This window comes from Rhinatrema bivittatum, chromosome 7 (genome assembly GCF_901001135.1).
Source record: "Rhinatrema bivittatum chromosome 7, aRhiBiv1.1, whole genome shotgun sequence".
Taxonomy (NCBI): Eukaryota; Metazoa; Chordata; class Amphibia; order Gymnophiona; family Rhinatrematidae; genus Rhinatrema; species Rhinatrema bivittatum.
In genome coordinates, this window is record NC_042621.1 from 164,030,984 (window position 1) to 164,103,072 (window position 72,089).

A 72,089-nucleotide genomic window follows, 5' to 3' on the forward strand; every position below is an offset into this window, starting at 1 on the left:
TTCCTTAGACCCATAATACTAAGGCTACTAAGATGGGTAATGCTTTTAAAAGCTTCAGATTCTGTGCTTGTTTTTATTTTTATATGCCTAAGAAAAGAAAAGAGAAAACGAGAAAGGCACAGCTGCATGTAAAGATGCAGAGGTTTGTATTAATTCTCCCTGCCAATTAGGTTACTAAAAAAAAATACCCAATGCTACTGCCTGCTGGTTAATACAAAAAGAACATGTAGAACAGCAGCACTAGTTATATAATTTCTTTTGAGCACAGTAACATAGGAGATAGCAGAAAAAGATCAATCGGCTAAGAATATACCCCAGCTACCTGACATAGAAGACACAACCGCTTGTAGGATATCACTCCATATCCAACAGTTTTTGCTGTCTTCTTCCTTTGAACTCTAACATGCAAGATTCCATGCTTAGTTCACCCCTATCACCCCTCCATTACTATGTACAACTACATAGTTTTGAAGTTATCTAAATAGTTACCAATACTAATACTCAAACATCCAGTTTAGTTTAGTTTATTAAAATTTCTTGATCGCTTACTGTGCGCACTCTATGTTGTGGGAGTCTCTGTTTAGTGGACCCTTGGGCTGACCTGCTGGAGACTAGGAAGAGATGGACAATGTCTCTGATGAACAGCGGGCCGGGAGGCATATGTTCAGGCGGGACGTACATGCTCTTCACCCTGGAAGCTGGTGCTCCCCCGGGAGGAGCCCCTAGGAGCCCATCCGCTGGGACTTAGGCGGGTTGTGGATCAGGACAGGTAACTGGAACCAGACTAGGACAGTACTATTACTGTAACTGGGTACGGGTTCTGGAACCAGGCAGGAACTATAGAAAGACTCGGGTACTGGAACCAGGCAGGAACTGTAGCAGGCCCGGGTACTGGAACCAGGCAGGAACTGTAGCAGGACTCGGGTACTGGAACCAGGCAAGAACTGTAGCAGGCAGGCAGGAACCAAGCAGGTACTTTAGCAGGCAGGCAGGAACCAAGCAGGTACTGTAGCAGGAACGGAGCGACGTAGCCAAGTGGGTCACTCCGGGGCACAACGCAACAGGAAACCAGAATGCTAACCCATTGCAAGGCAAGGGCCGGATGGCCGCGGCCGGCTTATCAAGGCCGCGGCGTCTGACGTCAGGAATTGGGCGGAGTCTGTACTGGCGGGAAAACGTGCTACAAAGGCGCCCAAGTGCCAAGGAACAGGGCGTCCACCAGAACCTTCCCAGCGGTGCTGCTCCAGCGGGGATGCCACCAAACAGGCCGCAGGCCAGGACTCCGGAGGTGGGAGCAGGTCCGGGAATCAAGAGGTAAGGGCCTGGCCGTGGTGCTCGCAGCCAAGACTGCAACAGTACCTCCCCTCTTACGCCCCCTCTTAGTCGGTCTGGGTTTACTGGGGTGGTCGAAATGAAACTGCCGTAATAAGTCCTTGTCGAGGATATTATGGGCCGGTTCCCAAGAGTTGTCCTCGGGTCCACAACCCTCCCAGACAAGCAAGTATTCCCATCGGCATTGATGGAACCCGACATCCAAAACTTCACGTACTTGATACGTAACCTCGACCGGTACTGAAGGGTCCGAGGATTAAGGAGCCCTGGAGTGGTATCTGGACAACACAAGAGGCTTCAACAATGACACGTGGAACACATCATGTATGTGCATGGAGGAGGGTAGGCATAGACGGTATGAGACCGCTCCCACTCGTTCGGCGATTCGGAAAGGCCCACAGAATTTCGGGGCTAGTCTTCGAGAGGGAATACGTATCTGTAGATTTCTGGTGCTAAGCCAGACACGGTCTCCTGGGAGGAAGATAGGTGCTGCTTTATGATGCCTATCCGTCCACTTCTTGGCAGCTTTACGGATCTTTTCCTGGGTAGATTTCCACAAAGTATGGAGCTGGCGAGCTGAGAGTTGCACTGCCAGGAGTGCACTAGGTTCAGGCGAAGGTAGGGGCGGACGAAGTTGCTTCCCATAAACAATGAGGAACGGGGAGTTTCCCGTAGCAGCATGCGTGTGATTATTATACGAGAACTCCGCCCAAGGGAGTAGCTTGGCCCAATTATCTTGTCGTTCGTTCACAAAGGCACGGAGAAACGCCTTCAGGGTTCGATTGGTTCGTTCCGTTTGCCCATTGCTCTAAGGATGGAATGCAGATGAAAGACTAAGTTGCACATTAAAGCTCTTACATAGGGTTTTCCAATAGCGGGCTGTAAACTGTGGTCCTCGATCGGAGACGATATCCTGCGGAAGGCCATGAAGTCTAAAGGTGTGCTGAGTGAACAGACCAGCTAGGCCAGTGGTAGAAGGAAGTTTTGGCAAGGGAACGAAGTGCGCCATCTTGGAAAATCGGTCCACGGTTACCCAGATGACCAAATTACCTCCTGAGACAGGAAGATCCACGACGAAATCAGTGGAGATATGTGTCCAAGGCTCCACCGGGATGGGCAATGGTTGCAACAAGCCCCTAGGCTTCCCGAGGAGCAGTTTTTGAACCACACAAGTAGAGCATGAGCCCACAAAAGCTTGGACGTCTTGTCTCACCGTTGGCCACCAGTAGAAACGGTTTTAACAAATCTAACGTCCCTTTCCAACCAGCATGACCCCCAGTGAGGAGTCATGGGCCCAAGCGAGGACTGCTCTCCTGAAGCGACGCGGAACAACGGTCTTCCCTTGGGAGGACACCAAGGTTGCAGCAAGGCTGACTTTTTCAGGGTCCAAGATATACTGAGGTGTATCCGGGGTCTCTTTGACCTCAGAAGAGCGTGAGAGCGCGTCAGCTTGAACATTCTTAGAGCCGGGTCGATAGCGTAAGGTAAAGTAAAACCAATCAAAAAACAGCAACCATTGGGCTTATCTTGGATTCAGGCATTGGGCTTGCTTCAGGAATGCTAGGTTTTTGTGATCGGTGTAAATCGTCACCGGGTGGTTGGCTCCCTCCAACCACTGTCTCCATTCTTCCAGGGCAAGTTTCACGGCTAGCAACTCTTTGTCACCTACACAGTAGTTGCTCTCAGCCGGGGAGAATTTCTTTGAGAAATATGAACAGGGTAACAGCTGTCCAGAATCAGAGAACTGGCTCAGTACGGCCCCCACGGCCACATTGGAGGCATCAACCTCCACCACGAAGGGCCGGCTGGGATCTGGATGACGAAAGCAGGTATCTAGTAAGAAGGCTTCCTTGAGGGCCTCAAAAGCTTGGCAGGCAGAGGGGGGCCAATCCACCGCGTTAGCCCCCTTTCGGGTGAGGGCAGTTAATGGAGCCACAATACGGGAGTAGTTGGGGATAAAGTTACGGTAGAAATTAGAAAAGCCGAGGAAGCATTGCAATGCTTTAAAACCCCTGGGCCGGGGCTAATTCTTAATAGCCGCCACTTTCTCAGGATCCATTAGAAAGTCTGCTGCAGAGACTATGTAGCCTAGGAACGGTAGGGAGGTCTTCTCAAAACTGCACTTTTCCAGTTTCGTGTATAGGCCATGCTCCCTAAGTATCTGGAGCACTTGGCGGACATGTTGATGATGTGACGGCAGGTCCTGGGAGTAGACTAACACGTCTTCGAAGTAAACAATTACACAGGTGTTCAGAAGGTCCCGCAACACCTCATTCATCAGGTGCTGGAACACCACCGGGGCATTACATAAGCCAAAAGGCATCACGAGGAACTCGTAATGCCCGTCTCGGGTATTAAACGTGGTTTTCCACTCATCTCCAGGATGGATTCTGACCAAATTATAGGCTTCTCGTAAGTCCAACTTTGTGAAAATCTTCGCTCCTTGACGCCGATCAAAAAGCTCCGGGATTAACGGGAGCGGGTAGCGGTCTTGCTTGGTAATCGAATTTAGGCCTCGATAGTCTATACACGGCCTCAGTGAGCCATCTTTCTTGCTGACAAAAAAGAAGCCCGCCCCTGCAGGCGACTTGGATGGGCAGATAAACCCCTTGGCCAAATTATCTGCAATGTACTCGGACATGGCCCGGATCTCAGGTATGGATAAGAAGTAAACCCTTCCTCGAGGGGGCATGGTACCAGATAGCAAGTCAATAGCACAGTCATATGGACGATGCTGCGGAAGGATCTCCGCCTTGGTCTTGGAGAATACATCGATGAAGTCCTCATAAGGTGCAGGGGGACCCACAGCCGAGTGCATCAACGGAAGTGAGGGGGTCCTATGCACCTTCATACAATTAGCTAGGCAGAAGGGACTCCATTTAACAATCTGTAGGTATCCCACTGAATTGTGGGCGAGTGTTTCTGTAACCATGGCAACCCTAGCACCACAGGGTGGATAGCCTTATCCAACACTACGAAGGCTATCTCCTCCGAATGGATCGCCCCGGTGCGGACCGTAATGGGTGCTGTGGACAGCTGGACAGGACCAGGAAGAAGTGTCCCCTGGATCGAGGTAATTCATAACGGGACCTCCCGTCTATGCGTAGGGATTCGCAACTGGGAGACTAAGTCGTGCAGGATGAAATTACCTCCGGCTCCAGAGTCCAGGAATGCCATAGTCTCTAAGGAACCTCCGGGGTATTCCAGAGTAACAGGAACAGTGCAATGAGGAGCTGTAGCACAGCCTAGGAGGAGCTCCTCCCGACCTCCTAGGCGTTTGATGTTTTCCGCACGCTCCTGGCAGCGTGCCAAAAAGTGGCCCTTCTGGCCACAATATAAACACAACTTCAGCGAACGGCGACGTTGTCTTTCTTCAAGAGAAAGCGGGGCCCGACCCAGCTGCATGGGTTCGCTGGTGGGGACGTCTGGACGAGAGCTCTTAGGAGAGGGCGCAAGTCTCGGCCCACGAGCCGGACTATGACGAGAAGAGCGCTGCTCCTTGGCCCATTGTTGTAGGCGGCGGTCGATGCGAGCGGCCATCTTGATCAAGGCATGGAGGTCTTCCGGCAAATCTCGAGCCACAATCTCATCCTTAATGCGACTGGAAAGGCCTTCCAGGAAGATGGCCTTAAGACTACCATCCTGCCAACCTACTTCCTGGGCTAAAGTCCGAAACTCCATTGCATAGACTGCCAAGGAGCGAGTCCCCTGACGAAGTTGCAGCAGATCAGATGTAGCTGTGGCTACTCGGGCAGGCTCATCAAAGGCCTGGCGAAAGTTCATGATGAACAATTGTAAATCCGTTAGTGAAGAATCATTGTTTTCCCAAAGGGGAGAAGCCCATATCAAGGCTTTCCCATCGAGCAAGGACAGGATGTATGCCACTTTCACCGCATCCGAGGGAAACTGCCGAGGCAATAGGGAGAACCGTACAAAACATTGGTTCAAGAAGCCGCGGCAGGTCCTTAAATCACCAGCGTAGCGAGAGGGTGCTGGCAGCTGAGTCACTGATGAATCTTGGCCCTCGGGTGCTGGTTCTGGGGCAGAAGAGGCCCAGGCATCCAGTCGGGCTGACAACTCCCCTACCGAACCAGTGAGGACCTCAAGGTATTGTTGCTGATACTGCAGCTGCTGGGCCAACCCTGGCAGGTCCAAGGGAACAGGTGCATCCACCGAGTCCATGGCCTTGCAATCTGTTGTGGGAGTCTCAGTTTAGTGGACCCTTGGGCCGACCTGCTGAAGACTAGGAAGAGATGGACAATGTCTCTGATGAACAGCGGGCCGGGAGGCAGATGTTCAGGCGGGACGTAGATGCTCTTCACCCTGGAAGCTGGTGCTCCCCCGGGAGGAGCCCCTAGGAGCCCAACCACTGGGACTTAGGTGGCTTCACCCTTGGAAGCCCAAGCCCCCCCGGGAGGAGCTCGTAGGGGCCCGGCCACTGGGACTTAGGTGGGTTGTGGATCAGGACAGGTAACTGGAACCAGACTAGGACAGTAGTGATACTGTAACTGGGTATGGGTTCTGGAACCAGGCAGGAACTATAGCAAGACTCGGGTACTGGAACCAGGCAGGAACTGTAGCAGGACTCGGGTACTGGAACCAGGCAGGTACTGTAGCAGGCAGGCAGGAACCAACCAGGTACTGTAGCAGGAACGGAGTGACGTAGCCAAGCGGGTCACTCCGGGGCGCAACACAACAGGAAACCAGAATGCTAACCCATTGCAAGGCAAGGGCTGGATGGCCGCGGCCAGCTTATCAAGGCTGCGGTGTCTGACGTCAGGAATTGGGCGGAGTCTGTACTGGCAAGAAAACAGGCTACAAAGGCGCCCAAGTGGCGCGCGTACCTAGGAACAGGGCATCCACCGGAACCTTCCCGGTGGCACTGCCCCAGCGGGGACGCCGCCAAAAAGGCTCTAAGCGATTAACAAATCAAATACATAATAATTAAAAACAAATTAAAACAAACCACATTACAAGAAAGGATGTCTCCTGGATCCCATGACCTTTATAGATGGTACCCTGCCATCAACAACTTGCTTTGCCAACCCAATCAATATAAGGAGCACATAGCCTGCCAGTCAGACCCAATTATGATGTGCTTGCATTTCTGCCCATGACTCTACTTGCAGCCTGCCAGCCAGCCAGCCAGACCGAGCTGCATGGTTGTCTGCATTTCCACTGGATCTTCTAGTTATTACTATACTGTTTTGTTACTACAATCTGCATTTTATACTAGGACACCTAGCATTTGATATTACCCACTTTATTGTTAATTCTGGTCTCCTCAATACTTGTTGTAGAATCATTTGAAAAGGGCATTTTAAACATTTATCTCTAGGTTATACTTTCACTATCTCACTCCTTGTTCTAGACCTTCATTTTTATTGAATAAAATTAAATTCTTATGTATTAATATCTTTCAGGTATTTGAATATCTTTAGCATGTCTCCTCTGCCTTTCCCCTTTTCTAGGATAGACATATTTAGATCCTTAACTCTAATCTCAATGGACTTTTGGAGCATTAATGATTACCTTTTGATAACCTTTCTTAGGACTGCCTCCATTCGGTCTGCGTCCTTCCAGACATATGGCCTCCAGAACTAGACATAGTACTCCAGGTGAGATCCCACCAATGACCAATGGCATAATCACTTCCCTTTTTTTTTCACTAGTTATGCCTCTCTCTTTGTACCCTAGCATCCCTCCATACCTAACTACTGCCTATTCACACTGTTCTGCTACCTTAAAATTAACAGATATCAAGAACCTGAGGTCTCTTTTCTGCTTTATGAACATCTGTATCTCATCCCCCACTGTACACCACTCCCTTGAATTTCTACATCCCAAATGCATTTTCTAATATAGCAGTTTAGCTGCCAATCAACTACTTCTCTTCTTAGATATCTTCATATACCATCTACTCCCTCAGGCAAGTCCACTCTTGTTTGAACTTAATGTCATTTGCAAAAAAAAAAAAAAAAAATCTTTTGCTTCTAATCTTCCTGCTATATCATTCAAAAAGTTATTGAACAAAACTGGCCCCTGGACACATCCCTGAAGCACTCCACATATGACCTTTCTTTCTTCAACATGAACTCCACTTACAACCATGCTCTATTTTCTACACCCCTTCTAGTTTTTAATCCAGTCCACTATCTTAGGTGTCACCACTAGATTGCTCAGTTTATGTATGAACCTCCTGTTTTGGACAGCATCAAAAGTTTTACTAAAATCCAAGTATACCAGTCCAGCACATGCCACTGATCCAATTAGCTGTTTAACATAATCTCTCTCTGGTAAAAGCCATATTGCCTCAGATTCTGAAATTTCACACATTGAAGTTGCTTCACTATCTTTTCCTGAGTTTTCATTAAAATTCCTACCACGGAAGTCAGACTTACTGGTCTGTAATTTCTAACTGCTTCTCTATTACCACTTTTATAAAGAGGGACATCTGCCCTTTTCCAGTTCCACAGAACCACTCCCCTCTCCAAGGATCTATTGAACCTTCACTACCAGAACCTCTCTGAGATTGCTTCATATCCTAGAGTGTATTCTATCCGGTCCTATGGCTTTGTCCACCTTGTTTTTTATTCTAAATAAACCCTCACTTTCGTAAATGAGTGGCTTCTAGGCCACTACTATATGTATACCAGTGGTATTCACTTCCAGTCCTTAAGGGCCGCAAATGGATCATACATTCAGGTTATCCCTAATGAATATGCATAAGATAGATATTTACACAATAGAGGCAGTGCGTGCAGATCCCTCTTGCATCTTCAGTGGGGATATCCTGAAAACCTCAAGCATTTGAAGACTGGAAGTGAATACTACTAATATATACCTTTGCCAACAATTGGTAGTCCTTCTAAAGTCCCTTCATTAGTGAATACTGAACAGAAGTATTTGTTTAATATTTCTGCTTTTTCCTTGTTCTCCTTCATATATTTCTCCTATTTTCCTCTATATCCTACAACCCCAGGACAATCAAAACCATCAAGACAACCAAATCTTCCAGATTTGGGTTTCAGCCCAGAAGCCAAGACGGTGTTTTTGAAATGTACGGAACAAATACATTCTCACCATTCTTGATCTATGAATATTGGGACTGTTGTGCTGTTTGTTATCAAACACCTATAACACACTACCCTGACATATCCATGATATGAATAAAATATGAACATCTGAAGAGCAAACAGTGTGTGATTATAAGTAAAGGCATAAACATTTATTTATTTTTTATTATTATTGAAACATAAGGAAAAAGTCGACTGTAATAAAAAGAAAGGAAAATCTGTAAAACTACCAACAGACAGAAAAAAAAAGCAAGTGAGAAAACACTTTACTCAGTAGACTTTTTTTTTTTACATTTCACTTACAATTTTTAGATTTATATTCTGCTTTTTGCACTTTTTTCAGCACTTCAAAGTAGATTACATGAGCACAGCAGTCAGTTTGTTAGGGTTTTTTTTTTTTATAGTAAACTGTTTTTGTTTCAGAGCTTGGTCTGGTGTTTGTATCACCAGTCTCATTTTTTTTATTTTCAACATACTCTGTACAGGGCTAGTGTTGGAATGCTTTTGGATCTAATGATCTTATAAAGTTTTATATGTGGAAGGCTAAAAGGCCTGTAGTATTTTCAAAATGGTTATCCTACCAGCATAGACTAGGAGAAATCTTTTTTAAAAAGTGAGTTTAGTGTACATCAATCTGTAGTGTGAAATTTAAAAACAAAAACAAGAGCCGAAGGGAGTAGATCAGTGTCACTAAATCTTCACTTGCTTATTATGGCTATTTTCCTTTGGGATCTGTACTGGTATCCTGATTCACCCATCCCCCTCAAGGCAATATGGTAAATGAGAGTTATCCATCCTTCATGTGACTAATGGATTGTCTTCCAAATTGCAAATAGCTTGTTTGTTTTATTACCTGGAGATGTGCTGAGTCTTAACCCTAGAGCTCCCAGGATGCAATTGACAAGAATCCTTAAAGGTCTAAGGAGCCATGCATGTGTCATCCAATAAAACCCACAATCACAGGTCTTTAAAATTACCAATGAACACACTGTATGGGTCAAAATGTGTTGGCATTTGGAGTACCAACTTACGTGCACCCAAAGTTAAGCAATAGTGTTTTTATATATATATTTTTTTTTTATAATTTTATTACCTTACAAAAACATAACGTTTTTTGAAAGAAACTTTTTGGTACCAGAGAAAACTGAATTACAAAACAGGAAAATGAATATAAAAAGAAAAACAAAATCCCTCTTCCCCAGAATATGAGACCTCAACAAGAGGGGACCATAATCAAGAAGGAAAAAAAAACAGAGCAAAAGCAAAAAATAAAATATCTTTAAATCATTTCTAAACAGCTGAAATGCTACAATGTTGGCTCAAACCCTAGCCTGCAACAAAAAGATTCAGCTGGTCGGGCTCATAAACTATGTGCTTCTTACCCTCTAATTTTACTTCATATTTACAAGAAAACCTTAACACAAAGGACAAGCACAAATAGGTGACATCTTACTTCTTCCCAAGAAAGAATTTGCATTTGGCCTGAGAGGCTTCAGACACATCAGGAAACATTGCAATCCTTTGACTCAAAAAAGCATTCTGTTTTGCCCTAAAAGTTATTCCGGATGTGCAGGGAAAAAGTTTTGTTTAGTTTTTGGATACCATTTTGTTTAATGTTTATTTTGTTTATATAGTTTGTAGAAACAAAATAAACATTAAAAAAAAAAACCCCAGAATAAAAAAGCAAAATAATACCATGCCACATCCAAAGTGCCAGGACCAGGAATCTCCCCAGGCCTCCACTTACCTGATCTATCAGGGAGGCCTAGCTCCGAAGCCAAGCCCAAGGCCCAGCGCCAAGGTCTAGTCCTAGAGCCTAGGCCTAGGGCAGACACCTTGGCCCAGCCTGAGACCTAGGCCTATGCTTGATACCAGGGCCCAGCCTGAGGACCAGTCTTGGCAGTGGGGCCCAAAATCTCTTAGGCTTGGATTTTTGCAGAACTTAGAAAATCTGGCAGTAACGGGGGGGCAGGGGGGCGAAGCGGGGGACAGGCCTGCGAAAGCCGGCAGCGATCGCACCACTGCGGTGCGATCGCTGCCGGCTTTCGCAAACCAATAGCGCCACCGTGAAAGGTGGTGCTATTGGCCGCGTTACTGATGGCGATAAGGCTCCTTACCTTTTCACCGTCGGCGATGTCTTTGCGGCGTCCTCCCTGACTCCTCCCCTTCCGGTGCAGACTCTGCCCAGAACCCACCCCAATCTAGGTATTGCGCGCGATACTTTTGGAAAATGACCCCCTTAGTCAGAAGGAAGAAATGCAGCCACAAGAGAAAAGATGCACATGAAAGACATTTTACACATTCTGAATGTTAGAACTATTTCAGTAGGAAGAGAAAACTAATGCAATATTAGAAAATCAACAATCGGAAGAAGTCTGTGTTCAGCTACACAATATGCAAATCTTTCTTAGTAAAGCAATCCTCACAAATTACCAGGAAAGTCACACTAATGACAGACCAATTACAAGTTCTGATTGTGACAAAAGTTTCAATCAAAAAGCAGATTTCACAAAAAAAAACCCTAAAATTCCACCCAGCAGCATCAATTTCAAGTAGGAAATGTAGTAAAAGTTTGTCACAAAAAATGATACTGATGGCAATTATCTTGTACTAAATCTGATAAGTGGTAAGCGCTTCAACAGGAAGCCAGACAACTCCCATGCCACTCTGCCTTGCTGATATACCCCACACTCTATACCTTTGGGTGGTCTTGTGTGTGTGTTGGGGGGGGGGGGGGGGGCGCTGCTTTGCATTTCTCATAGTGCCTTGGCGAGTTGATGCCACTCTTTGTTCTGCTTTGTCCTTTATCGGTGCCTTGGAGTTTTTCCTGCTACCTTTTCTGCTTCATTTCCTTATTATTATGCTTTGGTTGTTGATGCCACTCTTGATGCCACTTTGCCTTTTGTGCTGCCTTTATGGGCTCATGCCACTGTTGGTGCCATCTTTTGAAGCCTCATAGTGTTCTTCCCACTCTTGCTGCTTCTTTCTGACAGTGTCTTACATTTACATTTCATTTATTAGGTTTATAGACTGCCTAACACAGAATGGTCTAGGCAGTTAACAATGAAACACGCATAAAATAATTAACAATTAAAAAAAACTTAAAATTACATTAAAAAAAAGCATAAAAGAATAGCAAATTAAAATACTGTTCAAATCATAAAACTCAAAAATAGGCAGATTTAAACAAATTGGTCTTGAGAAGACCTTTGAACTTTTTAAGGGAGTCACATTTTCGAATTTCGAGTGGGAGGAAATTCCAGAACATAGGTCCGGCAATGGAGAAGGAGCATTCTCGTGTTATATAGAGGTGTGCTGCTTTTGGCGAGGGGACTTCAAGAAGGAGGTCTTGTGATGAGCATAGAGAATGAGTGGCTTGGTAACATTTGAGTAAGGAGTTGGCCTTGGACAAGAGACGTCACTCAGAAGTTTATATATTATCATTCCCAGTTTATACTTGATGTGTTTGAATATGGATAGCCTTAGCCAATGGAGATGACTTTCTGTTGAATTCCCTACCTCTGCTTGTACCCCTTTACAGTCCCTTAGGCTATTCATGCCATTTTTGGCACCATGTTGACATAGTCTTGATTTGTTGGCATGCCTTCACCCTTCTAATGTCTACCTTCCAGTTTCATTAGAAATGTTTAGAATATCCTAATCTGAAAGCTCAAAATAGGCTGTGTTGCTTTCCCCATTTACTTTAATGGGAAACAAAAAACAAATGAAACAGACATATTTCTTGTTTGATATTAATGAAATGAATCTAAAGTACCCTAATGAACAAAAATGTTTTCCTTTGCACATTCCCATCTGTCATGCCCAGGTTGGGAGGGTATGATCTCCTTTTAATATTTTTGTTTTTTGTCCAATTGCCCCCTTATATTGTTTTAATAAATTATGAATTTGTATGCACACATGAATTAGACGAGAAGTCCATTTCTAAATTCTTGTGGTTTAAGGAGCTGTGAAGAAGAAATGGAAAAGATACAAGTTGAGTGAAACATTATTGCATTAACTTTTACAAAGCAAAATCAGCCAGTTCAACTGCTAAGCAAGCATGTACATTATCAAGTCCAATAGCTTTCTCTGAAGACAGAGGAAGTCTATTAGTTTACACTAGGAAATTTTCTATTTGAATGACATAAATGAAATTACTTTTCTGTAAAACTCTATCCCTAATGATAACTAAGTGCATTTATTCATTCCCACTTCACCATAAACTGAAAATAAAAACAGGTTCAGTATCAACAAGGGTACCAATCTTCATATAATGAAACAGTGCCAACTTTAATATTAAAATAAATTAACAAGCAATGAGCATGGGAACTTGGAAATCTCATTACTGCAGGACCACCTAGTTACAGAGCATCCCAATTAAATATCTGCTTTTCTAAAAACCAATGTGTATTGCAGAATATCCTTCATAATGACAGGATGGGGAAAAGGGGAGAGGTGATATTTGTAATTATAAAAACAGATCTCCAGTACATAGCTCTGTTTCCTTCCCTCTCTCCCTAACCAGGGGGTAAAAAAGTTGTCTTCAGTGCCCATGGGTGGTTTTTCTGATTGTCCCAAAATTAATGTCAAGCTGGGGTCACTTTTAAGAGATCAATGTTTCATGACTCTTTCTTTGCCCTACTCCCTATAAAAGGAAAGAAATCTCTGGGAAAAAGAAAATCCTTTCTTCTTTTGCATTTTAACTTTTTTTTTTTGGAGGGAGGGGAAAACAAAATAAGCAATCAAACAATATTCAGTTGTGTAAAAAATAAAATAAAATAAATAAAGGCATAGTAATGCATTTCTGGCAGAGCTTAATTACCAAGGAATTCCCACTTGCAGCTCGGATAGCTCTTTTTTTAAAGGGTTCTGCTCTCCTTTCTGTTCCCATGACAGCAGCCTCATATTTCAGCCCAGGCTTAGCATCTCCTCTCTGCACTGTGGTCACTGATTAATGCCCTGACCCTTGACCTTTTAACCCTTCCAACAACAAACCAGAAGATAAATGCTTGCATTGTACTAAAGTTCAATTTGGAACAGGATCTTTCTGTTATGGTCATATTACATTCTGGAGTTGTGTTTAAGCTGCTAAAATTTTTAAAGCACCTGATCAGAACTCTACATATTTATTAAAGTACTTATGAATGTATAGACCCATATGATGAATGTCTCATCAAACTATCGAATAGCCATGATCTATGAATGTCTCTTGTGAACCTTTGTGATCTTTATTGGGAATGACGGTATATAAAATGCTTAAATGACATTATTTAATTTAAGGAATAATGCATTTGTTCACATCTAATTAAGTGGAAAGTAGCACTCAGACAAAAGATAAAGGAAATTGGACAAACAAAATAGCTAGAAAATGAAATAGCAATGACTGCTCAATTATTGCCCCTTTTAAGACCAGTGGATAGGGTATCTCACGTTCCAGGAATTATATAGAAAGTTTCTCTTTCTAAAGGGATCAAGGTGAAACTGCCTTGAGCATAAATTTCAAGGAAAGATGGTCTATAAATGTAAATAAATAAAATAAGTAAAGAGCTACAGTGTGTTAATTGCAAATTTCCAACTTCTGAGATCCTATTCTGATCCACGACCTCACTCACCGTATGAAATCAAGATCCCCTTACCCTCAAAAGCAAATTCTAAATGCTTTATGTTGGAAACACCTCACTGTAAACATGGGATTCAGTCATCCAAAATCTGTTTGGCCACTGAAGGGCAAATGTATGAACAAATCTGAATGGAAATTGTTATAAAAGCAAACATTCAGGAGCTAATCATAAAAGCATTTTAGGTTAAAAATCTGTATTTAGAGAGTACAGAAAGAGGATCCAAAATGAGTGCTTCCTTAATGTCCTCTACTCCATCCCAGACCAGTCTACAAAGATCAATTAACTCAAATACATAGTATCTTTGTATATATCTCCAGCAGTCCTCAGACCCAATTCATTTGCTACCGCTCAAGATTGGTGTCAGTGATCCGGGGCACTGATGATTAAAGCAATTTTGGCACTTTTAAAACATTTAGATTTTGTGGAAAAATAGTAAAGCTAGCTTGAATGGATCTTCTTCTATTACTCTATCACATGCCACTATCAAATATGTTTACTAATCCTCCCCAATTTTAAACACTGACTAAAATTCTGCATGCAGGATGTCACTTTTAAAGGGCCAGTGACTTTTCTTTTCCCTACCTGAGATCATGGCGCTCACCTTTTATAAAAACTTACCTTAACACTTACATTAGTTTAGACAGCAGTTATGCCAATTCTGACCTTTATCCTCTTTTTCCTTCAAGTAGAACTCTATACACTCTCTCTCTCATACATACTTATTCCTTCACATCTCACACTTTCGCTTCACAAATTATCTGTGCAGGGTATATGCAATCCCTTATTCATCATCTAATCAACTCATTTTTTCTAACATATGGAACACATCCATAGCATAATGAATAGCCTAGACTGTAAGAATATCTGGACATAGATACTAATCTCATCCAACATTACTATATTAACCATCATAAGTCATTCACATTGATTACTGTTAGGACTATATAGCACTACTGCATGCTGTGAATTCTCACATACACATGCCAAAGTGTGCACTGATTAATCAGACCCCTCATACAACTTCACATACAATTAACCCACCTTATCTGTTCAGTTATAGACAATATGGCCTAAAACAGGTCATACAAAAGATGAAAACTTACACTAGAAGTAGAGAAAATGGAACATATTTATTTGGAAAAAAATGAAAACCAAAATATAACTGCACCCTCAGTCTCTTCATGGGTTGAATAGATGACGATGAGGGGAAAGGGGTTGAGTGTGGCTTGCCCCCTATGCTCCCTATCTTGGCCTTAGGCTGAAGGTTCTCCTTTCCTTTCCTAATCCTGTTCTTACTGCTGCTCCTGCGGAAATAACATGCTTCAGTGTGGCTATAAAAGAAGAGACAGAACACATAAGAGAACCAGTTGATAAATCCTTCCTTAACCCCTACTTCATCTCCTACATTGCCCATATTTGTTTAATTTCATTTATACAAGAATTCAGAAGCTGAGGAGACTAGCTGAGAAACGAAAGCAAAGATTTGCTGAAGGACAGCAGAAAACAGACCTTAATAGACATGGTATACACACTATAATCAGTCATGTCCAACAATATTACAAACAGGGAAAAAACCTGGGAGTGAGCATAACAGCAATTGATTGATTGACAGCTCTTGATCCCCCACAGTAACACATAAACAGCATTCAATAACCATATGACATCTACTATAATATGCACACAGTGCGGACTACACAATGACAAATAGACAATGGGACCATGTAATAATCAAACAGATTCACATGCATGAAACGGACACAGCAGCCATCTGTCACATGAGTACGTATTACAAGTAGTTAGTATGTGTATTCATATTTCCAGACAGACACACAAGTACAGTACAGACATGCAAGTATACAAGAAAATTAAAACATACATATACTGACTGCCCTGCTGATCAGTAAGCAACAGAAGAGCCTTCTGATGTGAGGAACCCTTCTGAAGGGACCAGGAGACCATATCATCCAGAATACATAGTATAAGGTGACTTTTAAAAGCCCAGTGCATGCCAGAATATGGAAGTATGGTGCACACCTATTGTATTTTAAAAGCCACCCAGATGCACACGTATCTTCCGCAGCGCACACTTCTCATTCAATCTGAAAAGGAGGTATTGTATGGGCAGGGCATGGTCATTCCAGGTCAGGGCCAAGAGATGTGCACGTGTCCAGATTCAGTGCCGTGTAACTTTACTTCAGCTATGAAGGAGGTGTAACTTTAAAAATAAAATGAAAGAGGTATTTCTGCTGGGTTTAAAAGGTCTGGGAAAACTAGGGAGAGTGTGGAGGACCTAGCTGTTAACTGGGTGAACTGGTGGATAGGGATGTGAATCGGGCTTCGGACGATTGAAAATATCATACAATATTTTCAAAATTGTCAGAAATCGGGGGCTCCCTCAAAACGATAGGGAAACCCCATGATATTGTTCATGGGGGTTCTCTTATCGTTTTGGGGGAGGGCGGGAAAAACGGCACACAAAAATAACCCCTGAACCCACCCCGACCCTTTAAAACTAATCCCTTTGCTTCCCCCACCCTCCCGACCCCCCAAAAATATTTTACAGGTACCTGGTGGTCCAGTGCGGGTCCCGGGAGCGATCTCCCACTCTCGGGCCGTCGGCTGCCACTAATCAAAATGGCGCTGATGGCCCTTTGCCCATACCATGTGACAGGGTATCCGTGTCATTGGCCGGCCCCTGTCACATGGTAGGAGCACTGGATGGCCTGCGCCATTTTTAAAGATGGCGCCGGCCATCCAGTGCTCCCTCCATGTGACAGGGGCCGGCCAATGACACGGATACCCTGTCACATGGTAAGGGCAAAGGCCATCGGCACTATTTTTATTTTTTTATTTTTTTTATTTAATTCATTTTATATATCGACCTTCATAACAGGAGTCATTTCAAATCTGTTTACATGGAACAAAGGGGTAAACATTCTTATCAACTGTTTAACAGTAAAATAATTAGAGGAGGTAAAAAAGTTACATATAACAAGGAGATCAAACTTGGGAATAGAAGAAAGAGAAGGACAGAGGGATAACCCTTGTGATTAAAGAGATTTGCTATGTAAGTTGTCCGGAAGGCTTGAGAAGTAGAGTTCCGACGATGTTAGTGGCAGCCGACGGCCCGAGAGCGGGAGATCGCTCCCAGGACCCCCACTGGACCACCAGGTACCTGTAAAATGTTTGGGGGGGGGGGGTTTGGGAGGGTGGGGGAAGCTAAGGGATTAGTTTTAAAGGGTCGGGGTGGGTTTTTTATCGGCTCACATCTCTACTGGTGGATGAACTGGTGTAACTGGCAATGGTGTAACTGGCAATGGTGTGGATGCACCCCTTTTAAAATTCCCCGACTTAAGCAGTAAAATCGAAAATTACACACCTAGGTGCACGCACACTTAAAATTGGACATACATGTGCGTGCACCCAAGCTATTTTATAGCATGCATACATATGTCTACACATATTATAAAATTGCCGTGTCCCTGGGCATGCACTGACACATGCGTCAATATGCGCCCACATGCCGCTTTCAAAGTTACTGTCTATTATATGTATATATACAGATATATATATATATATATATATATATATATATCTGTATATATATATAGATATATAGATATATATATATATACAGAGATATAGATATATATATATATATCTGTATATATATATAGATATATAGATATATATATATATACAGAGATATAGATATATATTCTAGAGTTAGGTAACCCTGATCATACTCTCTGCCTATGAACAGGGAATTAATTTGTCCCTTCTGGTTTTGAAAAAATAAAGCAGAAACTTGCTACATATAGCACACATGTTATTGTAAACAAGGGATGTACAGAAATTTTTAAAAAAAATGTGTTTTTCATTTCATTTTGGGTGGTTTCCCTCTAATTGTATTTCATTTAATGTTTATTTCATTTATTTAGTTTAAAAATACATAATACACATTAAAAAAAAATCAGAAAATAAAGAAACAGGGCCTCCGAAAGCCTCCTGTCCCCATCACCCATCCATCCCACATGAAAATATGCTGGGGCTAGGATCCTCCCTGGCCATTTCTTACCCGGTCCAGGGGGATCCGATGATGAGGCCTAGGCTCAGTCTGAAGCTTTGGCATTGCTTAGGCCTAGGCCGCAGTAGGTCACCACGACCTCTACCTAGGTCTTACTCAAGCCCAAGCCTGGAGTCCAGGTCCCAACACCTGGGCATTGGCCTACACCAAGGCCTAGGACAAGGCATGATACTAGGGCCAGCTCCATAGGCTCGGTCCCAATGCCTGGGCTCAGCCCATGCCCAGGCCTGACACCAGGGCCTAGCCTGGAGGCTGGGTCCCAATACCTGGGCCTCAGCCCAACACCATGGCACAGCCTGGAGACTGGGTCCCAATACCTGGGCCTCGGCCCATGTTCAGACCTAGGCCCAGGCGCCAGAGCCCAGGCTTTGTAGGTCCTCCATCTTCTTTCATCAAATGACAATGTCTGCCGGGGATGTGCTGGAGTCAATCAACTGCTGTACAACAAAATGGTGCCCTCCACTGAGGAGTATGCACCTGAGTTTACTCCAGCACATCCCCAGTACACCATCATTTAATGAAAAGACTGAAAAAAGAAGACAAAGAGGACCTATGTGGCCTGGGCTCCAACAGATGGGCCTGGGCCTGACCCTGGGCCAAGGTCCAGGCATCAGAACCTGGCCTCCAAGCCAGGCTCTGGAGTTGGGCCTGGGCTTGGGCTGAGACCCAGGCATCAGTCCTGGGCTTCCATGCCTGGCCCTGTCATCAGGTTTGGGTCAGATCTATGGCCTGGGCTGTGGCCCAGGTATCAGGACCCAGCTTCTGGGCCAGTCCCCGGCATCAGGTCTCAGCTTGAGTTGAGACCCAGGCATTGGGACCGGAATTACGGGCCTGGATCCAGAATTGGGACTGAAACTGGGACCTAGCCTAGGCTGAGGCTGAGGCATCAGGACGTGGCCTCCAGAGCAGGCCCTGGCCTGGGCTGAAGCCCAGGATTCAGGACCTAGCCTCCAGTCTAGGCACTGGGGTCAGGCCTGGGCTTGGGCTGAGGTCCAGGCATCGGGTCTGGGCCTGGACATGGCATCAGATTCCCTGCAAATTAGATAGGTGGGGGATTGGGAAATTTCCCAGGCTTGAGCCTTTGCTCAGATCTTGGCCAAGGCCCCGATTTCAGGCTTAGGCCTCAACTCAGGTACCAGCCTAGGCCTGACAGATGACCTTTTTTTTCCCCCTGGTTTTCAAAACAGAATGAAATTCCAATGAAATTGCTTCAGAATTTAAATTGTTTCATTTTGAGTACAACCTGATACGAAATAGGAAATATTGTCTCATTTCCTAGTTCATTTCTCCAGTGCATATCCCTACTATGACCATAAGCTATCAGAATAAGAGTACAGATATAGATCAAGCACTGAAAACTGACTCACTAAGACCAGTACCACAGCAGAAAGAAATAACAACATGCCACAGACAAAGCTCTCACCAAGTCCAAGTGATCTTGAGTGGTTCAAGAAAGGGCTCCCAAATGAGCAGCAACCTGCCACTCTTACCCGAAGCCAGTTTTCTAGCCAGCATGGGTGATATTACAAATAGCATTTACATGTCCTATGTTGACAGGGTTATCCTTTCCTTTGTGTATGGCATGTTATGCTAGGAAGTTTGGTGTGGAGAATAAAGCTTCAGAGTTGTGGGTATGGCACTTCTTGATATACACAGTCAGGGCTGATCCTAGATCAGTGCAGGGTCCAGAGCAAATCAACCTCTATGGGCCCACAAAAACCTCATCAACCTCACCTGCACTCCCTCCCCTAGCAGATTCCCCACCACCAGCAGGAGTTGGAGAGCACTCAGTGCTTCAGTTCCTACATGCAGCAGCCTTCTCCACTGCTGGCTTCTACGGTAGTTTTGTGGGACCTACTGGTCTTACTTGGTTCAGTCTTTAGGGAGAAGCCAGCAGGAGGAGGCAGATGCAGATAAGAAGTGCTGTTTTCCAACTCCTCTTGCATGAATGAGGGGATCATGCTTGGGAGTGGAGGAGAGGAGGAAACAAGAGGCTTAGTGGCACTGCCATGGACCTTCATCTCTCCAAGAAGTAGTTTGCCATAAATGGGCACTGGTGCCAGGCCCTGGGAGCATGGGGCTCAGGGCAGTGAGTATTTTGTAATTTTTAATTGCATTTATACCCTGCCCTTTTCCAAAAATAGGCCCCAGTGCAGCTTAAAACAATAATGAAACAACAATATGAAGGCCCCTCCCTCTAAAGTTAACCTTGTAAACAGTACAACTGCTTAGAAAGTGAGGGCAAAGCAAAGTGAAAGCTTCTAAAGTATATGAAATCAGTTTATTTAATTTTCGTCATATGTGACACTTCCCTAACCTCTATAGAACAAGCTTTGGTTTTCCTTGTAAATACAAACTTTTTTTTTTTATAATAAATTAATAGTTTGACAAATGACTGATGACAAATGATTATGACAAGACAAATGAATGTATTTTTCTTTCTTTTTTTTTTTTTGTTATTATTTCCCATTGAATCATATGAAACAGGGACACGTAAATAGTTTTTTTTTACAATTTTTAAATAAGGAAATGTGGTGCCTGAACTGTGGGCAAATGCTTTTGGCTTCCTGCCCTTAGTTTGAGACGACATCACAGTTCATTCTATGTTCCTTCTCTACCCAATTCGAGATGATGATGTTGTGAAAGTTATTCCATCTTTCCAAAAGAGATAATGATCGTTCTCCTTATTACATTCAGAGCAAGGGCCATTCTAAAAAGACAAATAGCAAATAGGTATTTGCAGGAGTGTTTTTTTAGATACTCAGGCCATCTGAATCATCGAGTTTTATTAAACATAGGATAGGATTTTGTTTGTCAAACTCAGGAATTATTTTTCTGCCAGAAAGTTTCTGGGTTTCAAACTTCTGGATGAATCAAGTCCTGTTGTCAATTAGCTTTTTCAGCGCCCTCTATATAGATGATATATAATCTATATCATGGAGTTTTTATTCCAAATGGTGTAATTGAGTAAAGCTGATATGAATAGGAAAGGCATTATAAAGAAAGTGAATTGCATCTATCATGAAAGCATTTGGTCATTATGTGCTGTGAATCTGTTGTTTACAACTCCATAGAGCACCCCTCACAACATCTTATCATGATGACACTGGTTTTGTTTGGCAATGAAAAAAAAAAAACCCAACTCTGGGGAAATGGTCTAGTTTAACACAGTCATTTTCCAAAAAGTAAATGTTCCATTTATTTATACCATTTGGAAAAGAGGTGTGCCTAACATGCATACGAATTAAAAAAAATATATATATCCATCATCTTTGTAAAGAAAAAAACCCAAAAACCTTACTCCCTTTATCAGGCATGATTGACGGAGCAGATTACGAAGAGAAGTGGAGGAAGATCCGTGACACCCAAATCTATAGCAGCAGACGGAAAACTACGTCCATATTTTTACCTCCCTATGTGAAAGGGAAAGAAATAAAACTGTTTGCCCCGGGAGGGGGAATGTGAGATCTGTGAGTCGCGCCTGTGTGTGCGCGCGTGTACGAGAGAGAGCAAAAGAATTAAGCATCAAGAGAGGGCTGGAGAATTTGCAAAGGTAAGAGGCGAATTCCATTCTCCAAAAGGAAGGGAGCCCCTGACTTCAGACGGATTGAAATGAAGCACGGTCGGGGGGGAGAAAGGGTAAAGCAGGCAATTTCCCTCTCCAGCTCCCAACCAAGGTACTGGCGATACCTAAGAGAAGCTGTGCTGGCAGACTGCATCTTACTCTTAGCAAAATAAAAGCAGAAGTTCCTGCTAAAGAGAAGCCCTGGAAAAAACATGAATGTGAAGGATTACGGAAGCTGATAGGCACTCCGGGAGCAATTTTCTTTTCGACTGATGATCCATCAGAGTAAACTGCACGAAAGGTAAGGGATTTCTTTAGGATCTTTCTACCCACGAGCACATTAAACTGGCTAATCTGCTTGGATTCTTTTTCTCTGGTTCTGATTTACCAGAGAGGAATGGGGTATCTGGGAATTTAAAAGAAAAGCAATAGACAAAATAGAAATATTATCTGTCAGAGAGCGCGCTAGTCGGTTCAAGTTATTTTAAGAAATTAAAAGCCCAAAATAGCTTTACTGCAGTGATTAAGCGCCGTAGGCTCCCCTAGCAACTGCGAAATGGTGAGCTGCTTTTTTATTTCTAAAATCAGCTAGCACCGTGCTTTACTGTTTTGTGCCACTGTTTATTTGCAAAAGTAAATTGAATAGGAATTTGTATGCAGTAAAAGCAAGCCATGAAGGGAGGTTTGTATGGGAACTGAGGATTGGAATTTAGACAGTCAACCTCTGCCTGGGACAGTAAGACAAATGAGTTGTGCCCATAAAGAGATTCTCACATGTTAAGATTTAAAATCATGAGTTCTGTGTAGCTGGCAAGTTCTACACATTTTTTGTATTTAATCATTTGATCTCCTGAGGTACTGAAGTGGACAGTGGAACTCCCCTAGCTGAGCATGGGGTGCTGAAGAGACCCAGGCCTTTCACAAGACTAAAAGCTTCCTTCAACTGACCTGGAACTAGGCTTTACTTATAAGAGACTAAGAAGAGATGGTCATGGATGCACCCTCTGAGTTTTCAGGCAATTCAGTCTCCAAAAAAACAAACCATTCCCATGTAACAGATCTTTTCTAGACAGTCTAAATACACCCACATGCACATATAGATTTGCATTATGTAACATAGTGTATATTTTTGGAATGTCAGATTTGCCTTAGTAAAAATTCAGATTCAAATGAACTGTGGCCCTCTAAAAAGGCAATAGTTCAAAAGAGTACGCAATTGTCACCATGGCAACATCACCAAAAGACTTTCTCCTGTATTTTAGGATGTTTTCCTAAAGCAGATTTAGATTTAGAATGGAAAAATGTTGCCCCCTTGAGGGGCATCTTAATGTCCAGAGGCAATATTTCATTCTCTTATGCAATGGAAAATATTATCCTATGTTGCTCACTATTCCTTCACATCGGAGGTTAGTATCTTTCCACTATAAAGCCTATAAGTTCATATATTCTCTTTCATAATGCATCTAACACCAATTCACTTAAAAGTCCTATAAAGTTGCATGTCTCACAGGTACCACTTTCTTTTGTCTCTGAAACAAATATCTGTTTTATGTTAATTAGCTCTGCATTGCTTAGAGCATGACTGAGCAAATGTGCAATCTCTCTCATTTGTCTTAAGGTTCATGCTGATTCTATTGTTAGCAGCACGGTATTACATTGATGAAAAGATAGTTGCAGCAGCTAAGCCCAGGGATGGCCAACTTCGGTCCTTGAGAGCCACAAACAGGCCAGGTTTGCAGGATATCCATGATGAATAGGCTTGAGATAGGTTTGCATGCACTGCCTCCAATGTATGCAAATCTGTCTCATGCCTATTCATTGTGGATATCCTGCAAACCTGGCCTGTTTGTGGCTCTCAAGGGCCGGAGCTGGCTAACCCTGAGCAAGCTGAAAACTAATTGACCATATTAAAATTTCTATAAACTATAGTGATGGCAAATGCGTGTGCAACTTGAGATTGTTTCTGATCTACTGGAAACTTGAGGTCTAGAGAACTATACCTTATCTTGGTATCAAGTGTCAGATACCAAGAAAAAAATCTACCTCTTCATTTCTGTAACATACTATACGTCATCCTATTATTTTGTTCTTGTGTCTCTATATTTTTTGCCACACCCACCTTTTTCAATATTTTAGCTATAACCACATATTGTGTTGTAAACTAGGGCCTTGTTTACTAAAGGTTTCTTACATGTTGTCTCTCTGGGAAAAATGCTGATTAAATGGGGCTGCTTAGGCCAGGAAGGGGGGTTGATGCATTAAGGAAAGACTTTAGTGCCTATGCAATAAAACTCATGTAAAAAGGTTTTTTGTATTTTTTTAGTATGCATGGCAGTAAAAATAGCATGTGCATGATAAAAAGCATTTAATGTGCTATGTGCAAACTTTTAGCATTTAGACTCTAACAAATTGCTTCCAGAATATGTACACAGTAGTAGCATGCACATTGACCCAAAAAAAGATACAGTACATGCTACCTGCCTCTAGAAATTCCTCATGCTAACTGATCTGAAATGAATGATCCAATTAGCATGGGGAATAATCCCCTCCCTCCCGAATCCCTGCAATGATAATCTGCCCCCGACCTAATATCTGTTTTCAAATGGCTGAGACTGAAGTACCAAGAAGCCATAATAGTGAGATCATCACAGGAAGTTGTAACTGTAACCAAAAAAAAGAAAGTCTATGTGCAGGGCCGGCGCATCCCAATAGGCGAACTAGGCGGTCAGCTAGGATGCCAGCCATTAGAGGGCAGCAAAGAGCAACCCATCCCACTCACGGCCGAGAGACTTGGTGGGCCGCAAGAGGCAGAGACTAGGTGGGCTGTGAGCAGCACCCATCCTGCTCGTGACCGAGAGAAGCAGAGTCTCAGTGGGCCACAAGCAGTGCCTCTGTGTATGTGTGTGAGTGAGAGGGATTGTGTGTGTATGAGAGAACAATGGTGTTTGTGAGAGATAAGGTGAAGCCTGTGTAAGGTAGTGCATGTGTGAATGAACCTAAGTATGTGTAAGAGAGGGGGCCTGTCTGAGTGAATGTGGTCAGAGATGGGGCCTGGTCTGGGGGAGGAGGTGGGTGGGTGCATGTCAGAAGGTTTAACTAGGGCATCTAATAGCCTTTCACCAGCCCTGTCTTTGTGAATATCTGTGTGGCAACCCTTTGGGATCACCAATACATGGCTCTAGTTTCCTAAACTCTTTATGAGCTAGAAACAGGAGATAGGTAGTAGAGGGGAGGGATGCACCATTTGAGAAAAGCTTCTCCACAGAGGTTACTGGAATGGCTAGTCCTCTGCTGGCATAAAAGCAGGCTGTATCATAGAAAGATATGACATATAGAGCTTGCAGTCAGAGGTGAAAAAGCTGGGTTGTTTTTTTTTCAGAGAGACAGCTGAGGGGGGATATGATAGAGGTCTTTAAAATCATGAGAGGTTTTGAATGAGTAGATGTGACTCAATTATTTACACTTTCGAATAATAGAAGGACTAAGGGTCACTCCATGAAGTTAGCATGTGGTACATTTAAGACTAATCGGAGAAAATTCTTTTTCACTCAACGCACAATAAAGCTCTGGAATTTGTTGCCAGAGGAGGTGGTTAGTGCAGTTAGTGTAGCTGGGTTCAAAAAAGGTTTGGATAAATTACAAGTTTGGATAAATTACAAGTTTACTTAGGGAATAGCCACTGCTATTAAGTGCATCAGTAGCATGGGATATTCTTAGTGTTTGGGTACTTGCCAGGTTCTTATGGCCTGGATTGGCCACTGTTGGAAACAGGATGCTGGGCTTGATGGACCCTTGGTCTGACCCAGCATGGCAATTTCTTATGTTCTCTGTTCTTGGTGTACTAGGCCTCATGGCTTGGGATTTTGCCCTGAACAGGAAGGGGGCAAATGCCTTGCTGGTACACAACCTGTGCAGTGAGGATGTCCCAGGGTTTGCTTACGGGATTTTTGAACTTTTATTTTGGTGTGTTTTGCAAGACCTCTGGTTCATGGCCTGGGAAAGGGATTATGGGGAAATTTCTTTCTAGGGTGGCCAGGATAGGGAAAGTTTTGCCCACTCCAGCCCACAATCCAAGGTTGGTGGCTGATGATGACCTGCTAGAAGAGAATTCCAGAATTTTTGGACTTTTGAGTGAAGAATTTGCTTTGAGAATTTGGGGGGTGTTACGATCCCCCCTGTTGCTGCGCTACAGGTGGTATCTCACCTTCCACTGGAGGCCGCTTGGAAGCCAGGGCCTCGCCTGTGTACCATCCAGGATTTGCTCCAGGGCCTGGGAGGCCTAGCTGTTCCTGAGGCCGGCCTGTGGCTTGCTTGGCTGCGTTTGGACTTCCTGCTTCGGCCACGCCCTTCTCCCTAGGGGCTGGCCCACAGCTCTCCATCTCAGTTATAGGGCCAGCAAGGGGCGGTCCAGGTAAACCCCTCCCAGGGACTTGCCCACATCAGCTGTATAAAAGGACGTCCTCTTCAGTTCCAGTGGGCCTTTGGATTGAGCTTTACAGTCGTCTGTACCTCTTCCTCGATCCAGGTCCTCCGTGATCTTGTTTGCTTTGATGGCTCCTTGTCCTGTCTCTGCCTTGATGTCTGTTCCTGATGTTGCCTGATGTCTGTTCCTGATCCAGTGCCTGATCCAGTTCCTGCTTTTCCTTCCTGCTTTAGGCTGCCAAGAGTGCAGCAAAACCTGCTTTAGGCTGCCAGGAGTGCAGCAACCTACCCTGCCTTGACTGCCAGGAGTGCAGTAACCCACCGCTTCCTCTTCCCTGCACGTGTCTGGTCCCGCGATTGTAGGACAGGGTGGTCCGTGACCAGTCCAGCCGTGCTGGCTGTGTAGGGCACCCTGAGAGACAGTGCCCATTTCTTGCTTCAGCCCTTGCCTTGATGTCTTGCTTCAGCCCTGTCTTGGATGTCTGCTTCAGCCCCCGTCTGATGTCTTCAGTTCTAAGGACTCTGTCTGCCCTCGCCTCTGTCCGGCCTGCCGCCCTATGCCGTACCCAGCGGCAGGTCTGAAAGGGCTTGGAACAGTCGGAGGACCGTTCATCAATCAACTTCCCAGTGTTGGTTGCTATGGGCGTGCAGGTCCGGCTGAGGGTCAGACTCCGCTCCTTATCCCCTGCTTCTGTTCCCACCTGGCTCACCATGCCAGCACCGGCTCACCTCCCACTGTGTGGCTTGGGGCTCCTCCTTGAGTCTTGCCGTGGGCCAAGGGCTCACCACCTGCTATGGAGACGACCGCGCTTCTTGCGCGCTCGTAGCAGGGGGAAGCTTTATTGCCACCTTCTGCCCTGAAGTGGGGAAAATCAGAAGAGCTATTTCTTCACTGCAGCCTGCACCGTATATCCAAAAGATCCCATCTGTCATCTGGCGAGAGAGAACCGTAAGAGCTTTTTGTTACACTTGGAGCCCTGGGGAGTAGAGGTACAAGTGGGAGTTGTGCAGAGACTGCGCCCCTGCTTTCTGTCTGCCAGTATTTTTGGAAGGGGATTTTTCTGCCCAACCTAGAATACCCCTGTGCACCTGGGAAACCTTGCTTTTCCATGTTCTGGAGAGTGAGATTTTTCCCTGGCCCATTTACTGAGAGACACTTGTATACATATGGAAAGTTGGAGAGCTATAATAACAAGCTATTTGTGCCAAAAACTGAAGAGTAAAGTGCCACTACGTAACCTCTTGTTTTGATACCCAATTCGAATGTCTGGAGAATTTTTATTTATTTATTTATTTATTTAAAAGTATTTATATACCGCTTTTTAAAATAAAATTTTATCAAAACGGTTTACAATATGTTAAAATAAAGTAAAAATAAAATATAACTAAAATAAACTTAAAATACATAAATTTAACTAAATAGCTAGATAAATGTTAGCTAAAACAAATTATTAAATAACAAAATAATAATAATGGTAACATGCCGTGGGTAAAGAGTAGGGAGGGTAAAAGGGATGGAGGGGGGGAGGAGAGGGGGGGGGGTAGCAACTTATCGAATTGTAATGTCCTAGAAAGAACATGGATGGGATAATAGAAGAGAGACGATAATGTAATATGTATCTGATGAGAGAAATTTAGGGGATGGAGTTTCATTTTTGATCGGGGAGATGTTTAGTGGGAATGTTAAATGCTTGTTGAAAAAAGAATGTTTTTAAAGCCTTTTTGAAATGATGAGGATTTGATATTAAACGGAGTGGGTTGGGTAAAGAGTTCCAGAGAGATGGTCCTGCAACAGAAAAAGCTCTTTTCCTGGTGATATCTAATCTGGCCTGTCGTGGTGATGGAATGTCTAAGAGATTTTGAGTAAGTGATCTTAAGTGTCGGGTGGGTTTGTAAATGCGGAGTAAGGTGCAAAGCCAAGTGGATGTAGAGTTGTAAATTAAACTATGAATGATTGAGATTACTTTGTATTTTATCCTGTATTTATGGGTAACCAGTGAAGGGAATGTAAGATAGGTGTAATGTGATTGCGAATGGAGGTACCGGATAATAAGTGAGCTGCACTATTTTGAACTAATTGTAGCGGGTGAATTGATGAGTCAGATAGACCTAGATATAGAGCGTTACAATAGTCTAGACCAGAAAATATAAGAGATTGTCTGGAGAATTTTTGTTGGCACTCACACCCCTCCCATTTAAATTGAAGAGAGACCTCCCCAGGCACATGAGAAAGAGACTCATCCCTGCACCTCGAGCCTTGGAGGAGTATTCCTCCCCCCTCACTCCCACTCCCCCCCATCAGAAAGAACTTAACACTCCAGGACTGTGGAACAGAGAAAGAGAGAAGATAGCCCTGGGACCCTCTGCACCCATGTTTTCCAGGCCCAGTGACTGGAAGAGGGGGGGGGGGGGGTCACACCTGAGAACTGTGCTGTCGTTCTAGCTCCTGTTAAAACAAGAAGTTCTTTATTTTTGCATGATGTCGACTCCTGACTGTTTTTCAAGCATGGTAAGGTCAACAGACCTTATCTGGGTATACTAGCAGACATAACACCCCCAGCCCCCCTTCTAAGCACAATCCAATCACCCCCTCAGCTCTGTCTGATCCTTATATCATCACCATCATTTCTCCCTCTCTTTCTCTGATAGACATCAGACAGCCACCCTGCCAGTCCCCGAGGAAGACTGGATCTCCCTGAGCCTCTTCCAACTCCCCCTTAACATGAAAGCATCCCTTCCCCGATGAAGCCCTAAACTCCCTCACACCTTTATGGCATGAAGGCTTACCATTTCCGGAAGGTCCACTCTCTTCACAGGCAGGAAAAGCATGAGAATCCTCCTGCCTGCACCACTCCAGCTGCCAAATGACATTGCTAGGCGTGGCTTCACCTATCATATGATGAGGCGCTCCCTAGCAGCATCATTCTGTCTGTGCAACAGTGCAGACAGGAGGACTTTCATGTTCCTTCTATCTGTGAAGATAGGGAACCCTCCAGAATTGTAAGTCCTCATTCCTGAAGGGTGAGAAATGGGTGGGGAGGAAGGGGTTAAAGTTGGCCAGTCTTCCTCAGAGGGTTGGGATTGGGTGTCTAATGACTATCAGACATGAGTGATAGTACTGACAGAGGGGATCAGATGGCACTGACGGGGAATTGCAGGGTGCACAGGGAAGTGGGGTTAGGGGCAGAATGTCATCAGGGGACTTCAGAGAGAAAAGAAAACTCCCCTGATAACCAGTCATTTCACTTCAGGCTGGTTGGCACGAGACATTTTCAGAGTCAGATAAACAGTTTTGGGCCTTAGTGTACACAGTATATATTTAACAACTGCTCTGAGGCAGGTGTTAAATTTTTAGTGTTAGTGAGCACACAATAAATAGCATGTGGAGAAGAGCATTCAATGCTATTTCCAATGCACATACTAAAGCCTCATTTGCATGTGATTTATCATCATTTGCATGCATGTACATATTAATTTTAGCATTTGCACACTAATGCATTGCCTTCTAACCCCAAGATAGTGTTCATGCTAAGCTGTTATTGCATAGTACAGTATATGCTAAATGACCTCCAAATGCATGCTAAACTTGATTGTATAGATCTTTTTCAGAGGATACTGTTATAATTGAAAGTAACAGATTCTAAATCAGACAAAATCATAGAAAAATATAGCTTTAAGCAGAGAAAAAAAATATTCAAAGAACCTAAAGTCTAAAGAAAATAAAGAAACAAAATGCTATATAAAAAATAGTACTGCTGCTTTAAGACATAATCACAGAAGAAGTTGAGTGGGTTGAAGTACTTCAGGGTAGATAATGTAACTGTATGTATCCATTTAGCACTTAGAAAAAAGAATAAAAGACTAATTTGACTAAGAAAACATCCTCAAAATGGTATGAAAACTGAACAATAGATACAGTTTTAACAAAAATCTGGTGCAACTATTAAAAGAACAACCCACTGCCCTATGGAGTATTTTTCAACAGTACACATAGTGTAAGATGTAATTGTACTCAGTATGGAACTCTCACAATTCTGTAGATTCATTGCTTATTTTGAAGAACCAAAGTATTTTCATTGCCACGATTGCTGGAAAATTTTATTTTTAATGGCGAACATTAACCAATAACAAGGCAGCTTTAACAATGTTTAACAGCAACCCCTTGCTGTTATGTTAAGCAGTGTTTAAACAAACAGGAAGGTTTGAATAAAAATGCAAAAGCTGAGAAACAATTTTAATTTAAGTGAAACCCAAGTCCTTTTTAGACGTTCTTGAACAAAGCATAATAAATGCCATGCAAATCCAAAGATCCTTGCCTCTTTTGCTAAAAAGCTGTACATATCTTGAAGAAATCAAGCTCTGATCCAAAAAGTCGACTACTATAATCCAGTTTCCAGTCTTCCCTTCAGTAGAAAAAGTAGTCTATTTCCAACTCCTCGACGTCCTAGAAAATGGCAATATCTTATACTCTTACCAATCCGGCTTCAGGAAAGGCCATGAAACAGAATCCATCCTATTAGTCACAATCAACAGTATTCACTTGAATGCCGACCAAGGTGTGGACTCCATCCTAGTTCTACTCAATCTTTCTGCCTCTTTGACACTGTCGATCACCACTCTTGATATAACACTTAGGGGACATTGGTATTGAAAGTACAGCTCTTCAAATGGTTACCATTTTTCCTATCTATCTGTATACAATCCATCTCATGAACTAACAAATCATCCACACCTAGAGATCTCACCTGTGGATTACCTCAGGGTTTAGTGTTTTCCCCAATCTTCTTCGACATCTGCATTCATCCAATCTGTGACATCATCCAGTCTTTTAACAGTAAATGCCATCTATTTGCTGATGACATCCAACTCTGTATCAAAATGGAAACTGACAAAGCCTCAACCATCACTAATCTCAAAAAGTGTCTCACAACAGTAGCAGAATAACTTAGTAAACTCAAACCCCTCCAAATCAGAACTCCTCTGGCTAAGCCGACAAGGGCATTGCATCCTTACTATCCTTACCCTCCCTGTCAAGAACCTCCTTAAAACCTAAGGATTCAGTGAGGAGTCAGGAAGTTCAAACACAACCTTGTATTAGAAACTTACATCTCAAAGGTAGTAAAGACCTTAGTTATGTATTTGCACCAGATTTCTAAGCAACTGCCTTGATACTATAATACAGGCATTAATAATCACCAACCAATAAGACTATTGTAATTCTCTATTTAAAGGCATCTCACAATATAATGTCAAATGCCTCCAGCTTTTACAGAGTATGACTGCTAGAATTCAGGAAGAGGCCAAAGCAACTGAACACATAAGCTTAATCTTACAGCTGTTATAATGGCTCCTTATTAAAAGCAGGATTACAATTCAACATTCTTTGTTGCTTCTTCAAATGTATGAACAAATAGACCCTCAGTTATCTCTCCCAGCTTCTATTCCCCTATATTAGCACATGAGAACTTCAATCCTCCCAAATGGCCCTCCTATCCTCCCTCACACTGGATTCTGCCACATTAATTTATACAAAGCTGCTATGCCCCAAAATCAAAGAATAAGATACCACTACTCTTATGTCTTGAAACATTTTACCTTTCCTTCCCGAAGAAAGTAAAAGTTTGGCATTCCTCCAGGCTTTCCCTTAGATTACAAGATAGAGACTTTTCTTTCTGTCACCTGACTACTAGAACCTCAGACCATGAGACTATCACTTCAGCCACCTCTGAGCTTTATTTAATGATTCCTTTACACCAAAGACTACTTTATTATTAATGCATCCGTACTCTTCTAACTGTCTCTTTATTCTTGCTCTTAAATCTACCAATGGACCCTTGATTATCTACTTTTGTACTGCTACAACTTAGATGGTCCTTTGCCCTTACCATGTGACAGGGGCTATCGATGCAATTGGCCGGCCCCTGTCACATGGTAGGAGCAATGGATGTCCCGCGCCATTTTTTAAGATGGTGTTGGCTGTCCATTGCTCCTACCATGTGACAGAGGCTGGCCAATGGCACCAATAGCCCCTGTCACATGGTAAGGGCAAAGGGCCACCAGTGCCATTTTGTTTACTGGCAGCTGGTGGCCTGAGAGTGGGAAATTGCTCCCGGGACCCCCGCTGGACCACCAGAGACTTTAGGCAAATTTTTGGGGGGTCGGGAGGGTGGGGGAGTATAATTAATTAAATCTGAAGGGTTGTGGTGGGGAGGTTTTGGTTCAGGACAGCCAAAAAAAAATTGGCCCGAACCGTGGGAAATGAAATTTCCTGCAGCGGGCCGATAACGAAGGCCGAACTGAAAGGTTTGGCCGAATCACATCTCTAGTAGCTTGGGCCATGGATGAGGCCCAAGCTTCTTTCCTCTCTCTCTTTTCTCCTTCCTCTCATCAAGATGGCTAAAAATCATCCTTCTCCTTGGATCTTGATGATCTCAGGTCTCTTTTGCATGAAGGGAACCTCTCCCATTTGACGGTAGAGCAAAAATTAAATTAGCTTAACTGAATACCAAGGTGCTGGTACTCCAAACTAAAATAATTAATTGAAGACTATAGGGTGAATTGAGAGGGTGGAAAGAAACTCCCATCCAAATAAAAGGCTCCATGGAGGCATCAACTCAATATAGAAAAGCAGAGGATAGCCAAGGCATGCTGCCTCTACAAAAGCACATTGAGAACCCATAAGATAAAATGGTGGTCAGGCTTATAATCTGGAGGGACATATCCATAACTAGATTCCACAAAGGGGAAGCTGTAAACCCATAAGGTTACTATTATGTCTCTCCACACACTAATGCTTTATTCGTCTAACCAAATCCTACTAGGAGACCAACAAGATATAGTCATAAGGAAGAAAAGTTTAAGTCCATATTCATCTTCTGTTCTGAGAAAGTTTTTCCAAAGTTAGAGTAAGAGGATTATCCTTTGTGGAACAATGCCTAATAGAAGAAGGTCCTGAAGAGTTGCTAAGTGACAAAAAGGAATCAGGTAGAGGCTAATTTGAGTGTGAGAAGTGAGAGGAGTTCTAGAGAGATGGAGAAGGAGCTGCATCCAAAAACAGATATCAGGGAAAAGCCAAGAGAGGGATTCCTTCCCCAGAAAGCTTACCAGCCAGGGTATGCAGCATGGTGATACTGTGAGAAACTGAGCTAATTTTTATGCTCTTGAACTATATGTACTGAACTGTTTAGTACACTGCACATTAGAATGCTGTTGTGGATTTTGTTTTTCAGTGACCAGTAAAGATTTTTACTTTTTGAACTTTTGTGTGTGAAGTGCAGTATTTTGGTGACTGGACTGGTATGCAGAAGAGCCTCAGAAATGAGAAAATCCTAAGGAGGATAAAAAATTAACTCTTCCCCCCCCCCCCCCCCACTCCCAAGATGCATGGGATATTGCTCTGTAGGAATCGGGGAAGGGGCTTCATTAATATACTGTACATAATTTAGTGAGTCTGGGAAGGAACTGGGACAATCTTAAAATAGAATAATGAACCTGTAGGAAAGCATTTTCTTTTTTGTTAACTATTGGCTTTATTTGAGGTGAATTTCATGCAATCTAGTAGAGCATAAAATAACTACTCAGCTTTTTATAGCTTCTGCCTTGCTGGGGATCTTAATGTCACAGAAACCCATTAGACAACTCTTGAAAGAGGTACAACAGTCTGCTTGCTGTAACAACAATCATATACAAGCAATAACCAAGTTGTGCAATGGCCAATTCATGTATACTGAATATTTTTTCTTACACAAACTTTATTTTGCTTTTATCTTCTCTTTGGATAAAAGATGCAGCAGTTATCAGCAATTCATGATAATTTAAGTGTGCAGTGTATATTAAGTTAATGTACTGTAAATCTACAGAACGTGAGATTTTAACAGACCTGCTCAATTTTACTGAATGCAGTGGCAGTAATGTGCATTTCCATAATGTGAGGGCCTTCCTGGAAAGCTTAATTCGCTTTAGGAATCTCTCTACTCTGGTTATATACAGATGAACATTATCATTTCAGACCTGCTGCCTCCTTTCAGTGATGTCCAGCGACTCTGCAGAGGCTCACCTTTGCAGATGTCTTCTTCTTTCAGATAGTTACGGTTCCAACTATCTAAAATGGCAAGCATAGAGATAAAACAAACTAACAGGGTCATTTATCAAATAGTGTTATGGCGTTTTCGCATGCGTTAAGCGCCTTTAACGCTTGTGAAAACCCCTTAACGCATACGAAAACGCCTTTAACGCCTGCGATAGCACCATAACGCATGGTGCGATGCAAATCTGAAAAAGAGGAGGCGTGGGCTCATAGTTTTGCAAAGCCCTATCGCACAGCTTTAACGCTGATTTTAACTACACCTTTTTCATTAGCGTTAGGCCGTGTTATTGCACATTGTGATGTTTTTACTCATGCTGGTTTTAGTAGTTTTGAAGCTCCCGGAGAGCCAGCCTAGCTATCATTGGAGAGAGAGAGAGCGAGCGAGCCTAGCCATAATGCCCTCACACTAGATAGGTATTTTTATCTCTAAGGGAAGCCTACCTAGTAACTCGAGATTGAATTTGTGACTTGGGTTTCTAAAAGTGAAAGAAGTAAAGGAAAATATTGTGTTAATGACAATTCATTTTATTTTCTTCTCTAATTATTTCCAGAGTAAAAGGCTGGTGAAACTGCTGTATTAAAATGGCGCCATTTTATTATGATAGAAAATGTTTTAACACCGATGTTCAAGATTTCTATCAGGCTGGCAATTTTAGGGGGTCATTCATCAAATTGCAACGGGCCGTTATCACGTGCATTGGGGCATTATCGCATGAGATAACGCCCTAGCACTTGCAATAACTACCACATCGCGATTTGAAAATGTTAATTAGGGAACGGGGAGGAGTTTAGGCAGTATTTAGGTAAATTAGGGACCTGTAGCACTGCGAGCTATAATGTATCGCACATTATTGCCCTCAGTAGTGCCAGAAATAGCCTCAGCTATTTTCGCCCGTTTTCGCCCATGGTGGGGGAAACGCACTGCCGCAATGTGGCCGCCTGCTCCCACATTTTTTGTTTTCACGGCTCATCATTCCGCTATATTTATGATGAATCTAGTGGTTAGTAATTGGGTAGTGGGAAAGATTTTTTTTCAAAAGTATAAATGTTCTTTTTACAGCATCTCTTGAAATTATGATTTGAAACTTGATACCCGTGGGTTACTGGTGACTATATCAAGTGATCTTGTTGCCTTAGCTCCACGTGGTGACTTATAATGAGCCCACAAAACCAAAAACAATTGTTACACTGGTAATTAATTCATGAATTAATCTCGCCAAATATATGTAGGCCCCTCACTCTAAGGGTCTGTCAAAATCATACAGACTCCTAATTAGGTATAGGGCCACCTTGCTTTAATTGTAAACTATTTAAATTTTTGAACTTTTTTGCAGTTTTTTCTTTTTTTAAAATGTCAAGCAAACTAATCACTTCTGGGCATTAAATCACCGCTGTTCATAGCACACAGGTATCAAAAGATACGAGAGGAACCGCAATACTCATCTGTTGCCAAATTTTGGCTGGTCTCCCTCTCCCTCTCCCTCTTTGGCAACAGATGAGTATTGCGGTTCCTCTCGTATCTTTTGATACCTGTGTGCTATGAACAGCGGTGATTTAATGCCCAGAAGTGATTAGTTTGCTTGACATTTTAAAAAAAGAAAAAACTGCAAAAAAGTTCAAAAATTTAAATAGTTTACAATTAAAGCAAGGTGGCCCTATACCTAATTAGGAGTCTGTATGATTTTGACAGACCCTTAGAGTGAGGGGCCTACATATATTTGGCGAGATTAATTCATGAATTAATTACCAGTGTAACAATTGTTTTTGGTTTTGTGGGTTCACATATAAGGTACGCTGGAATACAGTGTGTGAAAGGGTTGAGGTTTGTGACTTATAATGAGCACCATAGCATGGCTCGGTGGTAGGTTATGAGTGTCTCGTCTAAGTTCAGGATAAACAGCCACATGCCAATAAGCTTCTATCAGTTAGTGGTATCATTGGTAATAAAAGCAGTGATCCCCAAAGGAATCATGTGAAAATGATAGGGCTGGCCTTGTCTTTGTTCTAGAAATAAGAACTATGTCAAGCAATCCTAGTAGCCCTGGATGGGATATTCCAAGAGCTGTGGGGGTGTTGAAACAATAGGAGACTCATTTTCTAAAAGGTTGAATAGCAAGAGGTATAATTTTCTGCTGTTAATTGTGGTTTCCTATCAGTGCTAAAAATAAATTCTCTTTATCTGGTATGTGTATTTAAAATAAAACAAACAATACAAAAACAACCTAAGGGCATACACTGTAATCCATGGAGACTAACTAAGATTCTATTTCAAAGAAGACTGACATAAGCAGACTTGAAAAGTGTGCTCACTGAGTGACACAGTGCTGATATGTGTACGGCAATGCTCAGAACTACCAATGTTGATTTTTATATATGCATAGTGACACATTTTTTAAATAACTAAGAAGGGAGTATGCCTGAAAGTGTATGAGGAAGAAAAGAGGCAATAAGGGATTTGGCTTTATAGCAGTCGTGGCTTATAATGACTGCATCATGTGTAGCCTTGTTAAAGATTGTGGGGCAGATTTTATAAATCTGCACACACGCGTACTTTTGTTCGCACACCAGGCGCGAACAAGAGTACGCGGGATTTTAATAGATACACACGTAGCCGCGCGTATCCATTAAAATCCGGGGTCGGCGCGTGCAAGGCTGCCCAAAATCGGCAGCCTGCGCACGGTGAGCCGCGCAGCCTACCTCCGATGTCGGAGCGGCCTCGGAGGTAGGGGAAGGGAAGCCCCTGCACCTTCCCTTCCCCTACCTAACCCACCCGATCTAAACCCCCCCTACCTAAAAGGTAGGGGGGGTTTAGATAGGGCCGGGGGGGGTGGGTTAGGCAAATTTTGCACGCCGGGCCGGCTGCCGCACTCCATGTTCTGGTCCGGGGGCTGGTCCGGAGGCTGCAGCCACGCCCCCGGAATGCCCCCAGGCTGAAACCACGCCCGCGGTGCCACCTCCGAAACGCCGCGTCACTCGCGGCACTCCCCCGACACGCCCCCGACACGTCCCTCCATGCAAGCCCCGGGACTTACGCGCGTCCCGGGGCTTGCGCGTGCCACCGAGCCTATGCAAAATAGGCTCAGCGCGCGCAGGGGGGGGTTAGGGTAGGTTTTCGGGGGGTACGCGCGTATCTTACACGCGTACCCCTTTCAAAATCTACCCCTCTGTGCATAACTGCACATCAATGTAAGTTTCTAAGATTCTAACACACATAAAAAACATTTAAGGAAAAATTTAATTTAATAAATGCATATGCCACCATTTGCAGCAAGTTGCTACATGGTGGATTACAGACTCAAAATTTAAATGCACTCTTAATAAAATACACTGACTCCTGAAACCCAAAAGACACCTAACCCCCTATACCAAGAGCAATACCATCCACATACCATAATCTTTAATACCAAAAGCTTCCAAATTCCCTATATATACAATTAGACATAGTCAAATGCAAAGCAATAGAAGCATAATATAAAATAACTAAAAATGTCAATCTATTTTAAATTATATTACTGGACAATTTATTCCATCCTTATTTAATCAGTAATATAATTTTAAAAACAACTTCTCAGGTTTTAAGAACAGAAAATAAATCAACAATTATATAGTATAGCCTAAAAAGGTAGCCTAGAGCCCAACTGTTGCAAATAGCCAAGTTTAAAGATAACAGAACAACATATTCTGAAAAATCCCAAATTGCTGATAGCTGATGGCAAGAGATTCCATAAACTAGGGGTCATTCCATGTTACACTTGCAAGATTAGTAATGTTAAGAGGAATAAATGGCCAAACTGATTGTTGTGTGCCTCATTTCACCTGCAAATTAATTCTTCAAATTGAAAAACCCTGAAGTAAAAGTCAGATTATTAGAACAATTACCAAGCAGCCCTACCAGCACTCCTATTTTCAGAAATGATTCAGGTTTTTATACTTAGGGATAAAAAAAATGTTTACAAAGTTTGGATGCCATATGGAGTTTTTAGGAACCAGAAAATATTATTTTCTCTTGTAATTTACTCTTTTTTTTATTTTATTTTAGATTTTTTAGATTTTCTTTCCTTATCTCATTTCTTTGCTGATTGTTTCCTTCACCAAGTCTTTTCTTCCACTTTCTTATCCAGTACTCCTCATTTTCCCCTCCAGTTTCTTGCAGTACCTCTTTCTCTCTGTGGTTAAGTTGCTGGGGTTAGAAACATAGAAATATGATGGCAGAAAAAAAAGACCATATGGCCTATCTAGTCTGCCCATCCACACCAACTATTCAGTTTTATAATTCCCACCACTCCTTCAGAGATCTTCTGTGATTACCCTATGCTTTCTTTAATTCAGGAACTGTTCTTCTCTCTACCACCTTCACAGGATGGCTATTGCATGTACCCACTACCCTTGCTGTAAAGAAATATTTCTTTAGATTACTCCTGAGTCTACTCCTTTTCACCCTCATCCCATGACACCTCATTCTAGAATCCCCTGTGCAAGAAAACCTTGGAGGTATCTAAACTTCTCTATCATATCTCCCCTATCCTGCCTTTCTTCAAGGGTATACATATTTGGATATTTAGTCTGTACCCATATGCTCTAGAACTGTTGCGACCATCACTGCCCGACGTCTCCACTCCGCCCACCTTACCTCTTTGGCGACTCCCTCTTTGGTTGATGGAAGTTTGGCTGCCGCAACGTCATCTTGCTGACCTCCTCCAGCATCCCCGGACCGGCTAGACGCTGCCTTCCGTCATGTCCTCCTGAGGCCTAAGGGCGCACACACGGTGCGGCCCCGACTCATGTACAAGCTGTGGCACGAACCTCAGGGGCATCCCCCTGAGATGACATCATCCTCACCAGATACTTAAGGTCTTCGTTTTTGCTAGCTATTCGAGTTAGCAAGGGCTTTCTCCAGGTATCACTGTGGATGGGATTTGCTCTCTGCATACCTTGCTACTCTGCCTCCTCGGACTTTACCAGGTGTACCCACTCCTCGGGAGCCTCACTCTCTCTTTTGCTTTTCAGGTCGCAGTCTGGAACCGGTACTCGCTCCTCGAGGGCCCACGTTCCCGGACCTGCTACCGAATACAACTTCTGCCAGGAAGTCACCGCTGCCTACAACACCAGTGAGTTACCATCTCTCTCTCAGAGCTTTCCCTGGAACCACGTACTCGCTCTTCGAGGGCCTACTTCATTCCAGCCTCTGGGCTGCCTCAAGAGACTATTGTGTGAGTGCTACCATCCAGGTTCTGTTCCTGAACTCTGCAACCTCTGCCTACTCACTATATTTAAGTTTCTCTACAGCTCAGCCATCCTGGGATTGCTGTTCCAGTGCCTGAGGAACTACAGCCCAGCTGGGCTCTTCCAGCTCACTGCTGCCACCTCTGGTGGTTCACTATCCAGTCTAATAAAAGATCTAGTGTGTGTCTGTCTCCCAACTCTGAGCCTGACCGGAGGCCCCTCTCGGGATCTTCCTCCGTGGGCGTGGTCATCTGCCACCTGCCCAAGGATCCACCCACAAATATCACAAATAATAACAAGAACAAAGAACATTAATCATTTTAGTAACCACTCTCTGAACTGACTGAGGTTGACAGAATTGTACACAGTATTCCAAATGAGTTCTCACCAGAGACTTATACAGGGGCAATATAATTTCCTTTTTTCTGATGACCGTACCTCTCCCTATGCAGCCATGCATGGCTTTTGTACTTGCTTTATCCACCTGTTTGGCTACCTTCAGATTATTAGACACAATCACCCCCAGAACCCATTCTTCTTTTGTGCTTAGAATTTCCCTTGGATTTTTGCAGCCCAAATGCATAACTCTGCTTTTGCCAGGTCCCTGACTATTCTTCAGGCTTGCTAGATCCCTCCTTGGGTTTATCTCATTTACATGGATGCCTATCCTGTTACAGATTTTGGTATCATGGTCAAAAAGGCAAACCTTTCTTCACAATCCTTCTGCAATGTTGGTCACAAAAATGTTGAAAAGTACCAGACCAAGCACCAATTCCTGCAGCAAACTGCTAATAGTGCCTCTCTCCTCGGAGTGATCTCCATTTACCACTACGTTTTGTTGTCTCCCACTCAACCAGTTTCTAACCCATTCAATCACTTTATGGCCTACACCAAGGGTGCTCAATTTATTTATATTGCCTATGTGGAACTGTGTGAAAGGACTTACTGAAATCCAAGTACACTACATTTAGTGCTCTTTCCTGGTCATTCAATAAAATAAATTGATCAGATTTTTCTTAAAAGACCTATCTCTAGTAAAACCATGCTATCTCAGATCATTTCCAGAAACTACTCTGTTTTAGCAGCGATTCCATAAATATGCTCACCACAGAACTCAGACTAATCAGCCTGTAATTCCCAGCCTCCTCCTTACTTCCACTTTTGTAAACATGAATAATATCCATCTGTCTTTAGTCCTCCAAAGCTGCTCCTGACTCTAAGGTCAGCCAGTGGAGCTGCCAGAACTTCTCTAAGTTCCCTTAATACCCTTGGATGTATCCTATCTGGCCCCAACACTTTATCCACTAAGTTTAGTTAGCTCCTCTTGAACACACAAAAAGTTTAATTGTCCTTATAATATCTCTTTTTAATTTTGACCACTGTTCATCTACTTCTCCTCGATTTTCCCATCCAGCTAACAACTCCTTATGGTATTCTCCTATTTTAACAAAGTTTTCCTGAAATCTAGGAACCTTGCCTTTGAATAAAGCTTCATCTCCTGTACTGTAATACTAAACCATATGGTTGTCACTGGATCCCAGATGATCGTCTACTACAATATTAGAAACACTGTTCTCATTGGTAAGCATCTGCTCCACTATACTTTCTTCCCTGTGGGTTCCATTACCAGTTGTTGAAACAGTTCTCCCTGCTTCTAGAAGACATTGCAACCATGATGTCCCAATCCCCTTTCATAGCAATTTTGTGAATATTCTCCATTTAATTTCTATCCATTTCGTCTGTCTGTGATGGAGATCTATATATTACCCAATATAAATAGATGTTCCTTTCCCTCTTTCCAGATTAATTCACAGTGCCTTCTCCTTACTTCGTAATTCCTACAATTCTGTTCCTTTAATATTATTTTGTATATATTGTGCCACTCTTCCTCCTCCCTTTCTTCCTACCCAGTCCTTCCTGAATGGATTGTAGAAACCAGTATAACTATATCCCAGTCATGATTTTCCGTGTAACACACCTTTATGACAGCCACTACATCCAAGTAGTTCCTGTATCACTTCCTCCTCTTGGATGGGGCTCTGTTGACAGGTACCATGAAAGAAATTGTAGATACCGAGGCAACCAGGCATCTGGGACATTTCTACCCCTGGTTATGCTTGAATAGTAATATAGTATTCAATTATTTAACGATGCTGGCATTACTGGGAACAGATTATACAGGAGCCAACTCGCCTCCACAGCCATACACTGGATTTAGTATTTCTCAAAAGGTTTGTGCTGAGTCACAGTGCATGTGAACTGTCATGTTTAAAAGTTCTATGGACAGATCAGTACTTAATTAATATGTGCCCACTATGAAGGGATCTGCAAAAGAGTGTACATGCATAAAACTAGGTTTTACACAGATACATAGACTTTATGCGAATAAATGGGCTTTTGAAAATTGTTATGATATACTGTATACTATTTTACATGTGTAACTCCTTTGAAAATTACCACCAATATGACAAAGATTGGCTCATTTAAAACATATTTTTATAAGCAAGATCATATTGATGGCAACCAATTCCAGTGGCAACTGAAATTGAATTTACAGTTCTGTACCAATGTGAACATTGTGGTAAGTGGGAGTCAGGCCACACTTTTACAGGCAATGCACAAGTTAGCTCCAATAAAATGACATGAACATGGCAGGGCTAATAGTACTGAGGCATACTACCCACTTGAAGGTAAAAATGAAATATTCCAATATCAAATTCTGCATAAATATGAAGAAATCAAACACTATACATATTTCTAATAGTGTCTCATAGTTCTTTGCAGAATTAAAGGAATTAAAAAGCCAATTGCAATCCCTAGAATAAAAATAATGGAAATCTCAATCCACTCCAGATAAAGTTGTTTATATGCTATACAGTATAGAGGGATGACAGTCAATGCTAAGAGCAACTATTTTATATCTAAGATTCAGCTAGCTAATTACAGTGCTAGGAAGCTTTCTCCATTGTAAAACCTGGCACAATTGACCCTGAATATAATAATCAGAATAAATTACTTGCCATTCAGAGTGACACATTTGCAGTATTTTTTTTCACAAAAAATATCATCTATTTTTGCCATGCTCCCAGAAGACAATGGGATACCAGTTGTGCCTCTGGACCAGATAGGTCGATAGGAATGTATTAGCTAGTGACAGAAGGCAAGATGATTCAAAATATAGCTGTGATAAATAATACCTTTTAAACTCCTGTCCCACAGGAGTGTTAAAATCAATTTGGAAAGACATTGTGGCTTCCATGTCCAACATTGTTGAGGCATCAACATTCAACCTAGAGTCAGTCTACACCTTTTTGAAAAATTTGAACTTAGACTCAATGAATCTCATAAATTATCATCCAATTTCATGATGGCCATTTCTAGTAAAAGTAATTGAAGGGTCTTTGTTAAAGCAACTTTAGGAATTATTTGGCAAAAAAAATGTGATTGATCAATATCAGTTTGGTTTTCTGCCAGAATACAAAAATGTTATTGTTGTCAAGTCTGACTATATTCAGACAAGGGTTTGATTGATGTATAAAATATATACTATTGCTTTTGGATATATCAGCAGCCTTTAACACAGTAAAACATCAAATAATGTTAACTCACTTGAAGAATTTGGACCTAGCAGCCACAATTTCAAAGTGTTGTACACTGCAGTGCTTGTAAAAATAATACACATGTTGCTGTGATATTTTTTACCTTGGAAGACTATGAATATCTCTTTTCATGTCCAAGCTATTATTAGAAGTGCACAGTTTTTAATTGTGTGTGGTAAGGGCTAGTATGTAAAGTTCACCTAGTGCGCCTGATATCCTTGCACTGACCTGGAAAGTGTGTGTCTTGCACCGACACCCCCCCCCCCCCCCCCACTATTCACCCATTTCCCACTTTTCCAGGGGACAAATGCTGCGGAATTGTGAAAGGCAGGTTGTAGAGTTCCTGGGAGTGTAGCAAGTTTGCCAACTTCCAAGAAATATCATCAGTGATGCACTGTCTGCAACTTCTTTGGGAGTTCTGACCCTTCCTTTCCCCCATCTGTAGCATTTCTAATCACCTCCAAGGGGACTCTACCTTTGAACGACAACTCTACAAACATGACACCAGGATCTAAAACACCAATGCACCTCCTATTAGGAAAACAAAATAAGCCAGGCTGCTGTATCCCTACACAGAAACTATATGCCAGCAGAATATGTCCCTTCGATGACACATGTAGACTACAGATGGATTGAAACCAAATACAGAATAAAATATAAACAGAAATTTGCAGACAATAATAAAATCAAGAAACATAACATTAATCATAATAGTAAAATTATACTAATAGAATAAATATTTCAAAATGGCTGATGAACAGGACATCAAACATTTTTTTTTTAATATTCTCAAAAAAAAACAAACAATAAAATATTTCAAAACAAGACACATCAAATAATATTCATCAGTTAAATCTAATACAAATAAAAACATTTCCCCACTCTCCATACCTGATATCTTTTGATTTCCAGTTACCCTAAAATTGTTGTGGATCGAAGGGCCTCACAAACTTTATCCTCTCTCTCTCTCACACATACTCGCATATGATGGGCAATCCTCTGAATCATCCTTCCCACAGCAAATACAGAATCTCCTGTGATGGCCGGGCCTGAATTAAGAAATCCCAACCAGCTGATTCTGTTTTTGTGACTGAAAAATCTGCACATCTTCACAGGGAGGAAAGTCAGGTTTTTCAAGGCCCTTAGAGTTTTATACCCACAAGTGCTATTCCTGCTCACCAGTACAGTCAACACATGCATACACACACAAAATACCCACACTGCACTCCCAGAATGTTGCTAAAAAATAAAAGCCTATACTGTAACTCTGGTGGCAGGAAAAAAGATAGGCAAAAAAGGAGTAATTTCAGAAAACAAAAAGTGCTCCTTTTGAAAATATTTTAACTCTCCAGAAGAGAGAACTGCAAAGCTAAGAGGAAAAAGACCTCAGCCAGCTTGGTGTACAGAAACTTCACCTTACTGTTCAAAGCTTTAATCATTGGTCTAAAAATACCCACTGTTTATTTTTACTCTAATCCAATTTTAATTATCCCTTTTATTTTGCATTTTTTAATTATATTATAATATACTTTACTCAGTACTCTTGGCGTTGGTCATTTTATGTGCAGTAATACTATGATAACTATATATGCTTTACGTTTTAAAACTTTTTTAACATTTGTAAAACTACATAATTTGCACCAATCTTCTTCATTAAGAAGAAATGTTGATTGGTGTACATTAATGTTTCTTCATAGCAAAAACCTCTTTTAAATCTGACAGCTTGGAACAGAATGGTAAGAATAACTAATGGCCTACACAGTACGCCCAGAAAGGATGTTGATTGGAGCACATTAATGTTTTCTATCAGCTGTTCTATCATTTACAAATCATCCTACACTACAGTGCTTTACTAATTATGAGATGAATCTTAAAACCCGTGTGTGAGCACACATGTGCGTGCATTTGCTGGTTCATGCACATGGATGCAGTGATTTTAGAATATACGCACATATATGCACGTATACATGCACCTGTTATAAAATCAGCTATATGCATGTACATGCGTGCACGATTTTATATTGAAGCACACAAATGCCACCCTGATCGTGAAAGTGGGCGGGGTTTAGTAGATACACACACTGACGCACTAGCCCTTTTTTCCATTTCACTCCCAGTTCACCCCAGTAAAGGACTGGACTTCCTAATCCCATTAGCTAACTTGCCTCCCTTTTACTCTATTAGCCCTGACCCTTAAAACCCCACTGACTAGCCTAATTTTTTGTTACATGGCTTACATTCTGTCCATACCAGAAATAAAGTAACACAGCAGGGGACCCTAGTGCATGCTTGTGCGTGTAAATACTTACATGCTGACTTCATTTTACAGACTTGGCCCGCCCATGACCTGCCCATGCCCCATCCAGACCCCACCCACTCCCCGCCCCCTTTTTGATTTTTATGATTTGTGCGTGTAGTGAGAGATACGTGTACACCCACATGGGTTTTAAAATCCATGCGATGTGCACTGGGCTGAGTCGTATGCATATCTCCAAACTTCAGCGTACGTAAGAGTTTTAAAATCAACCAGTATTTTTGTAATGCCCTCTTAGAATATAGCCAGAATATAGGGGCCACAAAGTCCCCACAGATCTCTCATTCTTCTCTCTAACCATGCACAGTCACTGGGGTGCTGGCATTCCACTGGCAGGGAGGAGGACAAGCCTTCAGGGCCCGAGGTGCACGGGTGGGAATCCACTCCACAACAGTCTCTAATCTTCACAAAGAATACTCACTGTTGTAAATCTCAAAGGGCTGTTCTCAAACTCAGGTGAGTTGCTTAGAGTGGTGTTCAACATAAAAGTTTGAACACCAGAAAATGTTATTGTCATTTGAAAAATAGGATCCAAGTCAAAATAGCAAAAAATCATAAGAATACAGAAAAGAATGAAAACCCCAAGTGCCACAGATTCTTTCTCCATCTTCAACTTCTGAGGCACTGTCCCTTCCTAGTAATAGTAAAAGTAGGAAAAATCTCTTCTTCAGAGTAGGTAGGGAAGTGATGGTGGAGAAAACTCCCTCCTATCCAATGTAAATCACAATTTTCTCAAAAGCCAGTTCTCATGCTTGGACAGCCATAGTCCCTACTGTTAACTGGACACAGGGCAATGTAGATCCCAATCCCCTGATGCACTGAAATTTTCCCTCCTTAGCTGCAAGCAAATCAAGAAACCAATCAACTCTCTTAAAAGACAAAAATCCTCTCTTCTCAAACTGGATAGTCCCTCTTTCAGGTCTGTGAGGGCAAGTGATAAGCAGGAAAAAGTCCTAGCCCTTTGACACAGGCTGTGGGGTCTGAGGGGAACCACTTCAGTGAAAACACTCCTTCTGCTCCAAAAAGAAACCTATAAATCAACCACACCAAAGTGCTCCAACCACTTTATAAAGTGGAGCTTGCCCAATCCCAGCTCCCTGGGCAAGGAAAAAATCTTAGGGATGCTCTTAAAGTATACAGTACCCTCTCCACATAGCTGGTCAAGGGCAGAACTATTGGTAAGGAACCAAAGCAACCCTTAAATATTAATAGTAAGTGGGAGCTCTGAGCAGCAGCATAATAATATTGATACAGTAGTGAGTTAAAGCAAATTTTAAAAAATTTAATTTTATTATAGCGTATTTTGTTGAGAGTAACAGATTTAACATAAATTCTTTATTAGAACATTTTCATTAGAAAGCTGAGAGTCCTGGTGCAGCTTGTATGCAAAACATAGGCCACCGTTGATTTTTTTTCATCTTCTAGTAAACTCAATGTTGGTCACATAATGCTCTTGAATGATAGCAGTTGGTACCTTTGGAATAATTGAACACTATAGATGCACTGGACAAGATAAATGGGGATACATTTTGAAAGGACACACAATAGTTGAATGCCTTCCAGGATACTCAGTTGGCAATAACACAAACCAGATTGTCAGTACAATCAAAGAATAAAGTAAGGACTGTAAAATCAATGTTATTGACCATATGGGGACAAATGACCTTGCTAGAAACAGCATTCTATTGGTACAAAGAGATTTCTAGATTTTGGGAAAGCAGTTGGCACATGATAAAGACCATTGCCTTTTCAGAAGTGTTACCTGCTCATGGAAAGGAAAAGGAAAAACTAAACCATATAGACAATTTAATATGTGGCTCAATACAAGGGATAAAGAAGAAGGTTTTAGATATATCCATAGAGAGAGGGTTGGGGCCATGTATGGAACAGTAATAGGCCTGCATCTGTACATGGTAGTAAAAAGGCTCCTAAGTGAGAAATTCAGGGCATATATCATCAGGTGTTTAAACTAGAGGATGGGGATGACAGAAGGAAGACAATGGACTTGAAATGTTGCCACCAGCAAATACTAAATCAGGAAGTGGGTATAGAAATTAACAAAATTAATCAGATCAACAGTTCACTCCTAAGCAAAAAGGATAAAAAGGAAGCAAAGAAAAGCAGCAAGCCAATAAAGAATAGCTGGAAAGCTACGTGTTACACCTGTCAGTCGCAGACGGCTGTGACCATTAATGCTCACCTCTTTTTATGCAGCCTTGACATCATTGGAGAAAGTGGCGGCCTCCGCCAGCTACCGCTGACCTCCCTGGCGTTCCCTGGACAGCGTGGACACTGCCAATAGCCATCTTGCTCATGGGATCACTTAAGCACGCGCGCGCGCATGAGCCAGTATTAAACACATCATGGCGTGAACCTCAGGGGCATCCCCTCCGGATGACGTCTACACTCTGCTGTACTTAAGCTGCCTGGCCCTGCCTATCAATGAGTTAGCAGGAGTTCCCTCATTGCTGAATCTTCACTTCGGCGTGAGACGCTCTCGGTACCCACTCCTCAGGGGGCCTTCCTCGTCTCTGGCTATCCGCTCCTCGGAGGTCCTTCTGCCTTGGACTGCAACTTGTTCCTGCTTCCCGGGACCTCTCCTGGAATTATCTGTGAGTACTTTGACTCCACAGACTACAGCTTTACTGTGAGATCCTCTCTGGTGTATCCCATACCTCGGGCCACTACTATATCAGCACTAGTGAGGAGCCACCTCAGTGTACCCTGCGCTGCAGGCCATTGCCTCGTCATCGCTACAGAAACCTCTCCGGTGTACCCTGAGTCTCGGGCCAATACCGTACCAGCTCTAGTGAGTAACAGCCTCAGTGTATCCTGCTCTGCCAGTCATTGCCAGTGTACCCATACCCGGGCCACTACAACATCATCTTTGAGTGAAGAATTCCTCGGTGTACCCTGAGCTGCAGGCCACTACCGCATCATCACTTTGGAGGGACTACTTCGATGTAGCCCACTCTGCGGCCCATTACCGGATATTCATGGCCGAGACTTTCCTCTGGGTGTACCCCTTCTCAGACCTTATCTCCTTCTCCTGCATCCCCCGCTCCGCGGGCTGTGCCTTTTCTACTTTTATAATAAAGACTCTGTTCCACAGCTGTGTCTGATATCCACTGAGACCGCACCTCCTGACAGTGAGGATCACAGGCTCCTCCCTGTGGGCGATACCAGGCCCCACATATCTACAAGTCATAACACTATGAGCACAAATGCTTGTAGTCTGGGTAATAAAATTCTATAGGCAAGCCCTAATGGTGGAGGCAGTTTTGCATATTGTTGCTATTTCAAAGACATGGCTCAGTTTGTCTCATAATTAGGATACAGCCATAGGGGGCCTCAACCTATTGAATAGGATAAAGATGACAGAAAAGGTGGAGGAGTAGCTCTCTAGGTTAAGAACAATATTCAAACATTTGAAATACAGGGTATTTGGGGAAAGGAGGAAGATTGTTGATTTCATTAAAACGAGATGATGGCACATCTATCTATACTGATGTGAACTATAGGCATCTGACTTAAACAGAGGAACTGGACAGAGCTCTGGCCGAAGACATGCAGACAGTGGGAAGGAAAGGCAAGATGTTGTTGTCAATAATTTTAATCTTTCTCTCGAAATACAAACAAACAAGCTTTCAAATAAGCCAAAAAAATCTAAAAATAGTTGCATTAATAAAGATTAAAATCAAAATTTAATGAAATACAATCATATATGTAAATAAATCAAATCAAAAAATTAATCTTCAAAAATACATGAAAAACAATTACAAATGTCTCAGCAACCAAAGATTAATATCAAAATAGACATGATAGAGGCCCACATACAAGAGACACAAAAAAAAAGACACAACAAAAAATACCCAAAACTTTCCCCATAAAACAAATAAAACTCCCAGTCAAAGACCTCATCAAGCTGAAAAAAAACCTCAAGTGTTTGAATGACAAAAGCCAATTCCAAGCATCAAAATGGCAATAAAAATAAAAACGAGGCCAAAGAAGCTCTAGAACAATTTTAAATGAGGAACATGATAATACTTCATAGTAGGCTTCACATAGTAGCAATAATGACATTTCAAATAGAAACAATACACCCACTATGTGGCAATCAATGGTCCCCACTTCAACAGAAGTTACAACATCAAACAATGAAACACAGATAACACAAACAGAACCACCCTCCTCAATTACAAAACATCAAATCCTGAGAGCCAAATTCACAGAAATATGCCTCATTCAATTCTATTATTCAAACCATGAGGGCTTAAAGAGCCAAGCTTGAAAATCCAGCAATGATCTTTTTGTAAAAGCAAACAATCAACATTGTCACCTCGTCTATTAACTACCTGCAAAACCAAAAACCATAGATCATCAGTTTTATAGCCACAATCAGACCAATGTTGAGTCAAAGGGGCCTCTAATGTATTAGTCCAAATTATACTACAACAATGGTTCCCAAACCTGTCCTGGAAGACCCTTAACCAGTCAGGTTTTCAGTACATACACAATGAATATCCATGAGATAAATTTGCATGCACTGCCTCCCCAGCATGCAAATTTTATCTCATGCATATTCATTGTGGATATCCTGAAAACCTGACTGGCTGGGGGTCTTCCAGGACACTTTTTGGAACCTCGGCATTACAATATTCCATAATATTGCCTTAAGCACATGTGAGGCCTTACCTATGTACCATAATTTACATGGACAAATAGGAGCAGATTTTAAAACATATGCGCGGGCATAGATTTGTTCATGCAACCCAGCGCGAGCAAATCTACGCCTGATTTTATAACATGCGCGCACTGCCGCACGCATGTTATAAAATCCGGGCTCGGCGCGCGAAAGGGGGTGCACATTTGTGCACCTTGCGCGCGCTCAGCCCGAGGGGAGCCCCGATGGCTTTCACCATTCCCTCCAAGGCCGCTCCAAAATCGGAGCGGCCTTGGAGGGAAGTTTTTTTCCGCCCCCCCCCCCCCCACCTTCCCCTCCCTTCCCCTATCTAACCCACCCCCCAGCCTTACCTAAATTCCCCTCCTTACCTTATTTTATGTCTTACGCCTGCCAGAGGCAGGCGTATCTTGCGCGTGCTGGCTAAATTAGAAAAACAGTGGACCATATTGAAAGGAGCAATAATAAGAGCAAAAAATATTTATGTAAGAAAAGTAAAGAAAAGTAAAATGAATAGGAAATTGATGTGGTTATGCCAAATGATGGATGAAAAAATAAAGGCTAGAAAATCAGCTTTCAAAAAGTACACAGAAGTTTAAAAAGGAGGAACATGGGGAAGAATATTTGGAGAAGCTGAGAATGTCAAGGAAAGAAATCAGGACAGCAAAAACTCAACTGGAAGAGAGAATTGCCAATGAGGTAAAGCAAGGTGACAAAACTTTTTTCAGCTATATCAGAGAAAAGAGAAATGCATGAGATTGTATTGTAAGATTGAAAGGAGATGTAAAGCAATGGTAGAGAAAGATGAAGAAACAGCAAAAATATTAAGTAAATACTTCAGCTCAGTGTTCACTAAACAAGACTGGGGAGAAGTTCCATTGCTGGTTGGCAAGAGTAACAATGGGGGTGGGGTAGATACCACCCCATTTACAGAGAAGAGTGTTTGGGTGGAACTAGCAAAGCTGAAAGTGGACAAGGTCATGGAGCCAAATGAATTGCAGCCCAGGATTCTAAGGGAGCTCAGAGATGCCCTGACAGGTCCATTAAAGGATCTGTTCAACAGATCTTTGGAGACAGGAGTAGTGCCACAAGATTGGAGAAGAGCAGTTGTGGTCCTGTTTCATAAAAATGAAGCAAGGAGAAGGCTGTAAACTGCAGGCTGGTTAGCCTTACGTCAGTGGTAAGAAGAAATTAGTGGAGACTCTGCTGAAGGAAAGGATGGTCAACTATCTACAATTCAGTGGTTTGCTGGGTCCAGGGCAACATGGTTTTTACAAAGGAAGGTCCTGTCAAATTATTTTTTTGATTGGGTGACTAGAGAATTAGATCATGGATGAGCACTTGATGTAATGTACCTGGATTTCAGCAAAGCTTCTGAATCAGTCCCACATAAGAGGCTCATGAACAAAATAAAAAGCCGGAGAGTGGTTCCCAAGGTGGAGAAATGGTTACAAATTGGTTGACAGACAAATGACAGCAAGTGGTGATAAATAAAACCGAATCTGAGAAGAGGAGTAAGTGGAATGCCTCAGTGATAGGTTGTGGGATCAGTTCTGTTCAATATCTTTGTGAGTGATATTGCAGAAGAGTGAGAAAGAAAAGTTTGCCTTTTTGCAGTCGACACTAAGAACTGCAAAGAGTAGACATACCTTAAGAATTATAGAGAATAAGAAGTGCAGTAAGAAAGCTCGAGGAGTGGTTGAAAGTTTGGCAGCTGGGATTCACTGCCAAGAAGTGCCGAGACATGCATTTGGGGTACAGAAATTCAAAGGAGCTATATGTGATAAGGTACAAGAGACTGATGTGCACAGAGAGGGAGACCTCGAGGTTATAGTTTCTGATGATCTGAAGGCAGCAAAGCAATGTGACAAAGCAGCGGCTAAGGCCAGAAGGATGCTGGACTGCATAGTGAGAGGCCTAACCAGCAGGAAAAAGGAGGCTATAATGCCATTCTGCAGGTCTTTGGTGAGGCCTCACCTGGAGTACTGTGTTCAGTTTTGGTGACTGTATCTCAAAAAGGATAGTGACAAGATGAAAGTGCTCCAGAGAAAAGCGACCAAAATGGTGTGAGGTCTGCATCAAAAGCCATTGGAGGAAAGACTGAGGCACCTGAATATGTATACCCTAGTGGAGAGGAGAGACAGGAGAGATATACAGACTTTTAAACAACTGAAAGGAATAAATAATGCACAGTAATCAAATCTTTCCCATTAGAAACAAAGCTTTAGAACTAGGGGGGAAATAATATGAAGCTCCACGGGGTGGGGGTAGACTCGGGAACAGCATGAGGAAATATTTCTTCATGGAAAGGGTGGTGCATGTGATGCCCTCCCAGAAGAGGAAGTGAAGACCAGAACTGTAATGGAATTCAAAAAGGCATGGGACAAAAACAGAGGATACTTTGTGGCTAAAGATGAAAATTAAGAAAAAAGTTAACCTATTAGAGTGGCAGTTACCACTTGTAAACAGTTACTACCCATAACAGAAGGCATGGGGAAACCTCCAAGGAGCGGCAGTTACTATCCATATCAGAAGGTACAGGGATACAAAAAACTTTCTCAGCAGACTGGATTGACCACTTGGGTCTTTTTCTGGATGATTTACCATTCCATATAAATTTTACAATTTAAAATTTAATTCCCTTTGGTATAGTCCTCAAGGGGGTGGGAAGGATGGTCTGTCTATTTGTGAGTTTCCATACCCTGTGAGGGGGGGGGGGGGGAAGTCATTTGAATTCATTGTTTGTCTGCAATGTTGTGTTGTTTTTGAAAATTTGTTAATAAACATAAATTAAACATAAAATCTAATAATACAACATAATAAAATAGACATAAAACAAGAAAATATAAAATTAAAATAACAGACAGGCCATCAACCTCTTTTAACCTAAAAATGTAAACGTCAGAGTTTCCTGAAATGAATCGCCATATCAATTTTTCTAAGTTTCAAAATTAGCAAATTCCAGAACCCTGGACTACAAGAGAGAGATGTTTTTAATTGCATCAGCCAGCTTCAATTCAGAAAAAAAAAAAACTTTAATAGTTTATCAAAGGAATGGAGATGTCTTGTTGGACAATAAGATTTCATCAGTGACATAGATAACCTGATGCTAATTTATGCAAAGATTTAAAAGCAATAAAAAGCATTTTAAACTTAATTCAGGATTTATTAATATTTATGTATTTATTTAGTTAGTTATTTATTTAAGGTTTTTCTAGACCGACATTCATTGGTAACATCATATTGGTTTACATGAAACAGGAAATGTTTCATGTAAATATAAAAGGGAGCCAATGTAAGGACTTCAGAACTCTTTAGACACAGTAGCATATAAACTGCCATATTTTCAATGAGCTAAAGATGTGATAGTTGATTAAAAGGCAAGCCTATGTATAAGAAATTACAATAGTCTGATCTGGTTAAAACCAAGGGATGGGCTAATGTACCACATCATCACTGTCTATGTAAGGACAAAAAAATTCTTAACCACTGTAGATGGAGAAAAGAAGCCTTCACCACATTCCTTAATTGAGTTCAAAATGTCAAATGTGAATCTAATATAATCCCTAAAGCTTTTATTTTGCTAAAAACAGTAACTGCATTGTCTTTGAGAATTATTTGCAGGAAAAGACTTTCAAATGAAGGGGTCCTCAGCGCCTCAATTTCTAGATGAGTAATGTTCAGTTTATTTACCATGAGTCAATCCTGCACATCACTAAGGCCTGCATTCTTTTTTTTTTTTTTTATCCGCTCAACCCGATCATTGCCCAACGTGCAATAATTGTGAATATCAGCAGCATGCATTACCTAATTCAGAATTTTTGTCACCCTGTCCAACAGAACCTCCCTCCCACGTTTTCCTATGCCGTTCATGCCCACATGTACCACGACAACCGGCTCCTCCCTTGCACTGTCTAAAATTCAATCTGGGTGTGGCCCTTATGCCACAGGAAGGAGTATAGAGGCTGACTCTGTCAGCAGAGGTGCAGGTTAAGGAGAGGCTTCTTTTTGCAAGGAGGCCTGTGTGCTATAAATGTCTTGATGTCTAAGTAAACGTCTGCTGGAAGTGCACAGGATGTGCACGGAGGCAAGAAGTCAGTCTTTATGAAGCATAGGAATCTTCCAGAGCCCTGGGTCATCTTTACTGTCAGGGGGCGTTCCTTATCCTCTTGGCAAGGGGGGGGGGGGCATTCCCATAGGAGCTTAATAGTTATCAGAGATAATAAAAAGCCCTGACCCTCCTGAGTCAGGTGCTGCTTCAGTTTGCAATGAAAGGAATTAATTGGAGCTGTGATCGTCTCCCAGGATTGATAGTAGGAAGCAGCAAGGATTTTCCTCTAAAATCCCTAGAAACCTAAGGAGGAGAAGCAAGGGTGCAATATTGCCCAGGACTTACAAGACTGAACCTGTTTCTAACCAGGCAGGAACTATACTGGACCAGGAAGCCAAACTGGGTCAGTGGGGACTAGTGTTTGGCTCGGAGGACTCTGACGGTACCTCTGAAGGGTTTTTCCTTGAACTGGAACAGTGCACTCAACTGAGTAAACAATCTATCCATGAGAGGAGAGAAGGAATAAAGGGGCTGAGGTTTACACAAAGGAATAAGAGGAGGAAAAGTAACAAAGTTACAGGGGACCCTGTGTGTGGAAGTTGTGTAAAGAGGAGTAAAGATTTCTTGGACTGTATTTATTTCTTTTTGAGTTGCATATCTGTCTACCTTCATCAGGCTGTCAGTATGTTTTCCCCTGAAGAAACAATTAAACTATATTTTCTTTGGAGCACACTTAGAGACTGGGGAGTGTCTTATTTACCTGGAATGCTCTCGGCCCAGCACTGGCCCTGCAGTAAGACCCGCCCCTGGCCCTTGGCCCTGGAGATTTTTCCCCACCTCAGGACAGTAACTATAATGCTCCCCGAGGCTGGTGACGCGTGAGGTCTGCCACCTTCACACCAGGTAGGTATGTTACCAGGCGATCCTCATGCCCACCAGCCACCCAGCTGTCCTCAGTCCTAATAATTTAATCACCAACTATGACGGCCAACCTAACCTTTAACTCCTGTTCAGCTGCCCTGGGGGACATATCCTTGTCCTCTTGCCCTGAGGGGTTTCAACTGCAACCTCCAAGAACCACCTTTCTTGGATCCTTCGCTGCACTCGTTATACCCTATCAGTAAAGTATGATCAAAACCAAACAAATATTACATCTTCAACCCCTAGAGTTGACAAACAGAACAATAAAATAGAATGATCTATAGTGTCAAAGGCAGAACTGAAGTCCAAAAGAACAAGAAATGTGTCTAGGCCACTAGCCAAATCTCTTTGAAAAATACCTAACAGTGCTACTAATGCAGTTTCTGTGCTATAAGCTGCATGAAATCGGAATTGACCAGAATCTAGAAGATTTGCTAACAACTCTCTCAATGAACTTCCCTAAATAAGGTAGATTTGAAATGGGCCTAAAATTATACACAACTGCAGGATCTAAATTATTTTTCTTTAGAATTGGTTGCATGCCACTTCTTTCAATTTACTACGAGAGCAACCTTCACTCAGTGACGTTTGTGGCCAGACCGTCTAATCTGTCACTGGATGTCCCTGGGTCCCAGTCTAGATATTTCAACCCATGATACTTCCATCCCTCTTGGCCTCCTCCTCCCTGGAAAGCTGGGATAGGTTGCCTTCACCTATTTAACTCTGCCGTTTTTGCTATTCTCGGTGTGGCTAGGGTTAGTTTTGGTTAGATACAGAGAAGAAAGATACAGAGAAGAAAGGATGTCTGGGTTTTCCTCCCTGGTGAGGCCTCCCAGCCTCATCAGGCTTCTGCTTTTTGAAGAGGGCCTTCACTATGTACTTCCTGCCAGAGGGTCCTTCTGTTATTTATTGCAGTAAGATAGACTTTTTTGCTGGAAAGCTTTTGGGTCTCCTGTTCTAGGACTGAAGACCAATGAGCCCATTCACCCCTGAATGAAGCAAGCACCTAGGACAGGCTTGGCAGCATGAGATGCTTGATGGCCTGAAGATATCTATTTTAAGAAGGGACTATGCTTAAACCTGCTCCTTTGGGAAGCTCATCCTTGCTGGCTGGACACAGAGGACAGGGGCTAAAGATCAGTGAGCCCATTCATCCATTCAATGTGGTAAGCACCTGTGATAGTAAAACACTAGTCAAGAAGGATTTTTGATTCAGGAATTATCTTTTCTTTTTTGTTTTTGTGAGAGGGTTTTTAACCACCCCTTCTCACTGGGAGCCAGGCTGGTATAGCAGGTTCTCGATCCTATAAACTGTTCAACATGAGGAGTCACCGTTTAACACAACCAAGGAGACGAATGTAAGACCTGGAGACTCCCATTCAGATCTCCACCTACGTGGGACCAGTACACAGGGCTGGGTATTCGGGAATGATCTGGAGAAGCAGGTAGGATTGCTTTTCTTTATTCGAGGTGACCCCCTCCACTAGGATTCCTGGTAGGCTGCTGGGAGAGCTTTTGTGCACGTAAATATCACCATGGGAAGCTCTGCCCAGAGGTTTGAACAAAGAACACCTATCCACCTAACTTATGGATAAAATGGACATTAATTTTGACTTTTAACAATTCAGTAATTTATGATTTATTACCCAGTGCCTTGTACTGCCTGTTTGACCCAGCATCTCACCTCTTGGGATGCAGCAGCGATCAATACACACAGGGAGTAGCACACCACTATCTGGACCATAAACGAGAGTTTCCCCCCACAGAAAGAATCACCTCTGAGACAGAGAGTACAAGCCAGGGGAGAAACACTAGCCGGAGCAGCCCCAAAGAATAATAAATTAGTTTGTGTGCCCTCGGGAGTACAACACCACACCAAGGGTTACATGTTAATAACACTTTGAATAATAATCAACAAGCCCTCTGCAGCTGCTTTAATACATTTAGCTGGTGTAGGATCTAAAGGAGAGCCATTTGGTTCAACTCTGATCACTACACTTCTCATTTCATCTAAAGATGTGAGTGAAAAAGCCACGATAGAAATGTGAAACTGAAAAACCAAAGATGTAAGATCTGCATCATCATAGCTAATTGGCACAAAAGATGGAGAAGCAGCATTTATTGAACTTGACAACAGCTGAGAATTCAAATCTGGTGCAATATCATCTAAAGATTTCCTAAGATCTACTATTATCTGCTGAAAACAAATGAGCAAAAGACTCCAGAGAAGGCAAGCTGTCTGACAATATTCTTTCAATGATTGAGAAGACAATATTTTCAAGGAAGTCTGTAATCGAGAGGTCAAAGAAAAAAAATATTTTGGTCTATTTTTAGCATCCACTAATTTCTAACTAATAAATCATTTTTTATTCACTTGAATAGCTGATTGATAGGCTTTGATGTAATTTCTATACTCTATCTAAGGGCCTCATTTATGAAGCATTTTTCTCATAGATGTAGAATGAGAGAAAAGCCTTAGGGACAGATTTTAAAAGACCTACGCGCGTAAATTCAGTTGGATTTATGTGCGCCGAGCCTATTATGCATAGGCCCGGCGACGCACGCAAGCCCCGGGACGAGCATATGTCCCAGGGCTTTGTGAAAGGGGCAGGGCGGGGCGGGGGCGGGGCGGGACCGAGGCCTCCAGCACAGCGGCTGTGCTAGGGGATCGTATGCCGGCACTCGGCCAGCGCGCGCAACCTACACCTGCCCGGAGGCAGGCGCAACTTATGGAATAAAGGTTGGGGGGTTAGGTAGGGTTGGGGAGCGGGTTAGATAGGGGAAGGGAGAGGAAGGTGGGGGGGGGCAGAGGGAACAGGGAAAGCCATTGGGGTTTCCCTAGGTCTCGGCGCGTGCAAGGTGCACAAGTGTGCACCCCCCTTGCGTGTGCCGACCCTGGATTTTATAACATGGGCGCGGCTGCGCGCGAATGTTATAAAATCGGGCATAGATTTGTGTGTGCCGGGTTGCGGCACAAATCCAAGCCCGCATGTAGATATTAAAATCTGGCCCTTAGTAAATCAGGCCCTAAATTTGCATGAAACCTTAATCATGTTTATTCTAATCTATGACTTGGTAAACCAAGGGGAAGATTTTCCATTGGAAAAATATTCTAATTTTTCTGATGCCAGTTTTTCAAAGACTTGTGACAGAGCAGTATGCCAACCATCTACCTGCTCATGCACACTTCCTTCTAAATGAAAATTATTATCTGTCCATACCTTCAGAATATTAGGACCAGACACTTTTTGTTATAAGAATGAGAAAACTGCTGAGGACCATCCAGATCCTCTTGGGTGGGGTCATGCACCAGGCCATTCTGTGGTTCTGCACACAGCACAACAGCCCTAAACTAAACAGACCAGGTGGCATTCAAGACTGGTCAAGGTATCTTTTCCCCTAAAAGTGGTACTGATGCAGCATGACTTACCACTGGATCTTAACACTTCCTTGTGATTCTCTCAGCCTCCTGGTATGTAGTTGGTACAGATCCCATTTCTCAAAAAGGAAAACCTCTCCTCCTGGACTGGAAGAACTTCCCACTTTCTACCAAATCCTGACCCATATCAGGCAGGTAATGCCGCAGGATGCCACTTCTCCCAGCATGCTCTAGCTCCAGTGCCCTGCTCACACACACACACACACACACACACACACACACACACACTCACTAGGCACTGTTGCAGGCAATGTCTGAGACAGATACTATTGTTTCTCCTCCAGATTGGTTCTGGGCAGCACACAGTTTCCTGATTGCTAGTTGCACATAGAAACTCACACTTTCATATTATAGAAGGCAGACAGGCAGGCTTGTGTGAAACCAACAAAATTAACCCTTAAAGCCAGATTTGCACTGTCCTAAAGGAAATATTTTTTTATGCACCTCTAAGGTGTTATTTTAACAGGATAAATGGCAAAAGTAGCACCAAGGTCACAGTCACGATAGGGCTATTGCCATTTCATTGAGGTGCAATAGAGTTAGAATTAACATAAATCAACGTGATGTTTCCCATTCTTGTGTGCTGACATCATGTGTACATGATGTTGCCAGTTAACATGGCAACATCATGTACACATCAGCTTCTCTGTTCTCATATGTTGCACCTGTGATTCAAAGTAGTGACTCTAGTGCTGCCAACTGGCCCTATCATCATAAGGAACAGTGAAATCCCAGTCCTGACTTTATCCTATTGCATGCATGTAATTCTGATTTTCCAATCATCATTTACAATAAAATCAGAATCACAAATCCATGTAGGCATTGGGATAAAGTCAGGACTCCATGAACCTCTTCCTTATGGCATAGAGCCATTTGACAACCCTGTCTGGTATGCATGAACTAGATTAATGGCTCCCAAATCTGTCCTGAGGAATCCTCCAGCCAGTCAGGTTTTTTCCAAGAATATCTTCCATGAATATGCATGAGATAGATTTGCATGCACTGCCTCCACTGCATATTCATGGCAGATATCCTGAAAACCTGACTAATTGGGGGTCCCCCCGGGAACTACTAGATTAATTTTTCATTTCTTCTTTTTCTCTGTCTCTATTGTTTTTAGTTGAGTTACAGTAAGCATATTTGTTTAAAAAAAGAAGATGGTTAAATGGAGGAAGCATGTTGAATAATATGGGGGAAAGGCTTTGCTGGCACTGCAGCTTCTGTCAATGTGTTGCCATTCTTTTAATATCTGATATATCAGCACCATGATGAATCCTTACTGGGATGGACATGTTTAGCTGTCAAGAACATGCAGCTCCCCTCCCCCTCTGATTTGGGCAACCAAGTGCTGCAGGTAACAACATGAGTTTTTCCATAATCCTCTTAGAGCATGTACAATAATGGCATTGACGAACGGCTATTGTTCTGTGGCAGTTTCCTTTGCTTTAAGCAGGGATACGATAAATGAGTTGATACAGTGCACCCGCACGCTCACGCCCACGCAGTCGCCCACTCGCTTTGGCTGGATTGTTGGACCTCTCGAGTGGCTGCGAGCCTTCAGCTGTGATGTCACTTTCTGGCTCCACAGTTCCCATTCAAGCACGGTAATAATGCTGCTGCTGTGCTGTGCACACAGAAGGAAAATTACTTAAATGCACTTAGAGATTTTGTTTTAATTCCTGAGCCACTGTGATTTTCAATTGCTAGAGCGTCATATAAACAAAGAGGGCTATTTGTTTTTGTGATTGCGGTCCACAGCCTGCTGTTAATGTTAACCAGGCAGATGGTTCTATCACTCAGCCTTACTTTCCAATATAATATAAATACAAAGTCACACATTGTAAGGCACTGCTATATTTCACTATAGTTCTTCTTAAAACCTGGTGTTGTTTGTGTTGCTAAAAAGCTCTATCTGTCTCACAAAAATTACGCCGATCATGTGTATTTTACTGACCCTTACCATTTTTTTCAAAAACCTCTCCTGTGAAGGGGATCCCCAGCCCCACCTTCACACTCCTCTCTCCTCCTGCAGCTGGGGAGTGGATCCTTCAGTTTGGTGCTCTGTTCTCCCAGAGCCAAGGGAGGGAATTCCCTGGCCCTGTGTTCACTGTGTTTCCCCTTCTGAGTCCCAGGGCGGGGATGCCCAGCCTTGTGTTCACTCTGTGCTCCGGCAAAGGAAAGCCCCAGTCCTGCATTCACTATCTTTTCCCCCCTGGGTTGGCACTGACTGTGTGACACAGGTAACTGAATGGACTGTGCTGGTCACTCTTCAAGGGGGCCATTGCCATATTGTTTTTTTCTTTTTTGTGTGTCACTTTTTTCCTTTAAAACATTTTTTCTGCAACATTTATTCTTTTTAAAGGCATTTCAACCATATGTATAGGCAGGACTGTTGCTATGGTGAGGGGAGAGAGTTTCCTCTCTGAAGTCTCAGCCTGCCTGGGGACAATCTGATGATGTGGCTGGGTCAGCTGGTCATCCCCTTTCAGTGGCTGTGCAGGATCTTGCTTCTGCCAACACTGTAATGGCAGTTGCGGTGATGGCGATGGCAGTGGTGAGGCATCCTGGGTAGCTACCTATTTTGCCCGCTCCTTGCAACAGCTCTGTATGTAGGGAAGGTGTGCTAAGTGTCCACACAAACAAAGTGCATTCACTGGTAGCATGCAAACAAGTGGAAACCTTCAAAAAATTGCATTTTTTTTTAAATTTTGTACAAACTCATTCTAGGCTTGTAAACTACCTGGGAGTTTTCTTCGGACTTAGACAATTTTGGGGTAGCTTCAGGGAACAAAGAGGACTAAATGTTTGGATTTTAGTCATCTACCTGGACCCTAGTCTGGAAAACTATGATAGGCCTTCACAAAACATTTTGAACGCACGTTTGGTTTGAGAATTGGTGAATGTGGTGATTCCACAAAAGAATGGAATGGAAAGGGGTTTTTCAATGATAGAAAAACATCAGTCATATAAGACCAAATGTTTTGGGTTTGTTTGTTTTTTAATAAATACCTGGTTAAGTGAGGTTTTCCCTTTGCAATCAAACAAGAATTATGTAAAAAAATAAAGTTTAAAAAAAGTGTATAAATTTGGTTTATTGTAAAGTTCTTTTACTTTACTCTGTTAATCAGAACTTTATTCTTAAAATGCATTTGGTACTGAAGTTATTTTATTGATATATTTCACAAGATTTATCTTCCCCATTAGTCCAATTTTGTATTTATACATAAGAGGACATTCCACATTGGAAATCCTTGTTGAAAGGAGATACTTGAAGTGCATGAAACCTTTTGCACCTTGAAAAAAAAAAAAAGCTCTTTCTGGATAACAGAACATGTAGTAGAATAGAACACTGCCCTGTTCCAGCCTGCCCGCTAAATGAATATACCTTGGAAGTGACCCAGGCAAAACATATTTCTAGCAATAATGAAATGCTGCACCACTTCAAAACAGAGACATTTTTTGTTTGCTTTTGTGTTCCAAGGGAATGGGGTTCTAACAGAACTCTTCCATAACCTACTGATCTCCCGGAACACAAATTTCTGACTGGGAGTGAGTTGTCACTTTATTTTTTTAGTGTTTAGATTTGAAAGGTGTAATAGGAAAAATTAAAAACCGATTTGCTCAGTAAAAGGAACACTCTCACACACACACACTGTAAATTGTCAGCAAATATTGCAGTGTGAGATTCTGGGACTCTGGGAAACCAGTGGGGGATGTGGATTGACATCCTGTATCTTTCATCCACCCAGACATTTCCCCCTGTGGTATTAGGGGTTGGGGGGGGGGGGGGCGGTGTCATTTGATTTACAATGCAGTTTGTTCAGTTTTTTCATACCTGTGCTGGTCCACTGCTATGGCGTGTCTTCTGAAACCGGGCATGGGTTTCCTTTGTCCTGAGAAGTGCACACCTGATGCCAGGCTGGGCTTATTCTTTGCCTGATGTATGAAGTTGTGTTGTGCTTTACAAAAGTGTCAACGTACAAAAAAACCCCCACCAAATAACCCTTGCAATTTCATTTGCACAATTTTGAGTGTGGTTTTCGCCAGTTTTTCATGTGGATTTAACTTTTGTGAAGCCCAACAGAAAAGCTATGCAATATAGCTAATGAGCTACAAAGTGTAACTCTGCAAAGCAACTCAATTACTTATGTTTGCACAGTTAAATTTTGCATGAAAAATTTCATGAAACAGATTTTTTTGTGAAAATTAACCACACCACAGGGAGGTGATAAGTTTTCTTTTGGGAGATGAGGGTTGCAATACAGTCTGTGATTCTTCACAAACTTTATTGCAAAAAAAAAACATTGATGCAAATTTGATTTACATATTATTTAAATGGGTCAGTGTGGGACCGAGCGGTGATCCTCCAGGCCTTGAGACACAAATGCAGTCTGATTCCAGCTTTGCTTAAAACACTTTTCTTTATTAAAGCTTCACAATCACACAACATTAGACTGTCTTACCCTCAGAATTACTCCTTCCCTCAGTACTCACAATTCAGCTTCAGCACAGCTCACATTTGGGCAGTGTTACTTTACAGGAGCTGCTTTCCTCCTGGAGACCTGGGCCTGGTCTGACTAACCCACCTGGTTCCCAGCTCTAATTCCTCCCTTGCTGGGCCCTGACAAATGCATTTCTCTCTCACAAGGGGAATTAAAGGGGACCAGGCACCCAGCCTCGTCTTGCACCAGTTTAAGGGGAAACATAGGGGCACTGCCCCACACACGGTAACACAAATGTTTCTTCTATTCCCATGGAGCCCGCTACAGCTTAGTACATTGGCTTCTTAGTGATATTTTGCCACTGACACTGATAATGAATCATACATGAATTACATTTCCTAGGAGTGTTAGTCTGTAGCAGCAAAAACAACACACAGGCTAGTGGCATCTTATAGACTTACCAGATTTATCAAGGCATAAGCTTTTGAGGACAAGAATCTACTTCATCAGATACATCCAATAAAGTAGAATCTTGTCTTCAAAAGCATGTGCCTCAATAACTCTCTTGCTCTGTAAGATGACGCCAGCCTCTGTGTTGTTTTTTTACATGAATCATATGCCTTGCTAAAAATATGCAGGGTATTAAATGTTTTTAATGTGAAACTTTATAACTTTAATTTTAGAGTTGTGATTGTTGTTAGCACAAACCTTTAACAAGCTGTAACTAGCTCCTGAGCTGAATATGTTTCAATGCCACCTGCAGATAATAGTGTTATGTGGTCTGTACTATATAGACACCAGCTTTGGAAAATCAATGTTCCTCTCATTGTCAGTGTCTCTGAGAAAGTTCACTACAAAGCATAAATACTGCTACAGAGGAATATTCCATTTTCTGTTCAATATCCTTAAAATAGAGAAATTAATAAATAACAATGGATAATTATATTAATTTAACCATCGTTCCCTTTAAGCTGTGCACATTTGCAGGCACATACAGATTGTGAACCCTGCACACACAGCAAAAATAGTGCGCACAAGATATACCAATATTTTCATTATGCTGGCTCATAGCACACAAATATGAACTCAGCTTATATAAAGTTGCACAAAAGAACATTTTCACACATGTAGCCTTTCAAAAATTAGAAGGAACATTGATTGTAATCTCATCTTTGGGGTATTAATCTTGGCACAAGGCTTAGGGTTGTTTAATAGTCATGCTTGAAGAGAAGATGTAGTGGACCAGCAGGTGAAACAATCTACTGACCAGACCCTGCTGTCGTTAAGAAACTCCTCTGAGTGTTATTAATTTTGGTATCAATTCCCTATTCTTCTAGGCAGGCTGAGAACTGATGCAATGAGTTCAGACCACTCCAGGTAGTATGCCTCCAAAAGCAAGTCGGTTTACTCACAAGTCCCATTCACAGGTGCCATGAGAGACAGAAGAAATTACCTCTTGAGCTGTGTGAGCAGCATACACATTACCACCAGTGGGGCAAGTTCAAATTCCAGACACTCAAGCTATAGGCGGTTTGGGGGGTGGGGGTGGCGGCAGAGGGTCATTCCCTCCCCTCCAAATGCTCCAGGTGATAGTACAGAATTGGAACCCTTCAACCCTCCCACCAATGTGACCTTTCTACTCCTTGCAGGCCTCCCCTCCAAACTAAGTAGGAAAACTATGTCTATGCCCCAAGCAAAAATTTCACAGAGGACCTCTAGAGCAGATGAGGGGGAATCATCCCCCTCTGATCTGGGTTGAAATGTCCTGTAGGTACCAAAGTTTGGGCAGCTCCCTAATTAGGGCCCGGCTCAATACTGACCCTATTGAAAGCTCCATGGAATAGAGATGCCCTTATATGTATCTGTACAGTGCTGTGTATGTTTAAGTAGTGCTAAAGAAATATTAATTAGTAGGAGTGGTTATAATGAACAGTCAGACACAGGCATGCATAAACATGGATAGATAAAAACACTTAGTAGGGACACAGAAAGTACATGCCACCTACCAATTCAGAAATGTCCTCCTGCTGTGAAATATGCCTGGAAGTAATAACAAGCATCAGAGATATAAAGCCGCCCCACTTAACTTGAAGTTTGAATCCCATATCTTGTCTAAAAGCTGCGGATGCAGAGAAGGTTGACTACCACTACTGTCCACATCATTACTAAATGGAGTAACAGCAAGACCGACCCAGAAACTTGACACTGAGCAGAAGAAGTGGTCTTGACAACTGTTGTTCTAGAGGCAGATTGGCCTATAAGGGGGAGAAAGGGGAGGTAATCTTGGTGGTGGCCATACTGGCCGGTGCAGTATGAAAAGGATGGCAATCTGAGTCTGCCCTCTAATCAAATCTATCCTAAGTGACTCCTTTTTCAAATTACAAACCATCAAGAAACTCCGACCCCTACTGCATTTTTCAGACTTTCGCACTGTACTTCAGTCCATTATTCTTTCCAAAATCGACTACCGTAATGCTCTCTTCCTTGGCCTCCCCTCCACGCACACCAAACTCTTGCAACTCCTACAAAATGCAGCAGCACGTATACTGACAAACTCTAAGAAAAGAGACCACATTACACCAACTCTCATTGAGCTACATTGGCTTCCAATACAATCTCGCATCCTCTTCAAAACACTAACCCTCATCCACAAAAGTATTATGAACAAAAACCTCAACTGGCTCTGCCCCCCTTTTCTTCCTCGCACCTCCACAAGACCCACTCGTCCAGCCCTTCAAGGAACTCTCCGCACCCACTCAATCAGACCCTCCAAGCTTATCTCAACTTTGGACAGAGCTTTCTCCCTTGCTGGCCCTACGCTTTGGAACTCTCTCCCCCCAGATCTGCGCACTGAGACATCCACTCCTAAGTTCAAAAAAAAAACTAAAAACATGGCTCTTCCTACAGGCCTACCCCTTCTCTACCCCCACCATATAATTGTATTCTGGAATCCCTGTTTTTGCCACTGATTAGCTATGTAAGTCTGTAAATAAGTTCTTTCTTAGCGTTTAACTTATGTACTTTTTGGTTGTTTTTTGTTCTCTCAATTTTTACCTACTGTTATCTGTTCCATGTAAAGGCCTAGCCTATAATTTCCAAGTTAATTGTAAACCGATACGATGTGCAAACGGTTATCGGTATATAAAAAAAAAAGCCAAATAAATAAAAAAATGCTAAATAGGTGCAAGGGTTTATGGGCCAGTGGTATTGGAATTGCCACCAGTCCATGAGCCCCCACACCTTTAAAGAGATAAACTTGCAAGGGATGTATTACTGCTTTGAAATTAATGGCATCAGAAGCCAGTGTGAGCATGGGGTGGGCCTGCAGATGCAGTGGCCAATCTAGGCTTCAAGAGGAGGAGTGAGCCAGGAGCCACAGGTATAGCTGGTGAGGAGGAAGGGAAACTGGGACATTGGGAGGGAGAGAAAGATTGGGGGTGGAGGAGGGGAGAGAGGCCACGCCACAGGCCAATTTTTTTTGCCACAATCCACCCTTGGCAATATTTGTGTAACCAACTCTCCGGTTTAGGGGCCAGGAGGGCAAAGGCACATGAGGGTCCTGGGGCCAATCCTTTCATTTTCTCCCATTCCTAAACAATCCACTGGACCCGGGACAGGGTTCTTTTTCCAATGGGGGGGGGGGGGAGGACTAAATCCCCCAGGCCCAAGATATCTGGGATGACTCTTAGTTTGTTGCCTTGATGGAGTAACAGGTCTGCATCAGATTTAAAGGATGTGAGTGCCACAAAAGACTCTGGAGGCTCAGTTTGAGTATCCAAAAGTAAATCTTTACTATCAGAGTTCTTAAATATTAAAAGTGTCACTTTCACAATAGTTCTTGACTTGATAAGATGTCAAGTTTACAGTTCTTCAAGTTATATGTGCAAGTGTCTCTCAGTATTAAGCAGGGAAACTCTCACCTCTATGATTTAGACAAGCAAGGTCCCCAGTTGTGCAGGGTATCCTTAGTTGTGATAGAAAAGCCCCTTCCAAAAATACTAAGTCCAACAGATTTCAGTCTTTGCTCAGTCTCCCAGAATGCATTTCTTTCACAGGATGAAGACTCCAGTTGTGATTCCTTAAAATTGAATTTTAGGTCTTACTCACAGTTCTCCTCTTCAGTAGTCACAATGGGTTTCTCTTAGGAAAATGCCCAGTAGTAGGAAACATGGCATCTCTACAGATATTCCCTCTTTAGGCAGGAAGGGTGGCCAAAAACTTCCTCCTGGGAACTTAGAAAAAATCATGACAGAAAGGTAGAAAAATCTGGAGTCCTCCTGCAACCTATCACCATTTGGTATCTTCCCTACCTCCTGATCTAAACTACCTGGTGGATACACCTAATTTCTCCAACCAAGGGTACCAGGGCTTTCCCAGTCAAAAACATACAAAAATCTTAATCAAAAGTAGAACCAGCACCCAGACAGGCACTAATCCCCTTCCCTCTAGGGTATTGGTCCAGGCTAAGAAACCCAGTACCCAAGCACAGGAACAAGTCAAGGAAAACACTCCGACTCTCTCTGTCTCTTAACCAAAATGCCACTCCTAGAATTGCTGCAGCAGTGGTCTGGCCAGCAACCTCAGTAGAGCTGCTATTCAGAAATGGAGCCCAACACACACACACACACACACACACACTCTCTCTCTCTCTCTCTCTCTCTCTCTTTCTTATCCTAGCTCACAGGGTTCAATACTAGGGCCATATCATGGTGATCCCAAAGCGTCGTCACACTTGTAGACTGATTCTCAAAATGGGCCTCCCTTTTGGATACTCTTTAAGTCCCAAAGTCCTTCCTGACTGCTGAGCCTTGTTAAAAGCTACAGTGTAAAATAAATGAAGATATTATTTCTTCATTAATAGTACCCAGTGAATTTTTTTTAATTTATATTCAGAAACCAATTATAATATATAGTATGTATGTATTTTATACCAGTGCCCAAGTAATTACATAATAATCAATGACCAATCAATTATATATTGAACGCCCACACAACAGTTAATTATATATTCCACAGTAGATATTCATTCAATATCAACCAAAAGGAACACAATGCTTCTCCTTTCTATTACACATATATATATATTAAAAACCTGAATAACCTTTTCTACATCAACCTACAAAAGAAAGAAACATGAACTATGTCCCTTTAAAACCACACTGACAGAAGAAAGCAGAATAAACGCCCCCTCCTCATGTAGCCTTGTTGTGAAACCAGAGAGGGCTGCCAAGCTGAGAGGAATGAAAAGCCTATAGGCGGAAACCACTGCACTGAAAGCAAATAAAAAGAAAACAAAGTCCTGAACCAGAAAGGGAAGAAATAGAAGTTGAGGAAGAGATAAAGCTCGGGACTGAAGACATTAACAAACACCAGCACCTCTCCTTCACACCCACCCCCGACCCCCCTCCTCCACATCATCAGTCCCTACCAGACGTGAACAGATACCTACTACTACTACCATTGATCATTTATAAAGCGCCTCACTCAAGCCCTCCCCAGGCACTTCAAATCAGGCAGCCTTCAGGGCTGATGGGGTGAAAATAAGCAAGAGGGAAGTGGAGCAGCTAAGTCAATGTACACATTAAGCACCTAGAGAAAGGGGAAACCCCGTGTAACCCCCCCGATGGGGCACATAAAATGATAGAGGGTCTGATGCCTGCTTTAGAACTGAGCACCTATCTCTCTGGGTTCTCAAAAATCAGAATGGTCAGGCAGATGGTGTGGTGGACCACGCTCAGAGGCAGGGCGTGTACTTTGTTCCACTGGGTAGGGAAACCTTTGAAAGTGTTTACCCTCTGGGACCACCCTTTGGCCTTTAACTGCACTCTTATTTCTTCCTTGCCTCTACTCCACAAATTATGTAACCCCACACCTTGGTTGAAGGAAGGACTCCTGCAGATCTTCAAACAACATATTCTTTTATTGGGTATTCTGGAGTTCTCCAGCAGTAAAAGTGTATATACAACTATTAAAAGGCACTGAATTAATCAGTGTTCAGAGGTTTTCACAGCAAATACTGTAGTAGCATCAGCAACAGCAAAAGCAATACCAAAACTTTCTTCCTCCAAATCTGTTCTTCTTGTATTTTTATAGTAAAACTCTCCATTTTAGTGGGATGGATTACTATTCCCTTTGGATCTCTCTCCACTCATAGTCTCATCATCAGGAATCTCTTAGGGGTCCTGTAACTCTTTTCTCTTGTCCAGGGCAACACATCATCATCATCCCAAGTAAACTTCAGAATGCTGCTTGCAGCAGCAAGGGATCCTCACCTCTTCTGGATGCAACACTCTGGAACTCTCTCTAGACTGTGAAGCCCAGATTCACGTCTTCCATCTTTGGGAACCAAATCCTGATCTCTGGTAGTTTCCTCTTGGGGAAAAATACCCCTCCAGCACCGGGTCTTTTCCCTTGTGGAAGAAAGTCCCTACAGAACCACCTCCATGTAGAGAGGCACTCCGGGCACCCATCCTCCTCCTGATGATTACCCTGGATCTCCCCACCAAAAGCTTTCAACATCAACTATATAGATCCCAGACGTCCTCCCTCAAGTGGAGCCTTTTCCCATTGCTGCTTACTGAGGACACACAATAAACATTCCTAACAAGACCTTCCCACATTAATATGCACATATACTCCAAATAATAGGATTTCATCCACACCAAATCATTTGAAGTTATTTTTGATGTCATCCATAATCTTATTTAGTTCACTTTCTAATGATTTTGCATTACACTAATTGTTCCATCATCTCCATCATCCCTGGTCTAAATATGGCACTCTTCCAGTATCACTTCTGGCACTATCAACCAACACCAAAACCTCTAGTGATGGATTTAGGATTTTGCCGCTCCCTAGGCACTATTGAAGTTGTTGCCCCCTCATCCAAACAAGAGATGGTCCAAAGTTTGCTCTGCTCTGCCTGCTCCAGGCTCATCTCCTCCCCTTTGTGCCTAAAAGATAGGAGGTGAGGGGCTGAATTAGGGGGCAGAGTAACTTTTCTTTGCTCCCTGCTGGGTTCTTTGGCTTCACCCCTCTCCCCCTTCTTCCCTGCACAGGCAGTACAGTAGTTTTTCTTTGCTTTGTCCCTTCTGCCTTCATGTCTCCCCCTCCTGTTCAAGTGACCAGTGGTGGGACTGAAGACGTTCCACTGACTCATGCTCCACGCTCTTCCATGGATGTGATGGCAGACCAGCTGGAGGTGGAATTGATTGCCAGACAAGGACTTGTCAAGTCCTGTGTCATGACCGGCTGGAGGGCTAGTCATGTGGAGATGCATCGCTGTGTAAAGAAATGCCCAGAATGCATACAGAGGTCAGACTGCAAGCGAGGGAGAGCGCAGCCACTTCCAGTCAAATGTCTGAATGCATCTTTGCTGCAAGAGATGAGATTTCTGGAGCAGTCCATGGCCTGGATTCTATCTTGCAGGATATCTGTCGGGCATTGCACAATCTGACCACCAGGGGGAAAGCTCATCCCCAGTGTTGCCAGGTAGTTATGAAAGAACTTGCTGAAAAAATAAGCCCAAAGCACGCAATATTTAAACTACTTTGTTTTAGAAATTATTTATACACAGAAAACACTTAAAAAATACTTTCACGAGTGTAATGGAGGAAAGAATTGTCATACCTCTCACAGTTAACTAAACAAAGGTCTGACAATCGATGGCATCAGCCACTACTGCTCACAAGCTCACCAGTTGCGAGCAGAATTCTTGAGATTGCAAGGCAGATGGGAAGAGAACTGGGAAGATTACTAATTTGTGCCTGGAACAGAGCTCGTGTGAGCTCACCATCTCTGCAGCAGACTCGTTCCCTAGTCTGGTGGTTTTCCTAGAAGTAGGGAGTGCAGCTGCCATGGGGAACTATGAACATGCACTGGGAGATGAGCGTTAGCAGTGGCAAGGATGCAAGTAGAATTGCAGGAGTGCAAGACAGGTTTTCCAAAACGTTCTTATGGACGCCTGCATGTTACCCAACACTTGTGTGTCCAGCATGGTCTTCCCTGGCTGGAGGAGGAAGCTATGAAGGCTGAAGAGAAGGACATAGAGGATGGAGAAGGGCCCAGTACAGCACCCCTTCTGCGTTGCCAGGTACGTACACCCAACTACAGACACAAGCATTTTTCTAGCACTTTTGCACACGGTGAACCTAGAAGATGTGGTAGGCCTGATTGACAAACTGAAGAGTAGTAAATCACCTGGACCAGATGGTATACACCCCAGAGTTCTGAAGGAACTAAAAAATGAAATTTCAGACCTATTAGTAAAAATTTGTAACTTATCATTAAAATCATCCATTGTACCTGAAGACTGGAGGATAGCAAATGTAACCCCAATATTTAAAAAGGGCTCCAGGGGCGATCCGGGAAACTACAGACCGGTTAGCCTGACTTCAGTGCCAGGAAAAATAGTGGAAAGTGTTATAAACATCAAAATCACAGAACATATAGAAAGACATGGTTTAATGGAACAAAGTCAGCATGGCTTTACCCAGGGCAAGTCTTGCCTCACAAATCTGCTTCACTTTTTTGAAGGAGTTAATAAACATGTGGATAAAGGTGAACCGGTAGATATAGTATACTTGGATTTTCAGAAGGCGTTTGACAAAGTTCCTCATGAGAGGCTTCTAGGAAAAGTAAAAAGTCATGGGATAGGTGGCGATGTCCTTTCGTGGATTGCAAACTGGCTAAAAGACAGGAAACAGAGAGTAGGATTAAATGGGCAATTTTCTCAGTGGAAGGGAGTGGACAGTGGAGTACCTCAGGGTTCTGTGTTGGGACCCTTACTGTTCAATATATTTATAAATGATCTGGAAAGAAATACGACGAGTGAGATAATCAAATTTGCAGATGACACAAAATTGTGCAGAGTAGTTAAATCACAAGCAGATTGTGATAAATTGCAGGAAGACCTTGTGAGACTGGAAAATTGGGCATCCAAATGGCAGATGAAATTTAATGTGGATAAGTGCAAGGTGATGCATATAGGGAAAAATAACCCATGCTATAATTACACGATGTTGGGTTCCATATTAGGTGCTACAACCCAAGAAAGAGATCTAGGTGTCATAGTGGATAACACATTGAAATCGTCGGTTCAGTGTGCTGCGGCAGTCAAAAAAGCAAACAGAATGTTGGGAATTATTAGAAAAGGAATGATGAATAAAACGGAAAATGTCATAATGCCTCTGTATCACTCCATGGTGAGACCGCACCTTGAATACTGTGTA